The 72,089-nt window shown below is 37.5% G+C and overlaps 1 pseudogene; it reads left to right on the forward strand.

Moving 5' to 3' along the window:
* Window positions 1-12,248: 12,248 nt before the first annotated feature.
* On the forward strand, window positions 12,249-30,327 carry LOC125819292 (gibberellin 20 oxidase 1-like; annotated as a pseudogene).
* The last annotated feature ends 41,762 nt before the right edge of the window (window positions 30,328-72,089 follow it).

A 72,089-nucleotide genomic window follows, 5' to 3' on the forward strand; every position in this document is an offset into this window, starting at 1 on the left:
ATACCATAGAAGATAAGATGAAAGAAATAATGAAAATGAAAGAATTCTCCGTTGCTCAGCAATCACATGTCTCACCTATAATATCATTTGTTTGAATTGAATGACCATTGCCTTTTCAGCTGACCAAGTTAGTAAAAATATACATAACTTTATTTATTTATTTTCTTTAGAGTTAGTGACCGTAGAGATGGGATCCATTTTTGAATATCTCCACTACTCAACTTTCTTTGATTGTGATGGGCTCTGTTTTTCATTTTTTGCATAACGGCAAAAACTTTTTTTTAAAATTTTCTGCACTGCTGAAACACTGCTGCCAGCTTCTCTGTTTTACCATGTTTTTCCTGATTGTTGTTCATCCTGCTCGTCTCTTAAGATATCCTTTTCGCACTGCTACAATTTATCTTTGTTGTCACGTAACATTGTTGCAACGTAACATTGCTGCCAGCTTCTCTGTTTTACCATTTTCTTCATAACAACACAAACCTTTTTTTAAAAAAATTATGCACTGTTGCAATAGTGCTTCAAGCTTTTCTGTTTTACCGTGTTCTGTCCAATTGTTGTTCATCCGGCTTAACCTGTGTCCAATTGATCTTCTTTGTTCCCTCAGGATTGTTTGAATCTACTGTTAGACACAGATGTGCAGTAGGGGTTTCCCTATGCCTTACATGCTACTTGTGCAAGTCCTATGCATAGGAACTGGTGTTGTTGTGCTCGACGATGTTCACCCTTGGGTCCTCTCACGTATCTCTATTCCATTGATCTTCTTAACTAGTGTTGTTGTGCTCGACTCTTTTTTGTTTTTTTTTTCTTCATTCAATGTGATTTAGATTCATATAAGTGCCTGTGTATGTATCCTATTTTGCTGTAACTGCCCAAAAATGTCGAGATCCTCCAAAAGTACTGTATTCTTAGAGTGTTCGAGTAACACAGTATGTATCCATATGTGTAGTGTTTGAGTGTAGAAGGAGGGATTAACTTCCAATCTAGTTTGGGATTTATATACGAACTTTGTTTGGTATTGAGGCATTGTTTATTGGTATTAAGATTGCATTTTTCTTTCCAGAAATACAAGTACCTTTCTTTTCAAGTGTCATTGTTAGTTAGATACCGTCTTTGTTAGATTTGTCAATTATTGGGTATTGATGGTATGATCTTCTAGTAGCTGTTAATTCATTGTATCTGGTTTTCTGAGGTTCCTTGAATTTACTTTGATCTTCGTTGTTCGGAGTTTTCGAGGGGAGGAAAAATTTTGACTGGCTTCCTTAGTTTACCTCAAATCTTGTTTCTCCATTATGATAACTCTCACTTGGACATGCAATTCACGTTTATCGTGCGCCTAGAGAGGCTTATTCTTAAGTGTTGGGCGTATAGATCTACTTTACATAAAATTTCATGCAAACATAACATTGCTGCCAATTTCTCTATTTTACACTTTTCTGCCAAGTTGCTTCCAGTTTCTCTATTTTACACTTTTCTGCCAAGTTGATTGATATATCTGAAAGTTTTTTTAATAGATTATTTTCTTATTTCTTGCATCTTTTGCAAATGTTCCCGGATATAACATGAAAACGACTAAACTTCAAGTTTTTTGCCCAACTTTTGTTGATTATTCAATGAAGATACAAGCTTAGAAGATGGACTAACTCATTCCTACTTTTCTATGAATGTTATGCAAAACCTTGGATGCTATCTAAGTTCGTTTTGTTGATTAAGCAAATACTGAAATCATTTTATGCTCAAAAAATTATTGTAATCAATCGCACTCTTTATTTCTATCCCCCTGTAACCCTTTCTATATCATTTTTTGTATCTAGATTTATAGTTGTAATTAATTTGATATTTGTTAGATTCTTTTGATAATCAATGGTTGTAGGATCAATGGTGATTAGTTAGAAACCATAATTAGTGGCTGTCTCTAAAGGTCAATCTAGGACCAAAATTGTTGCTTGTCTCTAAATCATAAGCTAGGACTAGAATTGAAGCTCGTCTTTAAAGCAATTTTAGGCCCATGCTGTTGTTCTTCCCTAAAACTACTCTAGGACCAGTTTGTTATGGTCGCTAGAGCTAATCTGGGAGCAGATTTTTAATGGTCTCTAACGCTATTCTAGGACCAGGTCACACTCGTCTCTAAAGATTTAATATGACAAGGTTGCGGAACGTCGCAAAATAGGTTTAACGACGTCAATATCAAGGTATCAATGGTCCATTTGAGACTAGATATGCAGTTTCTAAAAGTATTTCACAACCAGTGTTTTTTGTCGTCTCAAAACCATTCAGGGACCAGTTTTTTGAAATCGTCCTTATTGACCGGTAGCGAAGGCACTTTCTAGGACGAGTGACGACCAGACTTTTCTTGTCTCAATTGCTTATTTGGGACAAGATTTGAACTTTCAGGGACTAGATTTCCCTTCCTTTGAGGCTGCTTTCCTGTAGTGAAGGTTCAAATATTATTATTTTTTTGTTTAGCTCAAGAGAAACTCTGTTCTTTCTCTTATCATGAATTGCATTCCTATTAAACTTCCATGGGCGTCCAAGCATGATGCGACAATCATGCATTTGAATGACATCACAAAGAACATTATCACAATACCTCCCAATGGAGAAAGAAATCATGCATTGCTTATGTCACGACCCAAGCCTAGGGCCTAGACGTGACATGGCGAATGAGGAACCCGAAGGAACCCCAAACAAGCCTCTCAAACTTGTCATCACACTTCATCGGTCGCGGAAGTACATTCAACATTAATTAACGGGAAATAGGGACTAAGGGCAAACCATTTCAAAATGACATCATAGAACAAGAGTCAAGCTCATTTACAAAATACTCGTCCAACGCACACCTCTACATACATAGATAGGACGGGGCCATGACATTCTACCGGCTCCCCTCATAGTCAAAATACAATTGCAAGCTAAAGTCTCAAAACATAGGAGTAGAAAACATAACATAGCCCTCGAATCATTGAAGACTCACCAACAACTCGGATAAGCACCGTACTAGCCACGTGAATGAAGAGAAGGATCAAGAGTAACTCCGGTCCCTACATGGTGACATCATGTAGGCAAAATATGCGTTAGTACTTGGAATGTACTAAGTATGCGGGGTGCAACACAACAATAGACAAGGACACAATCAAAATACAAGAAATAGTTTCATAGGCATTATGAATAACAATATGAGGATACATGATCAAAGTGAAGTCAAAACATGTTTAAGTAACTCTATACTAATAGTAGATATCATATGTGTATACATGATCCAAACAATTTATAACCCCAACTTAGGATGGGGGATGCCGTTCACACCCGGACACCCTGGTGGCAAGGTATAAACCCCTCACATGGTTGATGTTGGTCACACCCCAAGCATCCTAGGTGGTGAGATATAAACCTCTCACATGGTTGATGTTGGTCACACCCCAAGCATCCTAGGTGGTGAGATATAAACCTCTCACATGGTTGATGTTGGTCACACCCCAAGCATCCTAGGTGGTGAGATATAAACCTCCCACATGGTTGATGTTGGTCACACCCCAAGCATCCTAGGTGGTGAGATATAAACCTCTCACATGGTTGTCCGGTTCTTTTCCCCCGGACCGGGCATGGTCATGCAACACTTTATATAGGAAATTCCCATTAGGCTCTAATGCAATCTCACGTATGGAATGAACATATACACAAGCTTAGTTTGTCATCAACACATCTTTGGAGTTCCATACATCTCATAACTCAAGCTTTAAAGCATCAATTTATCAATTCTCCATAGTTGGACATTTTGTCAAACACCTTGAAGGCATGTAATGGAATCAAAGAGCATGGGAAATAGGGTAGTAATTATGCAGCCAAACCAATGAACAACCTACAACAACACCTTTTTAACACCCACAATACCACATGAAAATCTCCACATCCATTCCAAATTTAGGTTCAAGTTCTAGGGTCACAACATGCTCAAAACAATCACTTTTCATGTTTAAAATTCAATGTGTAGGAAATTATTACAAAGAACAAGACTAATATATGAATCTTAACTTAAACCATGAATTAGTGAGTAGAATAGAGTCTAGGCACTATGGGTGGAAGGACCCATGAGTTCAACACCACATACCTTGAGTTCTTATGAAGGTCTTGAGAGTGTCTTCAATGGAAGCTTGCAACTTGGAACAAGAGTCTCTTCAATCTTGAGGAAGGTTTTGGATTAGGGTTCTTGAGAGAACTTGAGAGAAAATGTGTCTAAGTATGGGAGAGGTGTTTTGGAAATGTTTTAGAGATGAAATTTTAACTAATGCTATATAGGAAATAACATATGCCCTTTGGAAGAAAAATTCGTCCAACACTTAGAAAAAAAAAGGGGGCGGGTGAACAGTAAAAAAGGCTACTGGAAATTGCATTCCCTGCCGGACAGACTTTACGAAAATGGGCATAACTTCTTCGTCCGAACTCCGAATGAGGTGAAACGAAGTGCGTTAGGTAGATAACTCAAAGGGCTTTCCATGGATATATTATTGGCCACCCAAATAATTTGTGTGCTAGGAGATATGACCCTCCAAAGTAGACCCTCGAAAAGGCTTCACTTGGAAATTTCGGATTTTGATACGGTTGCTCTAAAATTTGGGTTAGACCCATTCCCCACTCAATTTGACCCCCTAAACAAGAATATGAAGTCGGATTTCCGAAATCATGCACGGATTTTGAGATATATGAAAATTACAATTATAGGTGTTTCCGAAGCACATTTTCGGGCATTTTTGGGGTCGTTTCAGCTTAGTCACCTTAAGTTCTCCAAAATCATCCAACCTTTGCTTATTAATGCATGTAAGTTTCAACTTCTCCACAACGTATGAACTTACCACATTAGTACCACTTTTACTATCAATAATCATAGAACAGATATTACCATTTATCCCACATCTTATATGAAAAATATTTCTCTCCTTAAATTATCTACGGTGAATTTAATCTCTTTTAATCGTTTAATCAGCACATCAACACTATTGATGTCGTTTTGAGTTGAAGATTCAATTTCTTTACTAGTTTGAGACATCTCAAAAAAATATCAAAGAAATAAATATCTCTCAATTTAGCTTTCTCTCTCTTTCTAATTGATCTCCCTCTCTCTTGCCTTTTTCTACTCAAAATACAACCTTTTGATGGATCCTTCAGAATTTAGACATAAACCCTATTAGTAATAACCTTCTAGAAGTATGATGTAGAAAGAAAAAAACTTACCAATACCCATATAAATTGGGATTGATGAGACAAGAAAAATACCAATTTGTGTAATAAGAATAACATCACATTTCCCCTCTTCTTGATTTTCTTCTTTGAGGAATTTTTTTAAATTGCCAAGATTATCAAGAACGAAACCTTGATAGAACCGCTCTGATATCAATTGATAATAATCGGGTTACTAGATGAAATAAGAAAATAGTGCAAAAATGAAAATACTAAGATTAAAGATGGAAATTGAAAGATGTGTGAAATTCAAGAATAAAATCCCTGATTTTTAAGATAAAGTTCTAACAACCCTAATTAATCTTAGTATTCAAAATTAGCGAATTAAAAATATTTATGATACTGAATAACTCAATTTATGAACTTAGATCAAAAGTGATCTAGACACCTATTTTGAAGAAATTAGAGACAACAATTAGTATAAGACTCATCACCTTCTTTGATTTACGAATAGAAACCAAAGATATCGAATTAAGAATTAATCTTACCTCTTAAGAAATAGTTCTTATAAGGTTGTAAGATAAATTCATAGTCACCTCAGACAATGGTGTAAAGAAGAGAAACCTCTTAAATTCTGAGTTCGGAAGAGGGAGATATGCTAGTTTGAAGTCAGCCTTTCCAGTTAGGGAAATTTACCCGAATTAATGAGGGGTAATATGGTCTTTTCCTTATCCCATTAGCTCTAACCGTTTTTGGAAATATTCTTAGCGTCTAAACTATCTTAGATCAATTTTCATAATTCAAAATCACGCTTAGGATTTTTGGGAGGAGTTTAAGAGGAGGAAACAAGGAGGAGTTCAAGCGTTCGCCAAGATTTCTTGTGAATCGAGCATTTTTTTTGCCAAATTAAGGTATGTAAGTTTTCATAGTGTTGGATTCGTTCACCCACATGCCAATATGTGAATTCCATCCGTAATTTCGTTCTTGAGGTTGAATGCTTTCAATTTTTGATGGGTGTTCTTGAGGTTTTGTTCTTCATGCTTTGTTTATAGAGTTGATGTATTCTTGAGATGAGGATTTCGATTTTTGAGGGTTGTTCTTGAGGTAAAGTGAGTAGATTCTCGTGTAATTGTATTGCATAATTTAGTCTAAGGAAAATTTGAGGAAAATAATCGATTCTAGGCGAATTAGAGTCAGAAAATGAGAAGAAAAATTTGTCGGATCGTGCTTGAAAGGGGCTGGGGAGCCGCACCCTAAATGCACTAGGGTGGCTGACGTGGGGCGCCAGAAGTGCGCAAGAACTGACCACAGTAGTTAGATGCCCTACCCCTGCGCTCGGAGCGTCAATCCACCTTTTTCTTCGTTCATCATTCTGTACTTGTCCCTTTGAGTTGAGCTTTCATTCCTTTCTTAATCCTAAATATCTAAACTACATTTAATCATCACGAGGTCCTTCATATCATGAATCATAACTCTTGAAATCATAATTCAAATTCATTAAGAGATTAAGAGTCGAGTTTGAGAGTGTCCTTTGAGTTATTTTGGGAAGTCTTTTACAAACATTTAAAACTTGTTTTAAGACTTGAGTATGAGGATGATGAGAGTTAAGTTTCATTTTCCAAAATAAATATATGGGAACTAAGTATTCCCAAAAGTAAATGTTTTACATTTAAAATGAGAGAAAACATCAATTTTCAAATGAGTTCATGAGGAGTTTAGAGTGCTATCTCTTTTAAGAGAACCCTTTTGAGTAATACTCTCAAAGTTTGAGGATGAAATTTTTGTTTTAAACATATGAGCATGAGTTATATTATTGGGATTAGTATTGAGAATCGATATGGGGACGAGTTCAGATAACTCAAAGTCCTCATAAACCATGTATGCCAATATGGGTAGTAAGGGTCATGTTTTTTAGATGATTCCTTATTTCTTTTTAAGCATATCTTAGTGGATCCACTTAGTTGAGGATGTCCTATACTCCGGCAAGGTATAGGAAAGTTTTGACAGCGTAGGCGAAATGTTGTATCATCACATATCTCATAGTGATGGTTCTAGGTTAGAGAATTTCTCAAATAAGAGTAAAAGAGTTTTATTTTATTTTAAAACAAGATAAACTTTTAGGATTTTAGGATAGTGAATTGAATTGGGAAATTTATGTGTTAAAAATCAATATATAGGCTTAGCGTAGAAGGCAAAAAGACGCAGTATAGTGTTAAAACAATTTGGAGAAAGACCAAAAATCCCTAAAAATAATCGTCTGACCTCCAGCAACTGATGGACATACAGTACGTGGGTCCAATTACGGACTATTCCATTCGTAGGTGGGGTTGGGACCATACTTTGGGACCCCTAACAACAATTTTAATGTATGGTCCGTTGGTCCACATACGGACAATACATTCCAACCGTAGGTCCAAACTTTGACCCTAAAATTTCAATAAGTCTCAGACTCACATACGAGACCTACCTACGACACTTACATTGGATGACGGGTAGTCTTGGTGAACCGTAAAAAGGGTAATGGTACTTGACATTTTAAAATTATTTAACTTTCCACCTATGGCTCCCACCAAATATTGTGTGCTTTCTTGGGATTGGAACCTTTTGTGATATCTTCGGGAGTGGACATCGATCCATGGTTTATTAGAGCCTACTTGAGATCCTCTTTGGAGTCGATACGCCCCTGGGCACTCTTGGTAGCTGGATGGCTGACACCTGATGTGAGGCTAAAAATACATATTTTTAATCATTATTTCCTCACATTTATTATTTATATTTGTCTATTTTTAGTATGAATTTTATGAATTGTGTTAAATGGTATATTTTATTTGTAGGATTAAATTGGTGAAAAAATGAAGAAGTTTGGAGCTAAAACGAATTAAAGATGGAAGGTTGAAGAAGGAAATCAAGCAGACAGCTTAATGGAAATAAGTTAATATAATATTAATATAATTTATTTGCAAATAAGGAAAGAAGAACTTACCTGCTGGTTCAAGTGTCAGGCATCAACGTCTTACACGCGGAGAAAAAGGAATCCAATTCCTTTTGGTTTTGGATTCCTAATTTAATTTGGACTCAATTATTTTATTTAGGGTTTCCTACATCTATAAATAGTGCATAGAAATAATTATTTGAAGAGGGGAGGCCAAGAACCAAGATACAAGACACAATTAAAATTTTCTTCTAGCTTAGGAACTTTGGAATAGCCGCCGTGGAGGCCGGAGAATTGTGGTTTATTCTTTCTTCTCCTTTATTATTTATTTGTATTCGTGATTAATAAAATATAGTTTAGCTATTGTTCTTAACTTTTTATGATTAACACAAACATATTTATTTTAATAAATTTTGATTGTGTTCTTGAGATAATTAGTAGCTAACTTTCATAACTAGGGTTGTGAGAACCATGAGCGATTAACAAAGTATGAATAGTAAATAAGCAATTCTTGACTAGTATTTTGCATGCATTGATAATTCTTTCGTTTAGAAGTCTTTTTAACGGTGGTCAACGTTAGAACTCGCCTTGTTACTACTTGCCGGACCAAGGAGGTAATTAACAAGAAAAGAATTATCAACATAGATTTAGTGTGATACTATCTAATAGGCTAGTGTCGATTGGTGCGAAGTAATAACTAAGCCAAACATCGATTATGATGTCTAATATGAGGTAAAGGTAAGGGTTAGTAAATTATACACACGTAGTCGGACCAAGGTGCGGGGTGAAATTCTCTAGATGCCGGACCAAGGATTTAGAGATACCTAACTTATCACTTTGCATATAATACACTAGAAAAGGATTACTATTATTAGGATTACTGCATTATGAGCTTATGGGGAACACATTCCTAGTTACTTTTAATAATCTGAATATAAATAAATACTTAGTTCAAAGCTATCTTTTTAGTGTTTTTATTTTATTTTATTTCAATTTAAATCCCCCATTTTTATAACGACTATCGAGTTAAATATTTACTATTGACAATATTCTTCCATATTCTCTGTGGGATCGACCCCGACTCATAGTTGGGTAAATATATTGCATACGATCGTTTATATTTCTTTTCAAGAAGTATATTTGAACGTTATCAACACCCTTGGGAGTGGGCTGGCTGGTTGGGCGGCCTCGATATCTCAAATCCTCTACAGAGTTGACACGCCTCCGAGGCAGTCCTGCTAGTTGAGCGGTTGATGCCGCTAGAAGTGGGTTGTATGGGTGGGTGGCCTGGGTTGATAGTCACTCTAGCTAGCTGGGATGGGAATTAACTGGATGATTTTATTATCACTCTTGCAACCTGGGCTGGGAGTTGACTGGTTGAGTTGATTGTCACTCTTGCTAGCTGGTTTGACTGGTTCTTGGATTCAAATTTTGATTACTCTTATGTCTTGTAGACTTAGCTATTATGTTTACATGTCAGGCGTATGGGGTTCGTTTAGGTTTTATTTAAACTTGCGCACGAGTGAACCTTTTGGGTTTATGGGGGTCCACTTAGGTTTAGTTTAGCCATACTTAGATTTACTTTTGGTATGCTTGTGTGCCTTCTTTATATATCTTCTTTGGTCTCCGTTGGTGTTTAGATTCTATCTTTCCGAATTGTTTTTACCTTTCGTGCTCGATCGGCCTATGATGCCTAATGAATACGTTGTTTTTTTGTACTTATGATTTACTATACATCTATTCGTGATGCAGGTCCTAGTACCATTTACCAGCGGTGATCATTTGTGCCATCTTTTGCATCTTGGGGATATCAGAGACGAGGGTGAGTACTTGGTGTCCTAGATCAGCCAGTCTCCTTCTGTACATATGTTAGCTTGTCTTTTGCCTTTGAGGCGGCTTGTTGTGGTCCACCTTTGGGACATGTATTTATTCTTGTTAGCCATCTTTGTACTCTTGAGTTCCTGGTTCTGGGAGGGTATCTATTGTATATAGTTTTGGGTTTACTTCCAGTTTTGTCTTCTTTTATTGTTAATATTCTTTTATCTTTAGTTCTACCCTTGGACTCACTACTTGTCGTTGTGGTACGAGTCTTCTTACCTACTGGTGGGCTTAATTAGGTGCCATCTAGACTCAGGAAGTCATGTCATGACAAACAAATATTAATAAACTACAAATTCTTATAAAATTATATAAAGACATATATCGTAACTAAAGAATTATTTTCATAAATATAGAAGGCAATTTTAAAAGAGAATAAGAACAATATTTTTATCATTTTTTCTAAATTAAAATTGTGTTCCCAAATGCGAGCATTACTAATATAAGATTCTCAAATTTAGGCTCATAAGTCCTTAACACGAAATAGACAACGATAAACACATGAGGTGTTGCAATATCTAATACGATAACTGAACCTCACTGATAAATACGAGTGTAAAGATATGACACATGGATCTAACTTAATCCCAAAAGCTTAGCTAATAAGAGAAGTATTGTCCAAGTCCATATAACCAGGCCATCAATTCATTTCCAACAAATCTAGGATTTAACCCACTCTAACACCCCTTTATGCTCAAGTCCTACTAGAGAGTGGAACGAAAGCCAAATGGGGAGGGACCTGACTTTGATGCCAATACAGAGCTAATAGAACAATTTTCTTTTACAGTAAAACCTTAGTAAACTAATATTCAGCAAATTAATGATCTCTCTAAGATAATGTTTTTACTTGATCATGAATTTACCAATGGAAAAAGTCACTCATTTTGATGAGATAATAAGATAATACAGTTCAAAAGACCTCTATATAAATATATTGTCCAATTAATATTATGAATAAATAATTCTTTAAAGGTTCAAATATATTTAAAAGATAATTTAGTGAAATATAATTTTATTTTGTTTTATTTTTTGTAAAATTTTAGAACAAGTTAATGCTCATCTCTAACTTTTCTTACTGCATCCAAAAGTTTCGGTGTTTCCATGACTTCAATTTATTTTTAAGTGCATATGGAATGATTTCTTTTGTATTCACATAATGTTTTACGTATCTGATCTGTCATTGTTGATTTAGTGACACTTTTTTAATGGCAAGTCATTTTTGTATATTGTTTCAAGAAATTTCATGTGTTGCTTATATAGTTTATTCTCTCACTATCATACATTGAACGTTTTTGGTAAATATATAGTGAATAATATTTGATTATTTAGAAACAATGAACATTATGATTGATGAGTTTATTTTATGATAAATCATTGAATTCTTAAATTTATTTTACAATGAATCATATAACAAAAAAATTTAAAATGAATCATTCACATACAGTGTATTTTATGTATAATGAATGTATTTTTTTTCATATACATTCAATAAATAGGAAACATAATTTAATAAGATACAATGTTTTGATAAATTCATTGTACTTTATGTATAATAAATTAGTATTTCTTGTAATTTCAATAAATATGATACATAAATTAGTAAGGTACAATATATTTGATGTAATGAAAGTAACTTTTATTGAATCTCAAAAACTCTTTAAATTAATAAATACTAATTTCTCTATTCAATAATATATCTATAAATTAATAATTATTGTGTAATCTCACCTATATTTATTTAGTGTGGTTTTACTATAGTATTATTTTAAGAATAAAAGTTATTTGTAGGAAAATAAGGAAATCAATCTAAGGAAAATCAATCAAAAAAATTCTTTAAATATCTCTACCTATGATTATGGTGTAATATGTGTAGATATGTCTATGTACATTCAATAAGAAAAGTATACCCCAATTTAAAGAATTATTAAGCCATTCTTAGCAAACTCTTTTGACCCATATTTTATTCTTTAAAGCTTTTCAAGGAAAAAATTTCAAACTCAGATTTGAAAACTTTGGTCAAACATATCATTAAAAGTATTTCCTTTTTAAAATTTTGATTCAAAATATATGGTCAAACATATCTTTGAAAGTATTTCCCTTTTTAAAATCGGATTCAAACAACTATGGACTTCTATCCAAATTTTAAGCATCCTTAAGCCCTATATAATCCTTCATTTTGGCTCCTCACAATGAACTACTTCTACTTCCTTCTCACCATTGTGACATATTGCACAAGAAAGAAAAACTCAAACCCCTGCTTACAATGACCACTAATAGTATAATCACAAATGGAAAACCATTTATCCTTGGTGAGGAAAACCATTAATTTTTGATGCATCCCATATGAAGAATGAGTCCAACATTCCCACACAATATATATGGCCAGATGACGAGAAGCCATGTCTTGTAGCACAAGAACTTCACGTTCCCCTTATTGACTAAAGGGGTTTCTTTTCTGGTGACCCTGCCGCGACCCAACAAGCATCTAGACTTGTTGGAAAAGCATGTATGAGTCATGGTTTCTTACTTGTAGTAAACCATGGAGTTGATTCTAATCTCATCTCCAGAGCCCATCGTTACATGGACACGTTCTTTGACATGCCTCTCTTTGAAAAGCAAAAAGCTCAAAGAAAAATTGGTGAGCATTATGGCTATGCCAGTAGATTTACTGGAAGGTTTTCTTCAAAGCTGCCTTGGAAAGAAACACTCTCTTTAGGATACACTGCTAAAGAAAACTCATCTCACATAATTGAAGAGTATTTCCAAAGGACATTGGGTGAAAGTTTCAACAATCTCAGGTAAGGACAATTGACAATTCTAATACCCCTCTCTTTCAATTTTTTGTTGTACTTTACTTTTTGGTATGTTTCAAAACTTTTTTTTCTATTTTTGCAAGACATGTTTAAGACAACTAAATTAAATGATATACTTGTACATTTTACATATCTTTTGTCTAAGGTTACTGGATTCAAAAGTCTTTCTTTACATTCTTAAACTTCATGTCAAATAATAATCAGACAAACAAATTGAAACAAAAGGAGTATCTGTTTTTCTATTTTTCAATTATGTAAATCAATTAACCTTTTTCCCTTTAATTACGTAGGAGTGTTTATCAAGAGTATTGCAATTCCATGAATACACTTTCTCTTAGGATCATGGAACTCTTAGGGATCAGCCTAGGTGTACAGAAGAACCACATTAAAGAGTTTTTTGAAGGCAATGAATCCATAATGAGACTCAACTACTGTCCCCCGTGCCTGAAACCAGAGCTCACCTTAGGAACAGGGCCTCACTATGATCCAACATCATTAATTGTTCTCCATTAGGATTGTGTTAGCGGACTTCAGGTTTTTGTGGACAACGAATGGTACTCCATCTGTCCAAATTTCAATGGTTTTGTGGTTAACTTAGGCGACACATTTACGGCAAGAAAATTTACACACTAGAACTATATTTAAGCTAATGTATTATGTATTACATACAAATAATATAAATAGAGTCAATTAGAAAAACAATACTTTTTAGGTGACAAATGTTATAAGATCTTTCCACATGAAGCACAATGATATACATCATGAATTCCTAGATGTACAACATGAATATAACATATTTAGTGTTTTACCTTTTGCAGGCACTATCGAATGGTAGATACAAAAGTTGCTTGCATAGAGCAGTTGTTAACAACACGACTCCTAGAAAATCAATAGCTTTCTTTCTTTGTCTGGACAAAGATAAGGTGGTGAGTCCACCAACTGAATTGGTGGACAACAACAACCCTCGACTATATCCTGACTTCACATGGCTTGCTCTCCTTAAGTTTACTCAAAAACATTATAGAGCTGAGACAAACACTCTTCAAGCTTTCTCGATGTGGCTTCATATTTTCGATACCTACACTACATTGTCAAGAAAATTTTATCATAAGGCAAAGCGTTCCTCCAAAATCTTAAAGTTTTTTTTAATCTTCATTTTTGTTATACAAAAATTACGAGTCATAGAAAGATTTTAAGTATAAGAAAGAATTCTAAGAAAATCTCCATGGAAATAGTTGGTCAGAATTAATGAAATTTTCTAAATTCCAAGAAGTTAGAAAGAACAACATCATACCTTAAAGAAGAGACTAAAAAGTCTCAAACAACAACACTTCCAATAAAGTGGAACATCACGTCCATATAAGAACATAATTAACTAAATTCAAATGGAGGACCTACTGTTCCTTTCTTATGAACCTCCATCAATCTCTTTTTTACTATAGTATGTTGTATCATGTATATGTTAAAAATTACCCTGAAATTGTTAGTATCATAAATGTTTTTCCTCATTGTGTCAGAATAGTCATTAATATTGCTTAGGTTTCATATCACCAGCTCCAACTTATTTGGAATTGAACCATAGTTATTGTTATGGTTATAGTATGTAGTTACAAACAATTAATGCAATTATCAACCAAGCAGTAGGTGACATCTGAATGGAACTATTTAGAACTATATATTCTGAACCAAAAATTTGATACATAACATATTAAAATCTCACAGCATAATTTTGTGAGCACTTGAACTCAAAAATATCGACAAATAATAATAAAGAAGACCTTACTTTCCTAACAATCAAGAACAAAAAAGGCATGTTGCTTAACATATTTTCCAAAAAGATAGTCTGTTAGGTTGTATCCAAGTTTACAGTTCACAAATTTAATTGAAAGAATCCAAAAGAAAGAGTTATAACTTCTTTATAAAAAAACAAAAAACTTTATCAAAAGAAAAAAGTTATCACTACAACAAAAATGATCTTTAACGACAATTAATAGCTAATTTTTGCTAAATATGTATTTTCATAGGCAATAGATAATCTCTATAAATGTCCCTAAAGCCTATAGCAACATTGAATCTAATGACAAGTAATTAACCATTTATACATGCTCCATCATACTTTGACATCATCAAATTTATTTGACACACCTCAACATCACTTTAATAGTACTAAATGTACTACTACTTTTAATTTCTTTAGGATTTATAAAACATTCAAATTGGGTTGCACCAACACAATGTGCCCAATAACCTTTCATATCACTTTGATGGCCGAAAATTACCTTCACATTTGAAGGACCATCTTAAGCATGTGTAATTCAAGAACTAAAGAAATACATAGCTAGGGTTCTGAAGTTCATGCAAGAAACCAAGTAATAACATTATAATCTGATTTGGAACATTAAAATAACTAAGTCATGATAATTTGCTCAAGTTTTAGAAACCCTAGGTATAGTTAATAGTAGGAAATCAAGAATCTGACTGAATTCTAGGGACCTAATGGACGCCTCTTTCTAGGGACCTAATGACTAGTGAAATCTCAAATACCTGGTGATGAATTCCATGGAGAAATCTTTTGAATTTGAGGCTGGAACTGAAGGAAACTTGCTGCATTCTTGAAGCTACGGTTGGTCGCCTCTCTTTTTTTGCTTCTAATTTTCTAAGTTTTGATTAAAGATCTAACTTAGGTAAGTTCTAGTTATGTTTCTAGGCTAAAACTAATCAAAACCACATAGTTTAGGGTTAAAATGACGTAGTTTAGGGGTCCAACAAAATAGGAAAAGACTAAAAGACCCTAACTTAAGTTACAAACGGGGCTGACCACGGCCCCATTCAAGGACCGTGAAAGGGACCACAGATCGTGAAGGCCCTCGTGGTCGTCACTATGTCATGTGGTTCTAAGGGTTGATCCACGAGCCACTAACTCCACAAAGGCCGTGAAGGTCCCCGTGGTCCTCACTTGGCCTGAGGTCTAGATGCCCAGGTTTGAGGGTTTACTGGATAGCCCTTCATGAACCATCCCATGGCCCGTGTGAAGGACCACGGACTGTGAAGGTCCCATTGGTCCTCACTTAGGCATGGGGTCTAAGAGATTGGCGAGGGGTGCTACTGCCTAAGGCTTCACGAGATCTATAATGGCTTGTCATCAAGACCACGGACTGTGAAGGTGCCCGTGGTCTGATTTCTAGGCCTGGTGACTTCCATTTCATCACCACGGATCGTGGACCCTATTACGGTTTGTGAACCCTGTCGTGGTGCACTGGTGCAGGTAATTTTTTTGCATTTTTTTCTGGGTGTGATTTATGAGGTGTTACATTATCTCCCCCATGAGAACATTCATCCTCTAATGAAGACTAAATTAGCTGAAATGGAGGGAATGAGTTGCAACCTTACCAATAAACACTAAAGATTGATTTCTGACTGAACTGAGTTCCAAGAACATGCATATACGCTGAAAATGCAATACAAACTTAAGGAACATGATACTAAGACTGATTTCACGCATGGATGACTGGAAAACTGTGGAGGAACTATTACCTCATGCTGGAGTGGAATCAGAAGGAAAGAGGTGAGGATACTTGGCTTTCATGGCTGCTTCTGCTTCCCAAGTAGCTCCCTCTATAGACTGACTCCTCTACTAAACCTTGACTGAAGAGACTTCGTTATTTCTCAACCTTCTAACCTAACGTTCAAGAATCTCAAGTGGTACATCCTCATAAGAAAGGCTATCTTTTACAGCCACACTCTCTGTTGGCACTACAGATGCTGGATCACCCACACACTTCTTCAAAAGTGAAATGTGAAAGATTTGATGCATTGCTGCTAAATCTGCTGGCAACAATAACTCATAAGCCACTTTACCAATCCTTTTCAAGATCCGGTAAGGGCCTACATAACTGGGACTAAGCTTTCATTTCTTGAAAAATGTCATCACCCCCTTCATAGGTGACACTTTCAGGAAGACCCAATCATCAACTTGGAAATCTAGTTCCCTTCTCCTTACATCTGCATAAGACTTCTGGCAACTTTGGGATGTCTTAAATCTATCCCTAATGAGTTGCACTTTCTCCATCACATCGAGGACTGAATCTGGCCCTATCAAGGATGCTTCACCTACTTCAAACCAACCAACATGAGATCTGCATCTACACCCATACAATGCCTCATAAGGGGCCATCTGAATACTAAAATGGTAGCTATTGTTGTAGGCGAACTAAATAAGAGGAAGGTGATCATCCCAACTACCCTTGAAATCGATCACACAAGCTCTCAACATGTCCTCTAAGGTCAAAATTGTACGCTTTTCCTGACCATCCGTTTGTGGATGGAATGTTGTGCTAAGGTTAACATGAGTACCAAGACTTTTCTAAAATAACTTCCAGAAATAAGAGGTAAACTGAGGACCTCTATCTGAGATGATAGACAAAGGAACCCCATGTGACCTCACAATCTCATTAATATAAAGTTTGGCATAGTCCTCCACCGAATTTGTAGCCTTGACTGCCAAAACACGAGAGGACTTAGTAACTCTTTCAATTATCACCCAAATGGAGTCATGCTATCTGTGAGTACGAGGTAACCCAGTGATGGAGTCCATGTTGATCACTTCCCACTTCCAAGTAGAAATGTAAATCTCTTGAGTCATACCTCCCAGTTTCTGATATTCTACCTTGACTTGTTGGCAATTGGGGCACTTAGCCACAAAATCTGCTATATCTCTTTTCATACCATTCCACCAATAGACTTCTCGCAGATCGCGGTACATCTTAGTGGCACCTGGATGAATATAATATTTGGAGTTATGGGCTTCTGCAAGAATATGCTGTCTCAACTCACCCACATTAGGAACACATAATCGACCCTGGTAGCGAAGCACACCATCTCCTCCTTGGGAGTAAACCTCAACTCTGTGTTGGTAGACTGCACCCTTAAGTTCAAGTAATATCAGATCGTTGTCTTGTTTTTCCTTAACATCCACTACCAAAGAGGATCCTGCCCCATTTTGAACCGTTACATCACCATCAGATATGCTCATAAGACGAACTCCAAGGCGAGCAAGTCTGTGACCATCCTTTGCTAGCTCCTTTCTTTCTTCCTCAATATGTGCTACACTACCCATAGATAGTCTGCTAAGAGCATACGCTAATACATTGGCCTTATCTGGATGGTAATTCAAACTCATATTGTACTCTTTGAGGAACTCTAGCCATCTTCTCTGGCGAAGATTCATATCTTTCGGGGTGAACACATACTGAAGGCTCTTATGGTCGATGAACAGGTCTACGTGAACACCATACAAGCAATATCTCCAAATCTTTAGTGCGAACACCACTGCTGCAAGCTCGAGGTCATGAGTCGAATAGTTCTTCTCATGCACCTTAAGTTGTTTGGAAGCATAAGCTATAACCTTACCTCGCTGCATCAACACACAACCCAGGACGACTCTGGATGCATCGCAATAAATCACATAACCCTCTGGTAAAGTCAAAATAAGAGTTGTAGTCGACCTAGTTTTCAATTCTGTGAAGCTTTTCTCACAATAATCAGACCACTGATACTTGACCTTTTTCTGAGTCTATTTAGTCAATTGTGAGGCTATGGATGAAAATGCATCCATGAATCTTCTGTAATAACCTACTAAACCCAAGAAATTTCTGATATATGTAGTAGAGGTAGGTCTGGGCCATTGTTTCACTAATTTTATCTTCTAGGAATCTACTCAAATTCTTTCGTTAGACACAATATGCCCAAGGAAAGCAACTAACTGCTACCAAAACTCACATTTGCTAAATTTAGCAAATAACTGGCGATCTTTGAGAGTTTGCAGAACAACCCTCAAATAACTCGCATGTTCTTCCTCATTCCTAGAATAAATGAGAATATCGTCAATAAAGATGATAACGAAAAAGTCCAATTACTGCTTGAACACTCTGTTCATCAGATCCATGAAAATTGCAGGAGCATTGGTTAGTCCAAATGACATAACTACAAATTCATAATGTCCATATCGAGTCCTGAATGCGGTCACTATCTCTGACTTTAAGTTGATGATAATCCGATTTGAGGTCTATCTTTGAGAAATGACTAGCACCTTGAAGTTGGTCAAACAAGTCATCAATCCTGGGGATGGGATACTTATTCTTGATTGTTACCTTGTTCAACTGCCTATAGTCAATGCACATTCTGAGAGAACCATCTTTGTTCTTCACGAATAACACTGGTGCACCTCATGGCAAAATACTAGGTCTGATGAAGCCCTTATCTAGAAGGTCTTTCAACTGCTCTTTCAATTCCTTAAGTTCAGCTAAAGCCATTTTGTAAGGAGGAATAGAGATAGGCTGGGTATTTGGAATGAGATCAATTTCAAAGTCAATTTCCCTATCAGGAGGGACTCCAGGAAGATCTTCTGGAAAGACTTTTGGAAATTCATTGACTACAGGAACTGCCTGAAAAGTTGGTGTTTCGGAACTTGAATCCTTAACGCAAACTAGATGATAGAGATAACTTTTTCTGGCCTTAAGGTAAGAAATGAATCAACCCATAGGCGCGAAGCTACTACCCTTCCATTCTAAGATTAGTTCGTCTAGAAACTGAAAATGAACAATCCTAGTTCTACAATCGACTGAGGCATAACATGAATGTAACAAATCCATGCCTAGAATTTCTGTATACCCGTCTAGCTATAACTGGGTCACCGACTGGAGTAGAGACTGAGGCATAACATGAATGTAACAAATCCATGCCTTGAAATCCATGCCTATGTGTGTGCATAAGTATAATCATCCAAACAATATCATAATTAGATCATAATAGAAGTACCTTACTCTACAAGCAATCCAATTGAATATACACAAGTCTCATATATATAGCTAGTTTTCATACTTTACCCCATCAAGGGTTATAGATCACTATGAATCAATATCTACAGAATTACTTCATTGAACATGTATAGTAACCCAATTCAAGTAAGCAATTCATCACATAAATAATTCGAACACAATTGACTAACGAAGACCCATATTCATGCTTCAAGATTCTATTTAGGGAAACCCAGATATTCATAGATTCTTAGATAAATTCTTTAGGAAAACAGTAGTAATTCATCAAATTGATCATAATATGAGTCAATAAACACATTGAAATCATTTTGGAAGTGAATCCATGCCATAGATTGAAAACCCTAGGTTCTTGGAGAGGTTGAACTTTGAGAAATACAATTTTGAAAGGCTTTATGGAAGGAAGCTATCCATAAATCAACACTACCATACCTTGAGTGGAAATCCTTCACGAAATTGAAGAGGAAAGTTGAGTTCTTGAGCCTTGGTCTCGTAGTTCTTCTTCTTCTTCAATGGTGGTTTCTTGAGAGAGAAATTTTAGAGGAGAGAGCTTTTGATTTGGGTAGTGTGAGAATGAGTTAGTTTGTTTAGTTTAGGGGTCTTATTAAGTATTTATAGGTGTCTTAATTAATATTAAACGACCTTACTTAGTTAGTTAATTAATCCTAATCCCCTTCCCTAAACCGTAACTTAAAAACTAAGGACCTAATTAAGTGGTGACTCACAAAACCCCCACCCACGGACCGTGGGTGGGGTCACGGGAAGTACTGGTAATCCATGCTTTGCATCAGAGAGGGGGAGAAAATGGGTAGGCTCTGCCTCGACCCACGACCCCCACCTACGGGGTATGGGTCCACCCATGGTTCGTGGGTGCCCATCCGTAGGTGCTGCTTGTTTTTGGCCCTTCGACGATTATCTTTATTGTTCTTAGCAAATAAAGTACAATCTCTTATCTTGTGGTCCATCTTACCATAACCAAAACAAGAATTGGAACCCTCTAGACTCTTGCCCTCGTGCTTCCTTCCACACTTAGCACAAATAGGCAAGAAAGACTCACTACCACTTCCTGCTTGAGGCTTAGGGTTAGACACCCTCTCTTTGTTGAAATTAGAAGGAACATTGGATGAACCTTGACCTGAAAACTTTTGTCAGAACTTTGAACGACCATGTCCCTCGGACCTTGAATGTGAGAAATTACCATCACCAGTCTTAGCCCTTTTTGCCTCCCTAGAATTTTCCTTAAGTTTCTCCTCTTCAATTTGTTGAGCATGAACCATGAGATTATAAATGTCCATTTAATTAACAAGCATAGCGGTACGACATTCCTTAACCAACATCTCAAACAGACACAAAACAAACTTACTTATCCGTTCCCTAGGATCAACAATCATAGTAGGAGCATATCTAGCCAATTGTGTGAACTTTAAAGCGTATTCATTCACACTAATACTTCCTTGAAGAAGGTTGATGAATTCAAGAACCTTTGCCTCCCTCATCTCAAGTGAAAAGAACCTATCAAGGAAAGAAACTTTGAACTTTTCCCAATCAAGACAACCCGCATCTTCCGGTCTCCCTTCTTTCCATTGGTTAAACCAAACTTGAGCAACACCCTTAAGTTGATAAGCGGCAAATCCCTCATCTTTCTACCGGCGTCACTCCCATAATCATCAACACCTTGTAAACCTCATCAATGAGCTATTAGGGTCTTTCTCGACCCTAGAACCATAAAATGCTAGAGGATTCATTCAAGTGAAGACCCTCAGTCTAGATACCATCGTACCCACTTTTGGGTTCATGGGGACCGCAACCTCTCTATTGTATTGGGCCGTTATGGATTTAGCCAATACTTGAAACGTAGCCTAAACTCGACATTAATCACTTGCTTGGCGAAAGGATTGTCTGGAGCTTGAGGAGCTTCTCGTTCCACATTTTCTCCCATATTCCTTCTAGCATAAGATCTTTGAGTAGACATATCTTGTAGAGCATCAGATACGGATTAGGAGAGAGACCTTATAGAGTTAAACCATATTGTACGACCTTAGAGTAATGAAAGAAGTGGAGTTTCCTAAACATCTTGTAGTCTCTCATTCATAAATGTGGTGCGCTTCACACTCATGAACAAGACTCTACTTGATGATGCTCATGAGACTTCTTAGGACATTTCTATACCTTGTGCTCTAATTACCAAGTTTGTTATGACTCGAGGTAGCCCTTAGGCGTAACATGGCGTATAAGACCCCGAGAAGTCCCTACAGGCCACTTAGCTTTCATCATACAAGATAATATAATTAAAGATATTAGGAGGATTATTTCAAAATCTAAAACGTTTATGAAAGTAAAGCGGAAGTTTAAATATCGTATAAAAGACATCTAGTACATAAGAATGAATCGAGGCATAGCCCATACGTCATGTTCCAAAACCGAAAGTAAGGAAAAATTGAAAATAATAAATGTCTTGTCCTCGAAGCATGAGGACTCACCAAGGCTCAAAATCTCCTCAAATGACTCTAGTAACTAAACTGGGAACCCTCACTGTCAGATCGTACATTTGGGGTAATGTAGGCAAGAGTATGTGTTAGTACAAACATGTACCTAGTATGATACCCATGCATAAAACCATATAAAGTCATGCTAGAAAGGGGCATTTTCATGAGCATGCAATGGTCAAGCTAAAACACGAATCTTGAATGTTAGAAAGCATATGTCGTAAAACATTATCAATGCAAGTGAACATCATCTTAAACATGTATGAGATACTTCCTCGAAGTAACCTTGGTTCATCTTTAACTTTCTTGTAGGAAGTAGCCTTAACCGACATATAAGACCATGCGATTTATGAACATCAAATCCGGTGTCTCCCACACCGAAAAGGGTTGTCCTACTTTCCAATGTAAGGACCATAAACTTCTATCTTATGTGGATCCACTAGGTAATCCTATGGTGGCACATTTTTTATTGGACATGGTTAATCGACACTTATCCACTCGCTATTAAGCTTAACTTTCACATAATAGTTTTTAATCATATTCATCTTAGCTCTTAAAGGAACATGGGTAATCGACTATTGTCCTTAAATCATGTGATATGGGTAATCGCCTCTTGACTTTCAATTAGAGAGAATCGTTAATCTCCTCCTGCCTCAACAATAGAATAGCTCCTTAACATTTGTTCATTTTAGGTGACAAGACCTTTCAACCCTAAAAACCCTTATTATGTGAGAAACCCTTTCACAATCATAATTTTATGTTTATATGAGAAATCATTTCAACAACACAAAAATAGCAACATCATTGATGCTTCACTCTTAAATAATCTTTAAAACATTTACATAAATTTGATGAGAGAATGATTGATTTCATAAACTTTTCTATCTTAATTATAAACCCACATCATATACTCATAACTTGAAAAACATGGAAATTACATGGGTTCATGGGGATCATCATAAAACCATGAGATTAACTCAATTCATGCAAAAAAAATAGATAAATAAATTAAATAAATTATTAAGAGAACCCATAACAAAGAACAAAAAACCTAACTCAATTGGGGATTTCTAACTTTGAAAATTGGAAAAGTTGGGAACTACATGGAGGAAAGGGCTCCATGGATGAAAACCCTCATGCCTCAATGACAATTTCTTAACTTCAGTGGTGAAATTGAAGACTTGACTTAAAGGCTAAGGAACAACGGCCCGTTGAGGTCACCGTGGTCTTTGGGCTGTGGCCCCTGAAGGCTAGCCATCCTCCACGATCACATTCATGCCTCCTGAGGCCTACCACAGGGTGTCAAAAGGTTCGTGGGAGGGGATCCCTCCCGGACAGCTTCTGGAAATTCTTCACGGACACCCCTACGGGGAATGAAACTCACCACAGACCGTCCACTCCGTTCTTGGATCGTGATCTATTCACGGACCTCCAATGGATCGTGATCCTCTTCACGGCTTGCCTAGGGCTCCGGGAGGATTTCCATGTACTATCTTTGCGCTTGTGAGTTGCCCACTTGACCCTTCCTAGTCCTTCTTGAATCCGTGGTGTCACACAAAATCTTGAGTTTCTAAGGTTTGACCTACGAGTAGCCAGGACGAGCCGTAAGATGGCATCGTAAAAGTGATCTAAACTTATTGAATTTTTGGAATTGAACTTGTGATCTACGGATGGGGTCCATGGATTGTAGACTGGACAATGGAACATAGAAAGATCTTGTGGAAATTTGAATGAATTTTGAGATTCTGAAGTAGGTTCTACGGTTGCCCAGTATAGGCCGTAGAAAGTTCTACATACCATAGCCCATTGGTCCAACCCATTGTATTGTTTGACATTTAATTTTAAAAGGTGTTTAGGTCTTTTCCTTTACAAATAATGCCTATAATATGCCATTTTGATCCTTATTCTAAGTGTTATAACTACCTTTCTCTTCCTAAAACTACCCCAACTTTTGCATTCTCTCAAAACCCCAAATCTCATTCACATTCATCTTCTCCAATTCTCTTTTAAGTTTAAGAAGAAAGCTAGGCTTCAGGCTTAAAGTCTCATTTTCTCCATTTCTTTTAGGTTTTTTTTATCAAGGTATGTGGGAATTCATAAATGGGTTCCATTCACCCATTGTGTCCCAAAAGTTCTTAATTCTCCAAAATCAATTTTTACCTAAATTACTTAATATTTCATGTTATCTCCATGGGTCTTACTTGATATTATATTAATTGTTCAATTTAAATCTTCCTATGCATGTTTTGATTAAACTACATGATTTTCAATGGATTTCTATAAGACCATGCATTATTCATGTTTTTAAGATATAAATTTGTATAAAAAAATATATGAACTTATAAAAGATGATTTATGAAAGTTTATGCATGATTTATGAAGAGATGTTTTATGATCCAAAGGTTGTTATAAAATAAGCATAAATTTTTTTGTGAAAGGCTTTCTCACATATTAAGAAATCATGGTTTGGTGAAAGATTTTCTCACACATATATGATTCAAGATTCATGATTTAAGTAGCTAATAGTTTAGATTGGTTTGAAGTAATAACTAAGACAAACATCAATGTGATTCTAATATGAGGTAAAGGTGTGGGGTGAAATTCTCTAGATGCCGGACCAAGGATTTAGAGATACCTAGCTTATCACTTTGCATGTAGTACACTAGGAAGGGATTTCTATTATTACGATTACTGCGTTATGAGCTTGTGGGGAACAGGTATACCCTAGTTAATTCTCTCATCTTCATATCAACCAAGACTTTTGTTTACTGATTACTTACTGAATTCTTACAATTTGTTTCACAAATCCCCCCCCCCCCATTTAATTAGTTGTTTCTAGAAGTAAGTTGACTAAACAAATATAAATGTTGGTTAAAGTTAAGTCTAAACCTTTTTCCTCGTGGGATCAACCCCAATCTACAAGTTGGGCTCTTTACTTGATAACGATCACTTATGCTTCTTTAGCGAGGTGTAATTTGAGCATATCAAAGACCACATTAACTTGCCTTTATGGGACTTTCACCTTCAAACTAATGCCATTTGGGTTGTGTAATGCTCCAGTGACCTTCCAACATTGCATGATGTCAATATTTTCAAATATGGTGGAGGACACTATTGAGGTATTTATGGATGATTTCTCTGTGGTAGGTGACTCGTTTGACGTTTGTTTGGATCATTTGGCCGAGGTACTTCAATGGTGTGAAGAGTGCAATCTTGTGCTCAATTGGGAAAAGTGTCACTTCATGGTGAAAGAGGGGATCGTTTTGGGTCATCGGATTTCTGAGGTTGACAGAGCAAAAGTCGAGGCAATAGAAAAGCTTCCACCACCTATCTCTGGTAAAGTTCTGAGAAGTTTTCTTGGGCATGAAGGCTTTTATAGGAGGTTTATCAAGGATTTCTCTAAAACTGCACACCCATTGTGCAAATTGTTCGAAAAGGAGTGAAATTTTGATTTTGATGATTCTTTTCTGAGACCATTTGGAGAGTTGAAAGAAAAGCTAATTTCCTCACCTATCATTATTTCACTGGATTGGGGGCAACCGTTTGAAGTGATGTGTGATCGAGTGGAGTGGCACTTGGTGTGGTGTTGGGACAGAGGCGAGAGAATATTATTCATCCTATTTACTACACCAGCAAAGCTGTAAATATGTCTCAAAAGAACTATAAATGACTAAACATGAACTTCTTGTTGTGGTTTTCGCATTAGAGAAATTTCGATCCTACATGCTTGGTACTAAGGTCATAGTGCATACTGACCATTTTGTATTGAGGTATTTGATGGCTAATAAGGATGCAAAACCGAGGTTGATTAGATGGGTGTTGTTGCTGCAAGAGTTCGATTTTGAGGTGAAAGATTGTCACGACCCAAGGCTACGCCCTAGACGTGACACGGCGTACTTGACCCTGAAGAGGCCTCATACAAGCCTCATAGCATTCATAACATTCGACATATGAGAATAAAATACGAAATTTAAAAGTTTTCTTTACAATCGAAGACATTTTTCACAAAAAACCAGCGGAAGATTTACTATACTAGTCTCAAACCATCTAGAACCATAAGATTTAAAACTATGGGACGCAGCCCATACAAAAGCTCTAAACATGAAATAAAAGACATAAAGGGGAAATAGTGGGTTCGTCCTCGAAACTAGGAGGACTCACCAAATCTTCAACTCCAAGCTCCTTAGAAACCTATCTTCCAAGTATAGAACATCAAATCTCCAAACCCATTCTTCATTCTTGGCCTGTAACAAGACTTAGATCTTCATACCCATTTGAATGCAAGCTCAGTTAGGTACAAATTTCTATCTCTTGATGTGTGGCTAAAAACCCATTTTTGCAGTGTGATTTAGCGAATATGGGTTAAGATTGTTGTTGGGTCTTATTTGCTGATAGTTCATATGTAGTTTAATGGTGATTTTGTCTAGTAGTTGTGGATAAATTTAACAAATTTTTAGTTGCAAATACAAGTTTGTTTATAAGTTTTCGGCTTGCGAGAGAGAGAAGTCGCGAAACCAACACTACTAGATTGATGGCATAAGGAGTGGGTAGACATGAGGTTCATCTAGAAAGACTGAACCTCAGTCCCATATCCTAACACTCAGCTCGAGAAAGTGAGTGGGGTAAGGCATAGACTGGTCTTTATGCGGCAATTGGGTGTCCGAGAAGAACCCATTTGAAATGGGGTAAGCTGTTAAAGAGAGAACTTATTCCCACATAAAGCTTAGCCTAGTCACTTTTACTCTATAAATTTTCCATCGCAAGCAGGTACCCAATAATCTAGCTTAACCCGTATTCCCGTCACATCCCAAGAATTCCCTCTCATTACTTAGAAACCCTTGTTTATTTTGCTGTTTTTACCTTACTTCTGACAAAAACCCCTCATTGTTAATTGACACTCTTGTGTCCTCCTTTTTTAATTTACAATATTTTTACTTGTTAATGTCTTTAGCTATGACTAGTTAGAACTAAATTTTATTTTGCTATAAATTCTCAAAACCACTGTTTTGGGACGATCCCAACCCTTAGTTGGGTTATTATACCATTGCACGACGTAGACATTTTCATTGGAAGTTATGTGCTTGATTATGCAACCATCATCTTTTCACCAAAGGAAAAAGTTTATGCATGATTTGAAGAAGTTCATTTGGGATGAGCATTATTTGTTCCATATTTGTGTTGATGGGATTATTCGTCGTTGTGTGCCTGAGGTTGAGATGATGAGTATACTAAAGGTGTGTCACTCTTCGCCTGTTGGTGGTCAACATAGTGGTATTCCTACTGCGCATAAAGTTTTGCAGTTTGGGTATTACTGGCTTACCATCCACCAAGATGGTCATGATTTCGCCAAGTCTTGTGATCGCTGCCAAAGAAAAGGAGGGACTTCAGATAGGCAAGAGCTACCTATCAATTTTATATTGGTGAATGAGTTGTTTGATGTATGGGGCGTTGATTTTTTGGGTCCATTTTTGAGTTCACGTGGGATGAAGTACATTCTTGTTCCGGTTGATTATGTGTCGAAATGGGTGGAAGTGATTGCGCTTCAAACAATGAAGGTAAAAGTGTCACCGCATTCCTGAAAAAGAATATCTTTTCAAGATTTGGTACACCTAGGGCGATTATCAGCGATGGAGGTTCCCACTTATGGAATAAGTTTTTCAAAGCATTGGTAGAGAAATATGAAGTCCGTCACAATGTAGCCACTCCTTACCATCCACAGTCTAGTAGGCAAGTTTAAGTGTCCAACAGAGAGATAAAGCAAATCCTTGCAAAGACTGTGAATGCAAATAGAACTCATTGGTCAATGAGGCTTGATGATGCTCTATGGGCTTATCGCACAACATTCAATACTCCCATAATTATGTCCCCCTACCAACTTGTATATGAGAAGTCTTTCCATTTTCTGGTAGAGCTAGAGAATAAGGCTATGTGGGCGCTAAAGAAGTTGAATTTGGATTGGGCAACCGCATCGAGTCAAAGAGTGAATGAGCTTGATGAGTTTTGCCTAAAAGCTTATGAAAGTTCAGCCTTGTACAAGAAGAATACGAAGAAGTATCATGATCAAAATATTGAAAAGCATGAATTTGCTATGGGTGATCTGGTGCTTCTATTCAACTGCGCTTGTTTCTTGGCAAACTAAAGTCCAAGTGGACCGATCCATTCATAGTCACTCAAGTGTTCCCACATGGAGCGGTCGAGCTCGAAAACAAGAAGGGAACAAGGTTTAAGGTGAACGGGCAAAGGATCAAGGTCTACATTGGGAAAGAGAAGAGTGGCAAGAAGTCGTTGAGGCCTACTACCTTGATGAAGTCTGAGTAATCAATGGGCCTGCATCGTACCACGACATTAAATCAAGCGCTCCTTGGGAGGCAACCCAAGATGTACAATCTAGCAAACTATAGGATTTTCTTTCCGATTTAGGAGTTTTCTTCTTTTATTTTGAATTTCGTAACTCTTTAGATAGGTGTTTTATTTTTGTATTAGTGCTGGCTAGATATAAAATAGGGTCTGTGTCTAAAATGTTTCCATAAAATATAAAAAGAAAGGCCTCATAGTTGCTACATGTGCATGGATGAACAATTAAATCTCAAGAAAATAGGTTTTGTACGGACCCCATCGACAGTCCATGGGTCCATCCACGGATCGTGAATGGTGTCCGTAGACCCCAGGAAAGTCTTCAAAAAATTTAAGTGTAAGAGTGACTTACGGAGTCGACCTACGGTCCATAGGTCGACCCACGGCCCGTAGGCAGAGTTTCGTGGGTCAAACTTAGGGTTTCTGGAGACCCGACCAGGACCCCTTTTTAATAAAAAAAGCCCTCATTACAAATACATCGCCTATTACCCAAATTCCCTCCCAACCGTTTCTAACCCCTCCAAATCCCACAACTCCCATATTTACTCCCCTATCACTGTTATTTCCCATAATCATCCCCTCATCTTCCAAAATTCTCCTTTTTCTCTCTGAAAATCACCCATTCTCCCTTCACAAAAGAATTCTCGGTCCGGGTTCTGTGTCAAAAGGCTAGACAAAGTCTAAGGAGTTCATTATATCACACACTCACCCACTTTGTTTTTCTTGAAAGGTAAACGACGTCACCCTAATTTTGAATTCACTATTCATTGTTTTATATGAAGTCACATAGTTGGAACTTGGCCTTGGGTTGTTACGAATGTAAACTATAGCATTAAATGTTGAGCAATCAGAACTATAAGGATGACAAATTACCATATATTGTTTTTAAATGCAAGATTAAACTTAGGTTGATTGTTTGATATGTTGCAAAAATATGTACAAAAATGAGGATGTCTGATACCTAGCGCAAACCTTAACCACTAGACCCCGTCCACAGACCGTAGGTTTGGTCTGTTGGTCTGTTGCACATGAAATAATCATAAATTGTTGAACCACGGAGGTGGTCTATGGTTTATCGTTCCATCGACGATCCATTCTGCACAACCGTGGTTCACATTAGAGTCCCAACTTCTGGGAATTCTGACCTACGGAGGAGACCCAAGGGCAATAGGTCCATCCACGGACTGTACGAACCCATCGTAGGTGGGCAATTTAGCTACTGCCTATAGTTTTTTTCAGTTTTTGTTTTGTTTCGTTCCGTTTTCTATATAAAAAAAATCGAGTGTGTTATTGGTTTGTTTTGGTACTAAATAAGACTCCACAGGTACCTTGGTTCCTAATAAAGCTCCAGCTCGCCGCAAAGGGTAAGTCAAAATCAGTGGCACCATCCTTTTGGCTAATGGATGAGGACACAGATGTGGAGACTGACCTTGCATATGTCCCACCTATTACCAGGACATCCCCCCCTGCACCACGCACTACACAGAATCAAATCCGGAGGTAATTTCCAACGTGGTCACTGCCCCTAGTCTAATGTGGGGGATACACTGAGCAGTTCAGCAGCTGGCTCTAAATCTACATCTGGGTCCGCCTCTGCATCCGACTCCAGCTCCAATAGCACCACTGCCTTATCCTCCGAGGCTACTAGTGCGGGGGACATTCCAGTTCCACCAAACACTGATCCTACTCCAGTTGCTGAGGTGCCAAACCGATGGTGTGTGAGTGGCCCGCACCAAATATATAAAGATGCTCTCATGCTGACTGAGAAGGAGAGGATTTCTCGATTAGTCACCGAGGAGCGTCGGGTTCTCCCAGGAAGCCTCCATACCGTACTAGACATCCACCAGCTCTTCTAGAGGCATAGGTGCGACTGGATGGCCCTTAGCCCAGGGTTCTTCAGTGAGGATATAGTTAGGGAGTTCTATGATTCCTACGTAGGCACCCCCCGAGGTTCAATTGACATACGGGCCAACCCTGCCGCCCAATCTCAACCTAACGCCACACTAGTGCGCGAGTTTTTGGCTTATATATATGAGAACAATTTCCGCATGTTCCTCTTCGGTCTGAGCCACACTTGGCCAATCAACACGGTCGAGTTCGACTATCGCTAGAATGGTAGGAGCAGGGCATTTCAAAGGAATGTCGATTAATGGGAGACTCTTTTATATTGGTTAGTCTGTCATCTTGCTACAGACGGAGAGTGTGCCGACATTTGTGGCCAACTTATTCTAGTTACTAGTGCGTAACCGTGTGTCTTAATCATGCAGATAATGTACTTACATGGGATCGAGCGATAATGGTTGCAACTTTAGTTGCGGGATGGAGGTTGATTTTACCCACATGCTGATTGCGGAGATACATGAGAGGTCCTTCAAGGCCACCACTACCTTACCCTTCCCATGCCTCATTTTTCATCTGTGCAGGGATGCTAGAGTATCGGTTTGGCACTATGACAAGCTAGTTAAGGCGACCAAGACGCTTGATAGCGGAATGATACGGGATAAAGCCAATGTAGTTGCACCTCACAGAGATCCGCAGGTTAAGGTTCTACGATTGGGAGTGAACTTGGTAGTAGATGTGGAGCAGATGCAGGGTGAGGAGCCTGCCTCTCCAGCCACTACTGAAGATGCCCCGGCTTCCCCATCTCCGTCCGCCAGTCAGGCCCTAGCTCCTCAAGATCCACTTATTCCTCAGTATCTATTGATGTGCCCTTAGATCGTGTTTAGAAGTTGGAGGCCCAGGTGGCTACCCTACTCGAGCATCTAAGGTCGTTGATGTAGCATAATATAGCGGAGTTCGAGGCTAGGATAGAGCAGCGGATGGAGCACACTATGGATTAGAAGGTCCAGGTCGTTCATAAGTGCCTGGATGCTTTTGAGCTGAGAGTCCTAGAGCATCCAGCCCCCACCCATGATGTTTCTGCTTTTTGGACGGAGTTAGATAGTCTCCAGGCTGATCTTAATACCCTCGTAGCTCCCCAAGAGACTGGATTTGATTCTTTCTCATGGCACCAGTTGATAATACAGTATTGGATACATTATTCAAAGATGAGATGTTGCGGCATGCTTCTTCCCCTGTTGCTGGGAAGCGCCCCCACTCCAGTCAGACTTCTTATAACACTGAGGCAGGGAGAGCTCACAAGAGGGAGCGTTATGATCTTGAGGTAACTCGGAGGGCATCCTAAGTTGATGAGGAAATGGGCTAGCAGCGGTTTAGGGAGGTAGTGTTTGTCCCTATATTAGTGTTAGCACTACTGATGGTGTGAAGAGAGTTGATGTTAGCACTACTGAGGGTGTTAAAATGATAGATGCAGGCAATACTGAGGGTGACCCAAGTGTTGATCCAGCAGGCTTCGGGAACCAGACCCACTCATTTGTTGATAGGTCTTCGGCACTATGCACCACAAGTTTGCTTCACCCGATCCTTTATTCTTTACTTTATGTGCATTAGGGACAATTACACTCTATTTTGTTGGAGGTGGGGTAAATGGATTGTGAGTGATAGGGTGATGTCTGAATAACCTAACTCATAATCCTCTCTTGGGTTTTTCTTGCCTGTGTTCTTTTTCCCCAAGAGACTGTTTTAATTTTTGTTGAACCGACATGTTTAGGAATGTATGTGTGGGAGTAAGTAGAAAAATGAAAGCATGAGAAAAATGATCCTTGTCCAAAGATGTTGAATTGTGCTAGATCCATAGTCTTGATGAGTTGAATGTTTTGGATCTCAATGTGACATGATAGGAATCAATTTGAAGTCGTGACTTAAGCTAAAACTTGAATTGGGTAATCTGATAATCTGATAATGAAGCAATGTGCCAAGAGCGTGCAAGAAAAATTGAATATTCAGAGAGTTGTGCCAATCTAGAACATGCCCCGTTTGTTCTTCTATGATGATCTAGGCTAGAAGTTAGAAAGTGATCATAGGCCCCTGTTCAAACTAGTCCTCTTAAGCCTAAAATGATCTGACAAAACGAAATTAATGTTCCCTTTGATCCAAATATTTGAACCTTTAATAGACCATTTCTTTTGATTCACCTAACTCACCTTTCCTAAAATCATTATCTTGTCTCTGGTCGCTTCTTGTACATGTGCACCTTGACTTAGGCCAAAAGCCTAAGTTTAGGGTGGCTAAGCCAAAAGTTATCTTGATCTTGGCCCTGGTCCAACATCGGACATTATGCATCTCAACTAATGCAAAATCCATAAGTTGAGGGTGGCTAGCTATGAAAGTGGAAACTGAAAGAAAAAAATAGGTATGAAAAGAAAAGAAGAAAAGGTAGAAGAGGATGTGACGTTATGCAAAAGACACAAAAAGATGATAAATAAAAGTGCTGAAAAAAATAAAGAAAAATAAATTGAAATAAAAAGAAAAAAGTGAAAAATAAGAGCCACAAAGTTAACAGTCACATCCATTTTGAAAAGAGTTAAGGGAAAGAAAGTAAAATTAAAGGCTGCCAAAAATAGGTTGATAAAGAGGTAAAAGCCAATGTAATGTCAAGGAAGGCAGAAAGTCACTAAAAAGTACCAAAATGTACCACACCTAACCGTGAGACTACGTTACAAGCTAAGAAAGTCCTATAGTAATCCTAGCAACTAATCTGGAGAATCTAAGTAGTGAAATTAAGGGCAAGCCTATGGCATTGAGCACTAACTCTACTTGTAGTCACTTTTGAGCATAAGTGTTGAATTAGTCCTAAAATTCTAAAATTCATATCTTCTGTGTGAAAAGGATTTCGTTTGAAGTGAGGGCACTAGTTACATTATAGGAAAGTTGGTACCTTGGTGATTGTTAAAAGTGTATGGTGTGGTGTCTTTTGGTCGATCTGTGTCATATTTTGATCCACATGAGTTTGATTGATTGAGTCTAAATGAAAAGATTTGCTCTAAAAAGGGGAGTCGGGATGGAAAGCCATTTGATTGCTTGAGTTTTAATGTCTGCTTCTACACAAGTGTCGTTTAGAGTCTTAGTGCGTCGCTTGGGGACAAACAACAAATTTAAGTTGAGGGTGTTAATATACCGTGACTTTACGATATTTTTAATACATTTCACTTAAGAGTTGTGTGTGTCTATGGCCATTTTGTATTATAACTGATATTTATTGTATTATATTTGTAGGAAATAGGCTTGGACGAGGTCTAGAGAAATGATAGCTGAAATTTTGCAGATGGAGCCACCCACGGAAGGTGACCTATGGACCGTAGGTTCAGTCATGGTCTGTCGTGGGTAGGCATGGAATGATCATCGGGGAAGTCTTACTAAGTGTTGAACTATTGAGGCGAGTGATGGAGCGTCGGTCGACCCACGAGCCGTCTTACACATCCGTCAATGATCACTGGGCAGTGAAGTTCCTAATGAAAAGTTCTAAGTGTGGAGCCACAGAACGGGACCTACGGTCCACATTTCACACCCTTTGTTTGTATCTGAAAGTTGAAGGTTCCAACCTTTGTGAAAAAATTCCAAGTATCAAGCTACGGAAGTGACCTACGGACCGTAGGTCGATCCACGGTTCGTAGGTCAGTCTCGTTGATCGAAGCCACGTCCAGTAGTTTTATTTCCTTATTTCATTTCCTTTTTGTTTAGGACAAATTTTTTTATAAATAGGGTATGTAAACCTCATTTTTTGGGCAGGGGGGGGGGGGAGACACCATTGTATACTTTTAGTTCTTAATATTTTCTTGGGAATAAATTTGCAAACTTTGGCAATTTTATTTCCTAATTTCGGTTTATAAGAATTTTTCTTTGAATTTCAATTGGAGATTATAGGTTTCTTCTACTCAATAAGTAAGTTCATGAATTCTTCTTTTAACAATATGAATTGTATTCTTTTAAGCATGCGTAGCTAATACACAACTAGGGTTGTGGAACCATGAGCAATTAACAACGTATGAATAATAACTAAGTAATACTTGACTAGTGCTGATGCATGTATTGGTAATTCTTTCATTTAGAAGTCTTTTAACGGTGGCCAACTTTAAAACTCGCCTTGTTGCTACTTGCCGCACCATGGAGGTAAGTAATAAGAAACGAATTATCAACAGTGATTTAGTGTGATACTATCTAATAGTCAAATGTTAATTGGTGCGAGGGTGAAAACTAAGACATACATTGATGTGATGTATAATCTCATGTAAAGGTAAGGGTTAGTAAATTATACACATGTACCCGGATCAAGGTGCGGAGTGAAAGTCCCTATTTGGCAGACGAAGCACTTAGGGATACATATCTTACCACTTTGCATGTGATACACAAGGAAATGATTACTATTATTAGTATTTACCGCATTAATAGCTTATGGGGAACACATATACCATAGTTTCACTCTTCCAGTGATAACAACAAAGTTCGAATCTTTCTCACTTGTTACTTAAACAATCATCAGTTTTTTGTTTCTCATATGTCCCCCCTCCCCTTTACTTACTTGTCTCGGAGATAACTTGACAAAACGGATATATTAGTAAGTTAATTTAAGTGTATAGAATATTCCTCGTGGGATCGACCCCAATCTACCAGTTGGGTTCTTTACTTGATAACAATTGCTTATACTTCTTTAGGGAGGTGTAATTTGAGTGTATCAATAACCGAACCAATAATGATTACTAACTGATAAACCAATAATCGGTAAACTAATATCTTAACGGTTCCATAATGGTTTAGCATGCTACAAATCAATAACTGATAAGTAAAACCTATGAGTTTCAAAACCGAACCAAACCGACTAATACGTAGCGCTTTCGTACAGTAAAGTTACAAATTTAATAAGTAAGTTCATTTTCCAGCTTTGTTAGTTTTTGTGAACATGTCCATAAAAATGTATATCCATATTTATATAAGTTTTTATAAGCATAGGTTTTATACATTATTAACGTTTATACTCATGTTTACGGGTTCATATTAAACAAATGTTTTTACATAAAAGGGTTAGAGATTGACTTTTGTCCCTATTATATGTTATGCCTATTCATTAGCTTGAGTCGTTGCTTAGCTTGAAGTTGTCCGAAACTTTAATTTTTTATGCCTTAAATTTGCTGAAGTTGTTAAAGAAAAGTGGATAAATGAAAATAATAATAATAGGTATTCATATTTAATATTATGGTGATTTATGTTTATTAATGTTTTCCTAATCACAAAATTATAATTTGATAAATGTATAAATGAAAATACTCACACAGTTGAAATTTCTAATCAAATCAACAAACTAAAACACACAACAAGAACATCTTTTATAAAAGAATATCGTCTATACTTAACATGTTTTCGCAAAATATAATTCATTTTAAATTTTATCTACTTACCAATATTTAGTTATTCAATTCTGTAGGTTCAGATAATATTTAACTATCTATTGTTCAACAAAGAAGTCATTTGAACAAGTGGACTATTTATCTATTTTAGTTTGTATTTTTTTTACTCTAGTATTCTTCAATACACTGTATTTTTAATATGATTCATACTATATAAACTACTTGCATGGGATACATGTGCAACACACGTGTTCAGAGACTAGTATATATGTACGAAAAAAAATTATGCTTCATATTAAAAACTAAACACTTGAAAAATTCAACATTTAATATAGATATATAGTACAAAAAAAAACTTATATACAAAGTACAATTTTTCAATGAAAGAAAGATTCAAATTAATTTCGAGCCTAAGAGGTTGGTGAATTTGTTTTGAAATTAATTTTCCAAGAGAGAAAAATATACAACTAACAAACCTCTTTAACTTCTTCTTACATAAAAACAAAAGATCGAATTTTGATTTAATTATAACAATTAAAAGACAAATTCAACAGTTTGCCACCACTCCACCCCTCAACGTCAACTCTAGACCATGACCGTAGTGGCCTTCACGGGCCGTTTCGTGGCTCGTGGGAAGGTCTCATTTTGGGCAGTCTTGGACTAGATACTACCTAGATCACACAAACAACCTTGATATCTAAGTACACCACCCCTTGGAAGAAAGCCTCTATGGTCTTTTTAAGCACCACTTCTCTCAATTCAACCAAAATTGGATCAAGACCTTGCTTGGCTTTCACATCTTCCACAAAAGATGATTTTGAACCATTGTGAACCATGACACCACCCTTGGTAGAATCTACTAACTGAACAGCCAATCGGGCCAATCTATGATCATCCCGAACCAACTCATTCTTATCCTCTTCAATGTGAGCAACCCTACCCATAAATAATCGACTAAGAGCATCCACCACCATATTCTCTTTACCAGGGTGATAGAGAACATTCATGTCATAATCCTTCAATAACTGAAGCCACCTTCTTTAGCGAAAATTTATATCCTTCTAATTAAACACATATTGTAAGCTCATATGGTCGGTAAAAACATCAACATGAACACCATACAAATAGTGCCTCCAAATCTTTAAGGCAAATACATCCACCGCTAACTCAAGGTCATGGGAAGGATAATTCTTCTCATGAATCTTAAGTTGCCTTGAAGCATAGGAAATAACTTTCCCATTTTGCATAAGCACACGTCCTAGCCCAATTCTTGAGGCATCACAATAAACCACAAAACCGTCTGTCACTTCCGGTAAAGTCAATACATGAGCCAAAGTCTTTCCTTCAATTCTTTAAAGCTTCTCTCAGATGCTTTGGACCATATGAACTTAGCCTTATTTTGAGTCGAAGTCGTCAAAGTAGAGGAATTGAAGAAAACCCCTCAACAAACCTTTTGTAGTAACAAGATAAACCCAAGAAACCTCTAATATCAGAGGGATATAAAGGTCTTGGCCAACTCTTGATCACATCCATTTTTTTAGCATCTACCTCAATACCCTTACTTGAAACAATGTGACCTAGAAATCCCATAGACCTTAATCAAAACTCGCATTTACTAAACTTTGCAAAGAGTTGTTGGTCCGCAACCTTATTCATTTGCTGGTAGTCTATACACATTCAAAGAGAACCATATTTCTTTCTAACAAAAAAAACTGGAGTACCACATGGGGATATATTTGGTCAGATGAAACCCTTATCCAAAAATTCTTTCAATTGATCTTCAATTTCTTCAGTTCTGCCGGAGCCATTCTATAACGAGGAACAAAAACAGTCTGTGTATCTAGGAGAAGGTAAATACAGAAGTCTATTTCTCTTTTAGGAGGAATACTGAGTAAATCATCTGGCATAATTCCAGAAACTCATTCACAACAGGGATAGACTCAAGAGTAGGGTTTTCATAATCTACACCCCTCACCCTAACTAGATGGTGCATTCAACCCTTAAAAATCATCTTTCTAGCTTTTAGAAAGGAAACAAATTGACCCTTATGCATAAAATTTCCTTGTCACGCCCCGAGCCTACACCTTGGGCGGGATTGTCATTCGAGAACCATTGTTGCCCCAAGAGAACCCTTGGCCTGACTTAACTTGTAGCGGAAGACTTAGATAATAAGAAATAATCTCAAAATGATAACTCATGCAATAACTTGTAATATCTTAAAAGAAACATTCGACTAGCCAAAATGGAAACTCAATGTCTTAGCATAAAAAACTTAAAATGGAAAGACTAGTGAACTATAACTATCCATCTATGAAGCCTCTAAAACAATGAGGGATATCGGGACAAGACCCCCGATCATCCTAACTGCTGAAAAACTGAAAACAATGTAAAAAAGGTCCTCCGAAAAGCAAGGAGGCTCACCAACTGACTCTGAGTGCTCAACTAGATCAACGGGGCATTGGATGATGATCCTTATAACCTGTATTTGTATCATAAAATAATGCAGGACAAATGGCACCAATACATTGAATGTACGATCATGTGAGGGGAAAAATAAACATGAGATAAACTTGAAATGAATTCTAAAAGGAACACTTACCTGAACTCTACTCAAGTCATGGATACTCAACTCAATTACAAAAATAAACAACAGTAAAGATGCAGTTTATAAAAGCATTTAAACAGTAGGTAATATTTCAATGTATTCGAAGAAATACAATAAGAACACAATTTATATAACAAAGTAATATAATTTTGTGGGAGTTTCTCTAAACGACAACCATCACTATGAGCTAAGTGATGATACATCGTCTAGCCTACGCTGCTATATTATCCTATAACTTTTTGGGATATATAACGCCTCAACTAATTGGATCCACTAGTCTATACTAAATAGCATTAAGGAATCATCTAAAAAGTATGAGTCGTTTTACCTATGATGCCTACATGGTTTATGGAAACTTGAGTTATTATGAACTCGTCCTCATATCGGTTCTCCATACGACTCCCAAAATATACTCAACTCATATGTTTTAAAAACAAAACTCTTTATGTGCATTGAGATAATTACTCAAAAATTAGCTCAAAGGCTTCTCTTGGAAATCGGTGTTTCCATTCTTGTTTAAATGTGAAAGTATTTACTTTTTTGGAATACTCAGTTCCCGTATACTCTTTTTGAAGAAATGAAATTCATTTGTTACTCTTACTCAACTCAAACTCAAGTCTTAAAACAAGTTTAAAAATATCTACAAAACACTTTCTTGAAAGAACTCTCTAGACATGGCTCTTAACTTTCCTTCAATTGGAATTTATGGATTCAAGGTTGTGATTCATGTTTACGGATGATTTCATGATGTTTAGAAGTCATTTCGAGTAGTTAGTATAGATAAGAAGTGTTAGTACACTTTAGAAGGACTCAAATGGGCTAAACAATGAAAAATGGGTTGGGGCGGACGACCGTGCCACACTGCTAGCGCGCTGCACTAGCCCCAAAGTTGAGATAGCCATTTCTAGTGCACTGCTGGCGCATCGCCCCAGCCTTCTTGGTGCTACAGGGAAGCATCGCGCGAGCATTCCCCTAGGCAAATCTAATGAATTTTTCCTCTCGTTTTATAATCTTAATTCGACTAAACTCGATCCTTTTTCTCAAGTTCTCTTTAGATTCAAATAAACGAAACATATACATAAGGATCTAACTCAAACAACTCAAGAAGTCAACACTATAATCTCAAGAAACTCCTCAATCTCAACCCATATTCAAGAACGAAAGTAATTCAAGAACACATATCAAGAACATTCAACTTCCAATCCTTTTAGGACGAATTCACTCTGAAATAAACATGTTTGACACTTGGGTGAATGAATACAATGTTATGAAAGTCTCACATTCCTTGTAGGATTGAATCCTTGGTGAAATCCACAATCAATTCCTCAAGAAATTGATGAACCTTGACTTTTCTCTTCTCCTCTACTCTTGAGTTATTCTCTATAAAACCATAGCGTGATTTTTCAATTGTGTAAACTGAACCAATACAGTTTTGACCCTAATAAATTTACTAAAATTAATTAAATCAATTGGGTATCGAGAAGACCAAAATACCCTTTTAAAATCTGATTTTGACATTCCTTATCTAGACAACCCGACTTCCAATAGGAATATCTAACTCATAAGAACTTGAAAATGAGCAGACTGGGTGGTGTTGGAAAGATAATTTAATTATATTTCCTAAGGTATCTTGTAGCCCTCCTAACTTATCATGTGCTAGAATTTATGTTTGTTTTAAGTTGACACAAAACTCATACTTAGCTCAACTTGTCAAACATTCCAAATTTAATCTTTTCCAAAAATGGTTTCTTTCTATTTCTAGATATTTCTAAAGAGGGATGTTACAATATATACCACTTGGGAACATTCATCCTTAAATGAGACTACTCTTATAGGCTAAGGGCGTAACATCTACCATTAAGCTCAAACACCCAACAAGCAAATCTAACACATGCAATATATCAATTAAAGAGTACTACAAGAGAATTAGTACCTTGATCTGGAATTTCTCTGAGCTCAAAGAGATGTGGATATCTCTTATTTATGTCCTCCTTAGTTTCCCAAGTAGCTTCCTCAACAAACTCATTTCTCCAAAGAACTTTCACTTATGGTACTTCTTTGGTTCTCAACTTGCAAACTTGGTGGTCTAAAATCTAAATAGGAATCTTCCCATAAGATAATCTACCCTTGATACCAATATCTTCAGTAGGAATGATAGCTAAAGTATCTCTCATGCACTTCTTCAACATGGAAGTATGAAATACCGAATGGACCACTGCTAACTCTTGTGGTAGCTCCAACTCATAAACTACATTACCAATTCTTAGGGATATTATGTAAGGACCAATATACCAGGAACTAAGCTTCCTCTTCTTACCAAATCTCATAACACCCTTCATGGGTTAAACTTTCAAGTATACCCAATCATCTAGTTTAAACTCTAACTCCATTCTCCTGATATCGGTGTAGGATTTATAACGACTCTGCGCAATTTTCAACCTCTCTTGAATAACTTTCACTTTCTCCATAGCTTGATGAACTAAGTTGTTTTCCTATCAACCCAGATTCACAAACTTCGAACCATCCAATAGGAGATCCGCATCTTCTCACATAAAGAACTTCATAAGGAGCCATCTTGATGCTAGAATGGTAACTGTTGTTATAAGAAAACTCAATGAGAGGTAGATGATCATCTCAATTACCTTTGAAATCAATCACACAGGCCTTCAACATATCTTCTAAAGTCTGAATAGTGCGCTTCACTTGACCATATGTCTGAGCATGAAAAGTAGTACTCAAGTTCACCTTTTACCCAATCCTTTATAAAAAGATTTCCAAAACTATGCAGTAAATTGTGCACCTCTATCTGATATAATCGAAAGTAGGACTCCATGAAGTCTTACTACCAATTGAATGTATAACTTGGCATAATCCTCTGCTGAATGGGTAGTCTTTACTCGTAAAAAATGGGTTGATTTAGTCATTATATCAATAATCACCCAAATGGAATCATGTTGCCTGCGGGACCGCGTCAAGCCAGTAATGAAATCCATATTAATCATCTCCCACTTCCATTTTGGGAATTCTATATTCTGAGCCATACCACCGGGCCTTTGGTGCTCTACTTTAACTTGTTGATAGTTCGGGCATTTAGCAACGAAATCAGTAATACCTTTATTCATACTATTCCACCAATATACCTATCTCAAGTCACAATACATCTTTGTGGAGCCTGGATGAATAGAATATCTTGAGCGATGAGCTCTCTCCATGATCCTCTCATGCAGTTCGTTCACCCTTGGTACACACAATCTACCTTGATACCTCAATACACCATCTCCCCCATGTTTAAAAGCTATTACTTTTTGCTTATGAACATTTGCCTTCAATTAAAGCAATATAGGATCTTGGTCTTGCTTTTATTTCACTTCTTACACTAATGATGATCCATCCCCATTCATCACCACTACTACTCTTTCTGCGGAATCCATTAATCAAACTCCCAGCTGTGCAAGTTGATGAGTCCACAAATTGGAGTCATTTAGGCTTTAGTTTAATAGAAATAGCGTCCTCAAATGCTTATTTAGTCTAAATATCTTATGAAAACACTTAAGTTTCAGGTATTTGAAGTTTTAGTGGAAGAATGGACACTTAGCCGCAAAAAAAGGAACAAAAAGGCTGAAAAGAACAAAGAAGTTGAAGCCTGAGCATCGCCAAGCATGCTTGGTGATTTGCCAAAGGGACGCACTCCGCCCTTTGTTCCAGTACGCGAAGCCCTGAAGGAGAAAGATCAAAAAGGCAATGAAAGGAGTAGTCAGCGCTTCGCTGATCAGTTTCGCGAAGCAGAAGTATACCGCTCAATGATCCAGACAGCACAGATGCTGAAGGCAAAAGTACAAATGGCGATGAACTAGAAGAAGGGTGAATTGCCGAGTCATTTGGTGTTCGTGACTAACCTTACCGAGCGATCCGCCAACACTATTTTCTGAAGTCTATAAATACTAAACTCTTTACTAGTTTTGTGGGGAACATTAGACAAAAAAAACATTATTGTAATTTTCACTTTAGCTTTCGTATATTCTCTCAAGTTTGGAGAGGGTTTTATGGGAGACCTGAAGAAAAGACTTCATCTTTCCCAAATTGGAAGTGGGTCTTCTCTATTCTTTTTCCTTTGCTTAAATCAAGGTTTACTTTCTTATACCCATTTGATTTCTCTATCATTTTAGGTATAATTTCTTATTTCTTGATGTGTGGCTAAAAACCCCATTCTTGGGGTGTGATTTAGCAAATATGTGTTGATATTATTGTTGGGTCTTGCTTGCTGATAGGTTAGATGTAGTTTAATGGTGAATTCACCTAGTGGTTATGGTATAATTTAATTGGGTTGGATAATTCTTCTCGTCAACTTTCAGTTGTCTAGAGGCATAAGCTATAACTTTACCAATCTGCATTAACACACAACCCAAACCAACTCTGGACACATCACAACACACAACAAAACCTTGCGGACCATTTGGTAAGGTCAATACTGGGCAGTAGTCAACCTAGCTTTCAATTCCACAAAGTTTTTTGCACAAGCTTCAGACCATTGAAACTTAACTATTTTTTAAGTCAACTTAGTCAAAGGAGATGAAATAGATAAGAAACCCTGGATGGATCTTCTATAATATCCAACCAACCCCAAAAAATTCCTAATATCAATTGGAGATGTTGGGCTAGGCCAATTATGCACTACCTCTATCTTTTGAGTATCAACTCTAATCCCATCGCCTGTAACAATGTGGCCTAAGAATGCCACAGACTCAAGACAGAACTCACACTTAGAGAACTTAGCATACAAGTCTCTATCCTTTAGAGTTTGGAGAACTATTGTGAGATGGTTAGCATGATCTTCCACATTCCTCAAATAGATTAGTATGTCATCAATGAATACAATAACAAACGTATCTAAATAAGGCTTGAATACTCTATTCATAAGGTCCATGAATGATGCAGGAGCATTGGTTAAACCAAAGGACATAAGGAGGAACTCATAACGACTATAGCGGGTCCTGAATGTTGTCTTTGGAATTGCACATTCCCTTTCTCTCAACTGATGGTAGCCTGGTCTGAGGTCTATCTTAGAGAAATAAGTGGCACCCTGAAGTTGATCGAAGAGATCATCAATTCTCAAATAAGGATACTTATTCTTTATAAATGCATTGTTCACCTAACGGCAATCTATACACATCCTAAGAGAACCCTCCATCTTTCTCACAAATAAGACCGGAGCGCCCTAAGGCGAGACACTTGGTCGAATAAAGCCCTTCTCATGGAGATCTTTCAGTTGCTCTTTTGACTCTTTCCACTCTACTAGATCCATTATATATGGATTAATTGATATAGGATGAGTATCGGGAAGAATATCTATCCAAAAATATATTTCTCTCTCATGAGGGCCTCCAGGAAGATCGTCTGGAAAGACCTCTGGAAACTCACTCATGAAAGGAACTTACTCAATAGGAGGTGCCTCAACACTAGAATAATTAACTTGGACTAAGTGATAGATACACCCCTTGGAAACTAACTTTCTCGCCTTAGGGTACAAACTAAACTGACCGTTAGGCACTACTGAACTACTCTTGCACTCAAAGACTAGATCATTAGGAAACTGAAACTGAACAACTTGAGTTCTACAATCAATTGAGGCATAACAGGCATGAAGCTGGTCCAAACATAGAATGACATCAAAATCTACCTTGTCTAGCTAAACGAAATCAGCCATGGTTCTCTTATGATTGATAGAGATGACACAATCGCGAGAGACTCTCAAATTGAATAGTCTCACCTGCAGGGGTAGAAACACTGAAGGGCTCACAAAGTTTCTTAGGAAGAACATCAAAATTCATCGCAACATATGGAGTCATGATGAGTCCAAGATTTGGACTCATTTAGGTATTTATTTATATAGATTTAGTGTCCTCAAATGCTCATTTTGTGCCAATAACTAATGTAAAACCCTTGATTTCTGGGTATATGGATTGAGAAACAAAGCAAGGACACTAATTTGCAAAACTAAACAAAGCGAGCTGAAAAAATAAAGGAAAGAAAGCCTGGTGATCACCAAGTCAATTTGGCGAGTCGCCGAATGGCTATTTGATTGCGTAAAGTTCCAGTATACCAAGATCTGAAGGAAAGAACCAAGTTGGCGAGAAAAAGGAGCACTCGGCGAATCGCTTAGTGGTTTCGCGATGCACTATTACATTGCACAAAGTTAGAGACCTTGAGAATACTGAATGCAAAGGTAGAAGGGCGATGGAAGTAATCAAAGGGCGGCTCGCCGAGTGGTTCGGCAAGCCTGACTTATGTCGCCATGTGACTCTTCGTAGCATATTATTGGCGACTATAAATACATTTTTGAACATTTAGTTAAGTATCAATTACTATTTAGAACAAATTTTTATGATGTTTTGAACTGTGAGGCAAGTTTTCTCTAGTTTTCTTTAGCTTTGGAGAATTGAAGTTTTTCACTTTTCAGAAATTGGAAGTGGGTCTTTGAAATTTTTCAAATTGGAACATTGTAAATACGTAATAAATCTTACCCAGTTGATGGAAACTCAATTTGGTAACACTTTTAATCTTTTTATAATGTCTAGCTAAAACCCCAATTCTTAGGGTGTGATTATTTAATTATGGGCTAATTTAGTTTACGGGTATTTCTAATTGTTAGTCTAAATTGTATTTTAGAAGTGAGTTCAATCATTAATTGTGGTTTAATTTAAGAATTGTAGTACCAAATGCAATTCTACCCTTGTGTTTTTGGCTTGCTCGAGAGTGAGGTTTTAAAACTAAGCTTATTGATTGATGGTCTGTGGGTATTGGGTTGAGATGGGTTCAACTCAAAATAGTGAATCATATGCCCAATCCCACACATTCATCTCGAAAGAGTGAATGGACTAAGGTGTGGGTTGTACTTATTTTGCATGTTTGTTGATGTTCGAGAGAAATCAACTTGATTATAGGTAAATTGTTCCAGAGAAAGTTTATCTCTTCTATTGCCTAGCTTACTCACTAATATTTAGCTATTTTCTAATAGTTGCAATTACCCATTTGTCTATATTTGCCTATAATCGAATCACATCCCAAGAACCCGTCTCATTATTGTTATTTCTTATTGTTTGCCATTGTTTGTAGTTGATAATAAAAACCAAGACCCCCATTTATTTGACATTCGTGTCACCCATTGATTTGATTTATGTTTTTATTTGATCATTTTTATTGCTATGATTGATTTTATCATATTCATACTTCCCAATTGACTCTCAAACACCTACCGCTCCCTGTGGGATTCGACCCCAACTCATTTAGTTGGGTTATATACTTATTAATGACCGTTGATGCTTAGAATGGGATGAAGTGTCTTTAAAACATTATTTAATCAAAATGGCGCAGCTGCCGGAGAGTGGTGTTGCTTGAGACTCTTTTGGTGAAGTTGAATTTTGTTATGTTTAGTCATAGTTGAATCTAGTTATTTTTAGTTTTGGTTTTTGTGTTGTTTGTTTAAAGCAGAGGAAATGAGCATATCTTGTAGCAATGGTAGCCAAGTGGACCACCCTCCTTCACAAATGATGATTCTTAGGGATAACATACTAAATTTCAAGAAAATGGAGGGTGAGACAAATCATGAGTTGTGGGTGAGATATAAGGCACTATTACTGCAGTGCCCAACTCATGGACTTCCAGATAAGATTCTACTATACTGCTTCCATAGAGGTCTTGGTCCTGAGCAACTTTTTTCGGGTGATCTAATATGACAACCCTATGCAATAGTAACCTAACTCCTTGATCACATGACTAAGACCAACAAGTAGAGAGAGAAGGACCAAGATTTGGCTACATTGTTCACTCAGCCAGATCTCTTGGCCAAAAAGATTATGGAATTTTAAGTGTTGTACAAAAATAGAGATAGATACATTCCTCTTCACGAGCGTAGAAAGCCCAAGGACTATAAGGGTGGAAAAATATATGAGATACTCTCACTCATTCTCCACAAAGTCGAAGAACATGACATAGTCTTGAAAGAGATAAAAGAGAATGTCTCAATGCTAAATCAGATGACTGCTTCTCATTATGTATCTATCGACCTGCTGGCGACCCAAATGGGCAATCTTTAGTCTCTTATCAACTCAAGGTAAAAAGAGGGGTTGCCTAGTTATACTATGGCAAACCCCAAAAATGAAGTTTGAGTGACGACTTGTGTCGTGCCACAACATTAACTAAGGCGTTGCTTGGGAGGAAACCCAAGTTTTTATTTGATTTCTTTTTGTTTTTGGAATAATGTGTATTGATTGTGCAGGTTGAAGTGTAGAATGCATTTGAAAAGTGCAGCTTGGCGAGCAAAATGTCTAGTCGACGACTCACCGAAGAGGTCGGCAAACCCAAAGAAGACCATCATTGGACTGAAGAAATTATGAAGTTGAATCTTTAAAACTTTGCGGGACCATGGACAAGTCAAGGAATCGCCGAATAGGTCGGCGATTCTAAGGTTGTCCGTTGTTTGGACCCCCACATTAACGGGAGGTCCTGTAAAACTTGGTGAGGTAAGTAACCACTCGCCATGTCGCCGAGTGGTTCGGCGAGGTTGACTAATATCGCCGAAAGGGCGCATACTAAACGGTTGTTTAAAATTTCAAACACTTTCACATTCCCTCACTTTTTAACTTCACAAAATCACACCCGCACTATATTTCCCATATTTTTGCATTTTTACTGCTTTCTAGTCGTTGATTCAGTGTTAGGAGTTGGATACGCCACCTAGCTTTAGAGATTCTTATATTCGGGACTAAGGTTTAGTTTTCTAAACCCCAAAACTCGTAATTAGAAGTTAAACTCATTTGCAATCATATTTTTCTTATTGATGTGTGTTAGGCCTCTCTGAAATTGTATTTTTGTGCTTGTGTGCCTGTTTTTATTTCGATATAATGCATTAATTGCCTAAGCTATTAATTACTAGAATTTAGTGCTTTAAAATTGATTGAACTCTTGCGGGTTGTTCTTTATGGATTTTGTGTCTAGTCGGGTGATGTCTGAGTAACCTAAATTTGTGCCAAATGATGTGCTTTGCCCAATGATGGAGCGTTTGACGTCATTCTTAAGGGATAAAGTCATCAAATGGACATTTTTGGCCAAACCAGGGGAAGTCTGAGTACCCCGATGGCATGGGGTCTAGTGGGTTTGAGTCTAATTGAAAATGTGTAGGTTGTGATTTTGTTTACGGAGGCTGCAGTGTTGATTTTGGAAGTTAGGGTGGAAAATAGGCACATTGGGTAGTTTGGCGAGCTAGGTCTAGCTCACCGAACCACTCGACGGTTTGCCGAATCCCTTTTGCTCACCTTTATTTTCATGGAAATTTTGAGTTTGGTTCTACAACTTTTGGCGAGAAGCCTTAGCACGCCGAGTGCACTCGGTGACTCACCGAAAGTCTTCTTTGATCGCCCTTTCTGCGTCCCCAACCCCTAAAATACATGGTAACTTTCCGCAGGCTTGTACGTGCTTGTTGAATGATGTCGACGATTCGCTGAAAGGCCTTTCCCATAGCCGACAGGCCATTTTTCTAGAAAAGTTTTGAGCCAATACTTTCGGCGAGCCCGATTTGGCTCACAAAAGTGAATCGGCAACTCGTCGATCGATTCGGCGAGTCTGTCTGCAACCTGTTTTTCTGCAACTTTTCTTGAACTATTTCTAACATTCTACCATGTTTTTGCAGATATTTCTAGAATCAACTTGGACATGCCGCCTTGCACAAGAGCACGAGGTATAGTTCTCAATGAGGGTGCAACTAACCTTCCTAAAAAAGGAAAGACGACACCTCTCAACGGATGATAAGGCAAGGGCAAGGCGCCCGAAGCTGATAGACCGGAGAACAACTCCGGCAGTGATGGGGATTCATTGTCCTCTTAGGTCTCACTGTCCGAGCCTAATGATGACTAGCCTCTATAGTCCCGATGAGCAGAAATCCATGCGAGGTCTCGCCCAGATTCGTCTAGCGTTCCAGAGGCCACCACTCTTGCTGCTGACACAGTGCCAACTCCGGCACCGACTATGCTTCCAGCTCCACCAGTTCAGGTTCCTCCTCCTTGGTTACTCAACTGTCTAAAAGATAAGGGATTGAGGACGATTCTCGATGAGAAGTTGTTTTCCACAGAGGTATTATAGGGAAAGTACCCTCTATTATTGGACACACTTCGGTGGTACAAATTTGATTTCTTCGCAAGACCCCGAGGCCCATACAACTCCACTTGGGTCTGTGAGTTCTATTCAGATTATGGTACTCTAGTTCCTCAGGGGAACAAAAACACTAGTGCCTTCAGACCGGTGAAGTCCGTTTTGGTCTGAGGAAAAGAAGTGAGGTGCAGCAGCGATCACATCAATGTTGTTTTTGACAGAGCTACAGGTTCGATCATGAGTATGATGGTCTGGCGACAGCTCAACCCCTGGATGACCTAAAGGGCTTCCTTGCCCCCATTATTTTTAAAACTACCCCGAGATGGATTGAGGCGGGAGTCCAGATAGAGAAGAATGACTTGAATGTAGTTGCTCAGTACTGGTTTGGATTCATCAGCAGTTCCATCATGCCATCACACAATGAGTCCATCCTCTGCCATGCAAAGGCAGCCTTTCTAGGATCGATCATAGCCAATAAGAGGCTCAACTTGGGACTTATTATTGAGTAGGAGAGGACCATGAGGGCCAAGCAGCACCAAACGTCCCTTCCCTTCCAGGACTTGATTAGAGAGATATGTCAACGTGCTGGAGTGTCTCGTGATGAAATGAGGTACATCGAGGTAACTCCTACTTCTTTCAATGACATCCGGTGCATAGAGGTCAAGTACACTTGGGAGGAGGTCGATAGGAGGAGAGAAGCTCTGGTTGATGTATCTCCGGAGATTGATGTTGAGGGGATACCTGCAGAGGAATCTTTTCCTAGTCCGACCTTTGGGCTTTCAAGTACACCTTCTTCCACTTCCTCCCAGGCTTCTGGTGCTTCTACTACTTCCCAGCCTACCGGGATTACTTAGTTTATTATCTTGAAGATGGGGCACTTGTCCCATTCTACTGATGTACGGGCTACCCGGTTGGAGGCTGAGGTGCCTTAGACTATTGAGAGGGTCATCCTAGCTGCTTTGAGACCCCTCCGGACTTCTATTGATGATCTCACGGTGAGAGTCGCGACTTGTGAGACTCGATAAGGGGTTACTTTATAGGTGACGACTTTAAAAGCCGAAGTTCTAGATTTTAGACAGGATGTGGACTACTTTAAGTCCACAGACTTCACTTTACTCTTGGAGGCAACGGATGATATGGATGTCCGTACTACTTTTGAGATTCTTCCAGCCACCACCAGAGATGCGCCAATGGATGATATGGCAGCTGATAAGTCAGAGGCAGAGACCGACGAGGAGCAATTAGAGGTACCCATGGAGACCTTCTATGGAGACCTGTCTGACCTAGATGAGATGATTGTACAGTTGGTGATTAAGACATCGCTGACAAAGATGTCTATGGTAGGCCCTAGTGGAGCCAGTAGTGCTGATGTTGCACTAATCACTGATGCCCCGACAGATAGAGCGACTATGTAGATATGACCTTTCTTTACCTCTTTCTATGTCATTTTTATTGACTTTTTTGTATTATCTTGCATTTGAGGACTTTTTTTTTTATTTGTGGTGGGGTGATGTATTTCCATACCTACCTCTTGTGATTAGCATTTTCTATATATATATATATTGGGTTTTTGTGCTATAAATTGTGTTTTAGATATTGTTTTATAGATATTTGAGGTTATGACTCATTGTTTTGAATGAAAATGGTTTTTTACCCCTCTAAAAGTAAAATTTTCACCTCATGTTGTGTTTTAATGTGGTTGTTCCTGTGCAAATTTGAGTGTCGATCATGATCAATACCAATGACTTGAATAGTACTCTTAATCGAACAAAAATGAATGCGCAGCTACGATGTGGCCAACTGAAGTTGCATAGACAATATGTGAAATTTTTGTATCTCGTTGTGACTAGTCGGTTATCGAATGGAGTCTCTTGTGATGAACATTGCACACTAGCAAAAGTGTGGAGTATTGTTTTATATTAGTGCCAATGCCTTTTGTGATGAGCTTACCATGAACCTTGTGTGGAGACACCTAGAATGGGTAGCGTCCCATACCACCACCCACACTAAGGCACCACCTTAAGGTCACCAAAAGTTATCTTACCATTCCTTCACATCATATCCATACATAAGAAACATAGCATTTCATAAGGCATGACAAGGCAAAATAACTCATAATATAACCCAAGTATAACATGCATATCACATTAAGCATTTAAAAGTCAACATTCTTCAATAAATTCATTTAAGGACACATTCATTCATTTAGAAGACTTTTATACATTTAGCCATTAAGACTTAGAGAATTCACTATAACCCTATCAAAGCCTACTCGTGCAATATATAGATGGCATCCCATACTACCACATACACTTTGTATAACCTATCAAGAAACCATAATGCACATCTCACGTGATGGGAATAAGCGTTTAACTGACCTAGACCATGCAAGCTAGACATGGAATCCGGTATCATATTGCCACACACCATAAAGAGGTGTTCTACTTGCCTATGGTAGAACTTTAACATTAGCTTGGATGGAATCCGCTAGCCAATATCCTATGTGGGCACGTAGTTATGGGATAGGAAGATGTTCCTTTGAACTCTAACCTAACATTGGGAGAGCTTCCATCTAACCATATCCACTCGGTGCTTAGCCTATATTCCCATCAATTATTTCATTCACATTACATTAGTGTACTAGGGAGGAATGCCATATGCCTATCGGCCCTTGATAAATCATTACCAAGGAAGGAATGCTATAAGCCTATCGATCCATGGTACATTCAATGTAATGTGAATGCTATGAGCTCTAGTGTCCTCATGAAAAGAATGCCATAAGCCTATTGATTCATGGTCCCTCATTACATTCTTATACTCACGAAAAGAATGCCATAAGCCTATCTATTCGTGGTACATTGACTCATCAAGAAAGAAATGCCATAAGCCTATAGATTCATGGTACATTGACTCATTAAGAAAGGAATGCCACTAGCTTATCGATTCTAGAGTCTTCATTACATTAGATCTTTTATGAATGGAATGCCTCAAGCCTATCGATTCATATCCATCAATTCAAGACACATTCATTACTCATATATGAAAGGAATGCCATAGCCTATTGATTCATATTCATCAAGTAAAGACACATTCAGTACACAACAGAGGATGCCTACGCATACCAACTCAAGATTCAACAATCAATTATACTTTCATTCATTCAAGAAGAGGATGCATAAAGCCTACCAATTCAAGACATACATCATCACCTTACTTCCATTTATACAAGAAAAGGATGCATAAAGCCTACCAATTCAAGATATACATCATAAAGAAGAAAGCCCTTCACATTCTATCATCAACATTCATGAGTGCCAATTGAGAATATACTATCAACAATAGCATAATTACATTCTTTACATGATCATCATTCTATCATTGAAATCACATGTATATCCTTCACTTCATAATCATACATAGTAATTAAACACCTCCACCTTTCAAGTGGATCAACATCTCTAGCACAATTCTACTTCAACAAGTACTTTAGTCATAACTTGCCTTCAAGGCCATGAATCTCAAATCATAAACACACCAAAAATTCACCATAATTATGGCATAGATAATGATACAGTTCAATAACCCAAAGCAATTTAGACATATTCCATTAATTAGCTTTCATAATCAACAAATCCACTTCATAAATGCACATTTTAAAAATGGAGAGAAATCATGGTTTCATAGAGTATTTTCATCATAAATAATCAATTTAACACCAATATAATCATAATTTGTCATTAGAAACCATTTGAACATGTTTGATGAAAGAACCCATGAGATTGAGTAAAATCGTAGATTTTTCATACTTTCAAATCACCTTTGATTTGGCTCTTTTAATGAAAAGGTAGACAAGGATGAAGACTACCATACCTTTACTAAGAATCCTCAAGAAATTTGAGCAATAACCATCTTGGAATCACCAAACCCTAGCTTCAATGGCTCCTTTCTTCTTCTTCTTCTTCTTTAATGAAAGATTTCTAGTGAGAGAAATATTTGAGAGGAGGTGGGTTTTATTTAGATTCTATTTGGAGTGACCTAAATGAAAGGATTTAGTTCAAAAAAAATGTCTTATAGTTGCTAGGTAAGGAAAAAAATGGACTCAACTTTGGAAAAGAACTAAGGACCCAAAAAGTTACAACTTAAAAATCATCCCATTGCCTGTCTAAGGCTCGCCCAAGTTTCCAGTGAGCTCATAAATGGGGCAGTCCACTTGACGAACTAGAGGAGTCAATGGGCGACACGCCAAGCTGGTTGGCGAGCTTGGACTTAGCTTGCCCTTTGGTCCAACACCTAGGCCAAATGGGCAGACCACTAGGTGATTACAAGAGCACAAGGGCAACTCGCCCAACACTTTCGGCGATCAACTAGACCCATCGCCAAACAACCCCTCAAAGACCAAGGCTTCTTTCACCCTATCTTTCTAGCTAGGCCCTTGCTGGCACCCTAGACTTATACCTTGCTCCATTTAGGTTCTAAAACAGTCTATACATCAACCTAAAGTCACACGAACCCAAACTTTAATTCTATAGTTTAACCTATCATTTTCTGAGTCGTTACAGTCCTCAAATGCACATTTTGTGCCAATAACTGATTTTAAACCCTTGATTTCTAGGTATATGGATCGAGGAACAAAGAAAGGACACTAATTTGCAAAAAGGAACAAAGCAAGCTGAAAGAATGAAGGAAAGAAAGCCTGGTGATAGACAAGCTAAATTGGCGAGTCGCCGAATGGCTATTTGACCGCCTAAAGTTCCAGTATTCCAAGCCTTGAAGGAAAGAACCAAGTTCGCGAGAGAAAGGAGCAGTCGGCAGATCGCCCAGTGTTACCCCGATGCAGTGTTAGATTGTCGAAATTTACAGACCTTGAGGATGTTGAATGCCAAGGTAGAAGGGCGATGGAAGTGACCAAAGGGCGGCTCACCGAACCAGGCTCACAGAGTGGTTTGGCGAGCCCGACTTATGTCACCAAGTGACTCTTCGCAGCACATTTTTGGTGACTATAAATACATTTTTGAACAATTAGTTTAGTATCAATTACTCTTTAGAACATATTTTTATTAAGTTTTGAACTATGAGACAAGTTTTCTCAAGTTTTCTTTAGCTTTGGAGAATTGAATTTTTTCACTTTTGAGAAATTGGAAGTGGGTCTTTGAGATTCTTCGAATAGGAACATTGTAAAGACAAAATCAATCTTACCCAGTTGATGAAAACTGAATTTGGTAACGATTTTTATATTTTTATAATGTCTAGCTAAAACCTCAATTCTTTCGGTGTGATTATAGGCTGATTTAGTTTATGGGTATTGCTAATTGTTAGTCTAAATGCTATTTAGAAGTGAGTTCAATCATTAATTGTGGTTAAATTTAAGAATTGTAGTTGCAAATGACGTTCTACCCTTGTGATTTTTGCTTTCTCTAGAGAGAGGTTTTAAAACTAAGCTTATTGATAGATGGTTTGAGGGTACTGGATTGACATGGGTTCAGCTCGAGAGAGTGAACCCTTAGCCCAATCTCACACATTTAACTCGAGCGAGTGAATGGACTAAGGTGTGGGTTGTTCATATTTTGCATGCTTGTTGTTTCGACATAAATCAACTTGATTCGTGGTAAATTATTCGAGAGAAAATTTATCTCCTCTATAGCCTAGCTTACTCACTAATATTTAGCTATTTTCTAATAGTTGCAATTACCCATTTGTCAATATTAGCCTATAATCGAATCACATCCCAAGAACCCGTCTCATTATTGTTATTTCGTATTATTTTCCACTATTTATAGTTGATTATCAAAACCAAAACCCCCTTTTAGTTGACATTCATATCACGTCCTAATTTGAATTATGTTTTTATTTAATCATTTTTATTCCTATGACTGATTTTATCATATTCGTACTTCCCAAATGACTCTCAAACACATATCGCTTCCTGTGGGATTCGACCCCAACTCATTTAGTTTGATTATATACTTATTAATGACCGTTGATGCTTATAATTGGATGAACTGTCTTTGAAACGTTATTTAATCAAGTTACAAAAGATAGGCTCGCTCATGGATAGAGCAAAGCATAAACATCAAAAGTAATGACTTTGATCATACCAGTGACAACATCTGGAGAATTCTCTTTCTCTTGGTGAATAGTGATTGCATATAGGTGCTTTGCTACTTCGATAGTCCCCGAAGTAGCTCCTCTAGGAGCAGTCTTGTCTAGAGGAGCAACTGAAGAAGATTGGGCTCTATTGCCCTTATTTCCATTTCCCTACATGTTCTTAGGACACTCTTTCATAAAGTAAACCTATTGGCCACACTTGAAACAACCATTGGAGCCATCACAACAAGTACCTGGGTGGTTCCTACCACACTTTGCACATATAAGAGCCTAATTACCTCCTTGTGTTGCACTACCATGAGACTGATCAGGTCTAGCTCTAAGTTCTTCGAATTCTGACAATTGTACTGACCTTTGTTCCTTGTTGCAAGTGCACTAGCAGATGACAGAGCATGTCCCTTTTGCTTATGTTAAAAGGATGATCGGTTCACATTGTCCATGACACTAGAGCAATGTGGTAGTTTGGAGTGACTGAAACAAATATCATTCCATACATCGTAAAGTAGACAAAGCACATGACTTTGTTACCCTGAGCCGATTGTTCATCATTTTCGTCAACAACCATTTCATTACTTTCATATTCACTGAATAATTCATCACTACTTTGTTGTTCATGTAAAATATTATGTAATACAACGCAAACAACTATTATAGAGAGTGTTTTTGTTAAAGATAAAAGTTTGGTGTAAAATTTCAATTTTTAAAAGATCCCAAATAATGAGATTTGACCCAAATACTAGAAAAAACTAGTAATTGAGAATTTGGGATATTTGCCAAAAAATAGTTGCCAAAAATGGCAAATTGTATGGATAAACACTATTTGCCAAATGTTTCCCCAAATATTACTTGGAAAATCTATCGCCAAACGGGTCCTTAGTATTACAACTAAGCACATCATAATAGGGGAACAACCAAGTCATGCCTAAGATTATGTCAAAGAAAGTCATATCCAAAATCACCAAATCAGCCCAAGTCTTTAAACCCATAAACAAAATAGGACAAGCACAATAGACATTGTTGACTATGACAGACTCTCCAACTGGGAAGAAACATAGATGGGGGCATCAAATATATCAAAAATCATAGCAAATTCTGAGGCAATTTGCACGGATACATAAGAATAAGTGGAACCCGAATCAAATAACACATTAACAGTCCGATCACAAACAAGAATAGTACATCTGATCACTGCGTCAGACGCCTCTACCTCACCCTTGCCCGGAAAGGCATAATACTGAGCCCTATCATCTTGACGAGCTACTTTCTTGCCTGGCTGCATTGTACCTCTGCTTGCATTACCATTTCCCCTACCTCCATGGCCTCGCTAATTTCCTCCACACCCACATTGTGGACACCCTCGACCATTATTACTATTTCTCGTGGGTACCACTGCTCTAGACTCCTGTTGCGCGGAATCCAATGCAGGTGGGTGGGGACAATCTCCACAATTATAGCAAGTACGATCAAAGGATGGCCTGCTTCTCAATGAAGGTACGAATCCGTGGCTATCCTGAATCAAATTATGGGGTGGAGTTCCCGAGTAATTACCTGTAGAGGCCGGCATAGCGGACTGAATTGGCATGGCTGCAAGTGTTAGCCTTTCTGACCCCTTGGAATAAGAACCTCAAAAGTTATTGGAGTTTTTGGCCCTTTTAGACAATGCATTAGCCTAACCGTCTTGCATCACCCCCTCCACTGTCCTCACAAAGTTAGTTACCTTATCAAAGCTCCTCCCTGCAAAGGTCATATGAACAGACAATACTTGCAATTCATAATTTAGTCCCTTGACAAATAAATGGATCCTCTCTTCCTCAGTAGTGACCAACTGGGTAGCATATCTAGACAAGGCATGGAACTTTGCCTCATATGCAGCCACAGACATACCACCTTGCTCTATAGCCATGAACTCATCTTTATTACGATATCTCAAAGTTCGGGGCACATACTTTTCTAAGAACAAAGCATGAAACTGGTCCAAGTAAGTGGATGTGAAACTGAAGATATACATTCCACATTAGCTCTCCACCACTGCTTAGCCTTAACTTGAAACTGAAAAGTCACAAACTCAACCCCATGTTGATGGAAAATTCGCAACTAATGAAGCCTCTCTTAACAATCTAGGATGAATTCATATGCATCCTCACTCTTGGAACCATGGAACACATGCGGTTTCAACTTCAAGAACTTAGTTAACATCTCATGTTCATTTCCAGTCATAACCGGAACCAACAAAGGATGAATGAAAGCATCATCACCTGCATTCCCTCCCATCTTGGGCTTACTTATAGAAACAAGGGGATTGATAGGAGCTTGAGTTACTTGAACAAAGGGAGGCACTGCAGGACCAACCAACCCTTTCAAGAATGACATGATCTACTGAGCTAACACTGCATCTATGGGAGGAATACATGTAGTCTCAGCCTGCACCTCTTCCTCTTCTCCAACATTCTCCTCATCCTCAACTTCGAAGTTCTCCTCTACCTCTTCATGATGCCCATGGGGGGCCTCATTTTAGGGAGCATCTCCAATTGGTGCTCCATCCCTAGTAGGTGCTTCCCTTCCTCAGCCTCTACCCATAGCTCTTTCTCTACCTCTGCCTTGACCTCAACCACTCGCTGCAGATTCCTCAGCTAGAGCATTTACGGGAGATACGGGTCTAACGTCGTTGAATCTAGTGTTAACCATCTGCAGACAGAAGAGTGAAAGAGATTAGATACCAATTTGAATAGCTAGATACCAATTGGAATCAAGTTATAACACGAAAGGAGACAAGAGAAAATACAGAGATTTCCTAAAGTCCTATAGCCTCTCAAAAAAAAGTACATACGTCTCTGTACCGTTCCACAAAACTCTACTAGATTTGTTTGGGTATATCGAGATGAACAAACCTAGGCTCTAATACCAACTTTGTCACGACCCAGACCATCGTGATTGGCACCCACAATAACTCTCTGATTGGAGAACCACTACTACAACCCAAACTAAACAACTAAAGCATTTAATTTACGGAAGTAAGTTAAACATTAAGGAAAGAAATAGGAAGTTTCCATTAACTCCGAAACAAAAGTATAACAACTAAACAAATGCGGAAACTACGCCTAGAACTTGAAAGTCAATGTACCAAAAAATCTAAAGTTCAACCATATGTCTAACAAGAAGGGATACAACCTCAAACTAATCATAAAACTAACTAAAGAACTAGTCTAAGTACGAAATGTGGACATAGACATAAAGAGAACTCCTGGCAGTCCGAAAGAAATGGCTCACCCTTAAATTCGAACAATCACTAATATTCTAAGTGATGTCTGTCAATAGCAGCTGGAAGATGCCCTGTACTCAAAAAAGAAAGAGCAAGTGTAGTGTCAGTACACAACCAGAGTGTCCTGGTAGAATCACGTGGATATCCCATTAAATGAAACATATATAAGCCATTACAACATAATAATAACATGCATCTACCGAATATATACAATATCAACAACATTAAGAACGACAGAGCATTTCACAATTCTCAACCATACAGTTATGTCAAGTTAATGGTCCTCTCATGGAACCCAAACCCATACTGAAAGCATACCAGAACATGGTACCCGATCCAATGATTATGCCGAAACGTGGCAACCAATCCCATAATTATGCCAGAACTTTGCAACCGATCCCAAAATTATGAAGTAACGTGTCAACCGATCCAAGTTAGTGTGTCGAAACGGAACACTCAATCCATTCAACTAGCCACAATCACAATCACAATCACTAGTATATTATCATAATCATACAATCAAGTCATGTTTCATGGCATTAATCATTCATCTATCTTATTTACAACTAGTGTGATCAATAATGTAATATTCGCATACATATATATATTATAATGAATCAAGAACGAACATACATCACACAACATGAAATCACAACCATCACCTACCTCGAAAAAAGCTTCAATCACCTAAGATACTTGATTCTTCCCTTTACAGATTCATTTTGCTTGTTCTTGGTCTACAAACAATTAATACAGCACGGGAATCAATAATTCATATGTAATTACCCGAATTACCAACAATTCTATCAATTCTAGATCAAACCCATGATCCCCCACACCTAGTTTAAGGCTTTTTCCACCATAATTCTCATATCAAAACGTGCCCCTATCAATAATTACCCATTAGATTAAATTCTACGAATTGAAAAATAGATTTGGGGAGTGAAAATCTTACCTTTAGCCTTAAAAATTGTGGAAAACTGTCAAGAAAAGCCCTGGGTTCGTTTCTTAGCTCTCAAGTTCGAAAAATGCAGAATAAAATGATTTTGGGGTTTATTTCCGACTTTAAGTCATGACTGCCCCGCCACAGCGGTACTCACCAACTACAGCAACCCCGCCCTGGCGGGGAGAATCCTGCTTTAGTGGCTTGCACGGAACCAAAGAGCTAATTTAATAATTCCAAACACCCATTTCACAACACACATTCAACAACCAACATTCATAAACTAGATGTTCATGCTAAGATCAATTCTGAGAGTTCTACTCACCCGAATTCTATTTTGTAAAGTCATACGGGTTCCTTAACATCTTAGATATCTACTCATATGATCAAATTCATAATTAGATCACCCAGTTGTTACCAGATTTCCCTAGACTTTAATGACTCCAATTTCATCCAAATCTGGACTAGGTTGGGAAATTCCAAAGTACGAAAAATTTTTGCGACCAAAAAATTTTCCCTGTTTGACTTTTCTATAACGACGGGAACATGTCGTTACATCAAAGCTCCTCACCGAATTTGAAGAGTTAAGAGAGAAAGATCGACAACATGCAAATCAAATTATTTTGTTGCTGACTGGAGTCAATTTTGAAATTTTAGCTTTCATTTTCCCTATATTATAGCATTATTAAATTTTAGTGTATTATATGCATTCAACAATTACTTTAGGTTACTATCCAAATTCTAAGCTTAATATTCACCTGTGTAACTTTTTCAGTACCGTCCCTAATTTAATTGTTTCTTAAATGACTAGACGAGGATCTTAAATTTCACGAAAAGAATATTAGGGGTCGTTTGGTTTGAAAATGAGTTATAATGGGATAAGTTATGTTGGGATAAGTTATGTTGGGATTAGTTAAGATGGGATAAGTTGTGTTGGAATTATTTTTTATTGAGTGTTTGGTTTGTTGTATTCAAAATAATAAATTTTAAGAACAATTTATTTGTTTACAAAAATGCCCTTCATTAATGTAAAAAGTGATATAACAAAAGGGTTGAAAAAGACATTTTTGTCATTTACCTATTTTATCCCGGGATAAGTTATCCCGGGATTACTATACCACCCAAGGAGAGGGATAACTTATCCCGGTACTAATTATTAATCCCGGGATAAGTTACCCCGAACTTGCCAACCAAACAACAAAATAAGCGGTACTATAATTTAATCCCGGGACTATTTGTTATTATACCTCACACCAAACGAGCCCTTAATGTCTCAGATTTTTTGAAAATACAATTTGCATATCTGGAAAAGTTACCATGATTGACAATTCAAAAATATTTAAATATGAGTGTATCATTTAAAGTTTATCGTATTTTAATATAATTCTTTTACCAAATATTAAAAGTGGGAAGATCCAAAGTGTAAAGTTGAATTACCATTGTGCCCCTATGTTATTAAATATCTAATTAAGTAAATATTATTATTATTATAATTATTAAATTTATATTACTTAATGTGAGCATACTATTTATTGGAAAGAGCTTTAATTTTCTAATTGAAAAGAATGGTTTCCACAGTTTAAGGCATTTCACCTCCAAAATAAATAACTTTTAATTTTCTTCAGTTACCTAAAAATATTTACAATGAATTATCTTAGCTAATCCATCAAATTCTGCTGAATGATCAACTTATATAAATAGATTTATTAATTAACAAGATGTACAACTCTCCCTATTAGAAAAAGTAGAGTAGGGTTATTCAAAACTGAACTGAAACCGATAATTTAGTTATTGGGTCAATGGTTCGGACTAATGGTTTAACGGTTCGGGTCTCGGTTTACTATAAACTTCTTATTGGCTTATGAGTTCAAGTCTAGGTTTGGCCATATTTCTAATCAGGTGACCTGATAACCTGATAAGAAGTTTAATTAATTATATTTACATCACTTAACGCCTTCGGATCTTTTAGCCTTTAGGGTTTTAACCTTCAGACTCTTTACAGTAACTTTATAGTTGACACTCAAATTTCACAAAAAATTCCAAAGTTGCGACATCAGTCATTGATTGATTGTCACTGTACATTGAATATCATTCTCTAAGTGTCTAAATTGAGTTCAAATAGTTGGTTCCATTACATTAAGTCTTTGTTTTTATAGCTAGTTGACATTGAGTTATGCCTGCAATAATGCAATACTACAATCTCAATGAGAAAGTTTTTATTAGTAATGGTCTAATGATCATTAATGGTTTTTATTAGTAGTGTTGTAATGGTGTCTCTTTATAGTTCATATCGAAATTGGGCAATATTGACATCTCATTCAAGGTTAATATGAAGTTTTATTAAGTGCTTTATGTAAGAATGGACTAACATGTAAAAGTTCATCAGTGACTACTGGCTACTGCGTATTGTCAATTAGTGATTAGTCCATTTGTAATTCTCAAAGGAAATTGTGTGAATTGTTAACGGTTTTTAACTTGATTATCAAACCGATAACAATTACTAACCGATAAACCAATAATCGATAAACCGATATCTTCAAGGTTCCATAACGTTTTAGCATGATATAAATCAATAACCGATAAGTTTCAAAACCAAACTGAACCGACCAATACGCAGCGCATTACTAGAGTAAAGTTACAAATTTAATGAGTAAGTTCAAATTCCAGCTTTATTAGTTTTTGTGAACATATTCATATAAATGTATATCCATATTTATATAAGTTTTTATGAGCTTAGGTTTTATACATTATCAACATTTTATAATCATGTTTATGGGTTCATATTAAACTGATGTTTTACCTAAAACTGTTAGAGATTGACTTTTGTCTCTATTATATGTTCTGCCTATTCATTTACTTGAGTCGTTGCTTGGCTTGATGTTTTATGAAACTTCAATTTTATATGCCTTAAATTTGCTGAAGTTGTGAAAGAAAAGTGGATGAATGAATAAAAATAGGTATTCATATTTAACATTATGGTGCTTTATATTTATTAATGTTTTCCCAATCACAAAATTATAAGTGGATAAAAGCAGTGGATAAATGAAAATACTCTAACAGTTGAAATTTCTAATCAAACCAACAAAGTGAAACACACAACAAGAACATCGTTTATAAAATAATATCATATATACTTAACATGTTTTCGCAAAATATAATTCATTATAAATTTTATCCACTTACCAATATTTAGTTGTTCAATTGTATAGGTTCATATAATATTTAATTATCTATTATTCAACAAAGAAGTCATTTGAATAAGTGGACTATTAATCTATTTTAGTTTGTATTTTTTTACACTATTCTCTAACTTTTAGCGATTTGGTGGCCCATTTGGCGACTCGCTGAGTGATATAGGCGATCAACATGCTTTCATTTTCCTCGCTCTTTCAGCGTAATAGTGTGGAACAATTAGGCGAGCTAATAGTCATTTGGCGACTCGCCAAGAGGGTTAGGTGATCATCAGGCAGCCTTTTGTTTGTTCTCTCAGTTGCCTTGTTCCTTTTAGCCCAAAAGTGTCCATGCTTTGTCTCTAACTTGAAATACCTGATAATCAAGGCTTTTCATCAGTTATCGAGACAAAATATGTGTTAGAGGCCACTAAATCTATCAAAATGGAGCCCTAAATGAGTCCAATTTGTGGACTCATCAACATTTCAGAGATGGGTGTTCCAGTACTTGATTTCAAAGTCTAAGTATGAAACCACGGAGGAGGATCCACGGACCGTGGGTTGAATCACGATCCGTCATGTTGATCCGTCAATTGCGACTGAGAGGAGGAGATTTGGAGAGTTAAAAAATTGCCGAAGTCCCAAATAACGGAAAGGAACGTAGGTCAGTCCACGGTTTGTAGGTCAGTGTCGTCAACTACAACCGCGTCCAGAAACTTTATTTCCTTATTTCATTTTCTTTTTTGTTGGGACTTGTATTTCTATATATAGGACATGTAAACCTCTTTTTTGGGGTTAGGCTTTATTACTTTTTTTTCTCGTTTTTGGCTTTGGAGGAACTTGCAACTTTAGCAACTGTTGATTTCCTAAGTTCGTTTTCAAGATTTTGTCTATGAAATTCAAGTTGGGATTCTGGGTTTATTCTTCTCATTACGTAAGCTTTTGATTTCTTCATCTAAAAATATGAATTCTGTTCTTGCTACTATGGGTAACTAAATACATAACTAGGGTTATGGGAACCATGAGCGATTAACAAACTATGAATAATAACTAACTAATTCTTGAATAGTGTTATTGCATGCATTGATAATTCTTTTGTTTAGAAGTCTTTTTAACGGTGTACAACATTATAACTCGCATTGTTCCTACATGCCGGACCAAGGAGGTATTTAATAAGAAAAGAATTATCAACATAGATTTAGTGTGATACTATCTAATAGTATAATATATATTGGTGCGAGGGTGAAAACTAAGTCATACATTGATGTGATGTCAAATATGAGGTAAAGGTAAGGGTTAATAAATTATACACATGTAGCCGGACCAAGATGCGGGATGAATTTTTGTAGGTGCCGGACCAAGGAATTCGAGATACCTAACTTATCACTTTTCATGTAATACACTAGGAAAGGATTGCTATTACTACGATTACAACATTATGAGCTTATGGAGAACACATATACCGTAGTTAGTTTCTCTAATTAATAACAACAAAGTTTGAATCCTGCTCACTTATTACTTAACTACAATCAAGCATTTGTTTCACAAATTCCCCCCTTTACTTACTTGTCTCAGAAATACGTCGACTAAATGAATATAATCGTAAGCTAAGTTTAAGTCTAAACCATATTTCTCGTGGGATCGACCCCAACCTACAAGTTGGGTTCTTTACTTGATAGTGATCGCTTATACTTCTTTACGGAGGTGTAATTTGATTGTATCACTTGTTCATCGGGGAATGAATCGTCTATGTCATCCTCAGGCTCATCATTCTCCTTTCCTTCTAACCTCGATAGATGGTCTGCCACCTGACTTTCACAACCTCTTCTATCTTTTACCTCGAAGTCAAATTCTTGCAAAAGTAGAAACCACTTTATTAGCCTCGGCCTTGCATCCTTCTTTGCCATCAAGTAACAGAGTGGAGCATGATTAGTGTGAACGACTACTTTAGTAACTAACTGGTATGCCCAAAACTTTTCAAATGCATACACTACTGCAAGCAGATCTTGTTTGGTGATTGTATAGTTACGATGAGCATTATTTAGAGTTTTGCTTGCATAATAAATTGGGTGAAACAGTTTGTTGCACTTTGCCCCAATACTACCCCCAATGTCGTACCACTAGCATCATACATTACTTCGAAAGATTTGGACCAATCACAATCGATAATGACCGGGGTAGATACCAATTTTCCTTTCAAACATTGGAATGCAGCCATTCAAGCGTTATCAAAATAGAATTTCACTTCCTTCTCTAAGAGTTTTCATAAGGGGTGTGCAATCTTTGAGAAATCTTTGATGAACCGCCGGTAGAACCTGGCATGTCTCAAGAAGTTGCGAACACCCTTTACTTAAATTGGCAAAGGTAATTTCTCAATCACCTCAATTTTTGCTTTATCAACTTCCAATCCTTTTTGTCACACCTCGTTCCTGAGAACGAAGCCTTCCTTCACCATGAAATAACATTTCTCCAAATTCAGAACAAGGTTTGTCTCTACGCATCTTTGGAGCACTTGCCCCAAGTGTGCCAAGCATTATTCAAATGTATCCCCTATGACTGAGAAGTCATCCATAAATACCTCCATAGAGTCTTCTACCATTTCTGGAAAAATGGATAACATGCAATGCTGAAATGTTGCCGGGGAATTGCACATCCCGAATGGCATCCTTTTAAATGCAAATGTTCCATAAGGGCATGTGAACGTTGTTCTCTTGATCTTCCGGTGCAATAGATATTTGGTTGTATCCGGAGTACCGGTCTAAAGAGCAGAACCAGCCCGTCTCCAATAGTTGGTCGAGCATTTGATCCATAAAACGCATTGGAAAGTGATCATTTTAAGACCACGAGTTGAGCTTTCGATAATCCATGCATACTCTCCACCCAGTCACTGCTCTAGTTGGCACAAGCTCCCCCTTTGCATTTGGAAATACATTGATACCTCCCTTTTAGGGTACACATTGCACTGGGCTTACCCATTTGCTATCTGCAATAAGGTTGATCACACCTGCGTCCAACCACTTGATGATCTCCTTTTTTACCACTTCTTGCATTGATTGATTCAATCTCCGATGATCTTCAACACTAGGTTTATGTTCATTATCAAGTTGAATCTTGTGAGTACAGTTACCGGGAGGGATTCCCACTATATCAGTGATGGTCCATACTATAGCTTTTATATTCTTTCGCAACAGTTCAAGGAGCAAACTCCCCTGCCATTCAAACAAGTCAGGTGCAATGATCACCGGTAAAGTTTTATTTACCCCCAAGAAAGCATATTGGAGATGAGAGGGTAGTGCTTTCAATTCCAGATTATGTGGTGTCTTAGTTGGTGGTTTTGCAGGGAAAAATCCCTTGCTAGTGTTCCGCGTATCGCTCTTTTTCTTTCCATTTCACCTAACCCCATTTGATAAAAATCGGTATCAATACTTTTGGCGACTAGGTTATCTGACGCCAAAAGAATTGGTGACACGCCGAATGAACGTCTACTCGCCGTCATTTTGTCCAATTTTAGCTCCAGCATTCTCTAACTTTTAGCGATTTGGTGGCCCATTTGGCGACTCGCTGAGTGATATAGGCGATCAACATTCTTTCATTTTCCTCGCTCTTTCAGCGTAATAGTTTGGAACATTTAGGCGAGCTAATAGTCGTTTGGCGACTCGCCAACAGGGTTTGGTGATCATCAGGCTGCCTTTTGTTTGTTCTTTCAGCTGCCTTGTTCCTTTTTGCCCAAAAGTGTCCATGCTTTGTCTCTAACTTGAAATACCTGATAATCAAGGCTTTTCATCAGTTATCGAGACAAAATATGTGTTAGAGGCCACTAAATCTATCAAATTGGAGCCCTAAATGAGTCCAATTTGTGGACTCATCAACATTCAGAGATGGGTGTTCTAGTACCTGATTTCAAAAGTCTAAGTATGAAACCACGGAGGAGGATCCACGGACTGTGGGTAGAATCACGATCCGTCATGTTGATCCGTCAATTGCGACTGAGAGGAGGAGATTTGGAGAGTTAAAAAATTGCCTAAGTCCCAAATAACGGAAGGGAACGTAGGTCAGTCGACGGTCCGTAGGTCAGTGTCATCAACTACAACCGCGTCCAGAAACTTTATTTCCTTATTTCATTTGCTTTTTTGTTGGACTTGTTTTTCTATATATAGGACATGTAAACCTCGTTTTTGAGGGTTAGGCTTTATTACTTTTTTTCTAGATTTTTGCTTTGGATTAACTTGCAACTTTAGCAACTGTTGATTTCCTAAGTTCGTTTTGAAGATTTTGTCTCTGAAATTCAAGTTGGGATTCTGGGTTTATTCTTCTCATTACATAAGCTTATGATTTCTTCATCTAAAAATATGAATTTTATTCTTGCTACTATGGGTAACTAAATACATAACTAGGGTTGTGGGAACCATGAGCGATTAACAAACTATGAATAATAACTAACTAATTCTTGAATAGTGTTATTGCATGCATTGATAATTCTGTTGTTTAGAAGTCTTTCTAACGGTGTACAACATTAGAACTCGCATTGTTCCTACTTGCCGGACAAAGGAGGTATTTAATAAGAAAAGAATTATTAACATAGATTTAGTGTATACTATCTAATAGTCTAATATATATTGGTGCGAGGGTGAAAACTAAGTCATACACTGATGTGATGTCTAATATGAGGTAATGGTAAGGGTTAGTAAATTATACACACGTAGCTAGACCAAGATGCGGGATGAATTTTTCTAGTTGCCGGACCAAGGAATTTGAGATACCTAACTTATCACTTTGCATGTAATACACTAGGAAAGGATTGCTATTACTAGGATTACAACATTATGAGCTTATGGGGAACACATATACGGTAGTTACTTTCTCTCATTAATAACAGCAAAGTTTGAATCCTGCTCACTTATTACCTAACTACAATCAAGCATTTGTTTCAGAAATTCCCCCCTTTACTTACTTGTCTCAGAAATACATTGACTAAATGAATATAATCGTAGGTTAAGTTTAAGTCTAAACCATATTCCTCGTGGGATCGACCCCAACCTACAAGTTGGGTTCTTTACTTGATAGTGATCGCTTATACTTCTTTAGGGAGGTGTAATCTGAGTGTATCACTTGTTCATCGGGGAATGAATCGTTTATGTCATCCTCAGGCTCGTCATTCTCCTTTCCTTCTAGCCTCGATAAGTGGTCAGCCACCTGACTTTCACAATCTCTTCTATCTTTTACCTCGAAGTCAAATTCTTGCAATAGTAGAAACCATTTTATTAGCCTCAGCTTTGCATCCTTCTTTGCCATTAAGTAACAGAGTGGAGCATGATTAGTCTGAACGACTACTCTGGTAACTAACTGGTATGCCCGAAAATTTTCAAATGCATACACTACCGCAAGCAGCTCTTGTTTGGTGATTGTATAGTTACGATGAGCATTATTTAGAGTTTTGCTTGCATAATAAATTGGGTGAAACAGTTTGTTGCGCTTTTCCCCAATACTACCCCCAATGTCGTACCACTAGCATCATGCATTACTTCAAAAGATTTGGACCAATCACAGTTGATAATGACCGGGGTAGATACCAATTTCCCTTTCAAACATTGGAATGCAGCCATTTAAGCGTCATTAAAATAGAATTTCACTTCCTTCTCTAAGAATTTTTATAGGGGTGTGCAATCTTTGAGAAATCTTTGATGAACCGCCGATAGAACCTGGCATGTCCCAAGAAGTTGCGAACACCCTTTACTTAAATTGGCGAAGGTAATTTCTCAATCACCTCAATTTTTGCTTTATCAACTTCCAATCCTTTTTGTCACACCTCGTGCCTGAGAACGAAGCATTCCTTCACCATGAAATAACATTTCTTCAAATTTAGAACAAGGTTTGTTTCTACGCATCTTTGGAGCACTTGCCCCAAGTGTGCCAAGCATTCTTCAAATGTATCCCCTACGAATGAGAAGTCATCCATGAATACTTGCATCGAGTCTTCTACCATGTCAACAAAAATGGATAACATGCAATGCTGAAATGTTGCCGGGGAATTGTACATCTCAAATGGCATCCTTTTAAATGCAAATGTTCCATAAGGGCAGGTGAAGGTTGTTCTCTTGATCTTCTAGTGCAATAGAGATTTGGTTGTAACCGGAGTACCCGTCTGAAGAGTAGTACCAGCCCCTCTCCGATAGTTGGTCAAGCATTTGATCCATAAAATGCATTGGAAAGTGATCATTTTAAGGCCACGAGTAGAGCTTTCGATAATCCATGCATACGCTTCACCCAGTCAATGCTCTAGTTAGCACAAGCCCCCCTTTTGCATTTGGAAATACATTGATACCTCCTTTTTGGGTACACATTGCACCGGGCTTACCCATTAGCTATTTGCAATAAGTTTGATCACACTTGCGTCCAACCACTTGATGATCTCCTTTTTTACCACTTCTTGCATTGGTTGATTTAATCTCCGATGATCTTCAACACTAGGTTTATATTCATTATCAAGCTGAATCTTGTGAGTACAGTTACCGACAGGGATTCCCACTATATCAGTGATGGTCCATACTATAGCTTTTATATTCTTTCGCAACAGTTCAAGGAGCAAACTCCCCTGCCATTCAAACAAGTCAGTTGTAATGATCACTGGTAAAGTGTTATTTACCCAAAAGAAAACATATTGGAGATGAGAGGGTAGTGCTTTCAATTCCAGATTAGGTGTTTCCTTAGTTGATGTTTTTGCAGGAGGACTTTCTCTATTTTTACGTCAATATCCAACTTCGTTGGATTTTTTAAAGGTACTCCTAGTGCTGATAAGGCAGCTACTACTTCTTCATATCCCTGAACTTCGAATTCATCATAATTAGTAAGCACGGATTCAAATGGTTCATTCTTGCACATCAAATGGCTTACACTAGTCACTGTCTCATCAATAACAAATCATTCACCCAGGGGATACTTGCACTTCCTTTTGAGTTTGGGCTTTCACTCGAGTGAGTATGGTTCTCCTCATGATCATCTCCCTTTCTCCATTAATCATCTTGTTCAGCCCAATCTTGATAATATCTCCTTGGTTCTTCTCCCTGATAGTAGTTCCAACCTTAGTTTCCGCTTCACTGTTGACAGCGTGGGTGGAAACCCTCCTCATATCTTTTGAAGTTCCAGCCTTGATTTTCTCCCGGCCTTGAGTAACTAGAAGAAGAACCCTCTTCAACTCGAAACACTCCACATGTCCCCGTAATGTGCTCTTGTAGAAATTCCATTTGGTTTAACATCTTCTTGATGTTTACATCCCTTTCTCTCTCTTTATCAAGTTTCTCTTGCGTTAATCTGAAACAAAATGGAGATACTTGATCCTCTTTGGTGTACCACACTTGGTTTATTCTACTCATGTCATCCAGAAGAAACGAAGCTACTTCAAATGATTGTAACATTTATTTTCTCCGTACCAATTGGTCAGCCACTCCTTTATTAACCGTATCAAGACTCCGGTAAAAATATTGAAGTAACAAGTCATTTGGTAGCCTATGAGTAGGGCATTTGAGCAAGAGCTTCTTGAATCTCACCCACGTTTCATGAATGGGTTCTCCTTTCCATCGCTTGGATCCTTGAATATCATCTATGAGCTTCATCATCCTCGATGGAGGAAAGAATCTTGTGTTGAATGCTATAAGTAGTTCCTCTCATGAGGTGATGGAATTGTTTTGTATTCGGCTAACCACTTACTAGCCTCTCCCATTAAGGATAAAGGGAAAAATTGAAGCTGAATTGACTCTTGTAACACATTTTTGAACGAAAACGGGCTGCACACCTTAGTAAATTTTTTCACGTGCTCATGTGGGTCTTTGTGTTCTAGACCTCCATATATTCCCCATAGTTGGAGTAGATGAAAAATTGCACTGGTAACTTTAAACATTACATTTTCTTCAGCTTGCGGGATGCGAATTGCACCCATTTCCCACATTCAACCAACAAATTCAAAAGTGTTAAATCTTTGATCAAAGAACTTTAAGAAATGTTACTTCCTGGCAGCGGCGCTATTTTGATTAACGTATCATAGCTTTTTATCCGATACTAAGAGCTGACGATCGTTTGTCAGTATAATAACCCAACTATATGAGTTGGGGTCGATCCCACAGGGAGTAATAACTCATTTAAAGTTCAATAATGAAAGTATAACGACAATTTCTTCAATAGAACAACTTTCACAAAATTTATATTTGAATTTCAAACTTTGAACTTTTATTATCAATCTAATCTCGCAATTCAACACAATAACCAAAGAGTAGAGTAAAAACTCAAGGAATTGATCAGCCAATTGCCAAACCTTAACAAAATAGGTAGACACTATTTTTCATAATGGGGTGTTTGTTGGAAGTAGGTCGAACCTTAAATAAGATAACTTTCTCTCGAACAATTACCTTGTTTATATTGATTTTTCTCGAACTTCAACACCATATGATGCCTAGTTCTTTGCCCTCATCAAACCCACTTTCTTGAGCTGGATACGAAGGATCAATCACTTGTTTCACTCTCTCGAGCTGAAATCAGACAGACCCACTACTACGGATGCTAAGATTACCACCTTGGTTCTACACCTCTTTCTCAAGCAAGTGCATAACACTGAATTATTACATGAAATCATGCAATTAAAACTCGAAACACAGTAACAACTTAGACCCACTTCAAAACAAGACCATTATTCACAACTAACAAATACCCATTAAGTAAAGTTCAACAATTGGCTTCATGATCAAAACCCAAAGTGAATGGTTTTAGCCACTCATATTAATAATATGAAAATTAGAATCATTCAACTATCCCACCGTTTGATACCAATAAGAATAAAGAAAAATGGAAATCTATGAAGAATCTTCTCTCTTACAAAATCTCGTTCAAACACTTTGGTAAAATTTCAAGAAAAATCCCTTGCCAGTGTTCGCTCTCATTTCTGAATGAATTCCCCTTTTTTCGCCAAAACAAATTTAAATAGGGCTGAATTATCTTGCTTCGAGGTCATTCGGTGAAATAAGTCGGGTGTCACCGATAGATCGGCGACTCGCCAATGGTTCTTTGTCTCACCTTTATTTTTCATTACTTATTGATTTGACTGTTGTAATTTTAGGCAATCTTACTCGAGGTCACCGATCAGGTCCGTGTATCGCCCGTTTTGTTTACATTTCGTCTAACCGCACTTGTTAAAAATATGTATTAGCACTTTTGGTGACTAGGTTATCTAATGCCGAAATAATCGTTAACACGCCGAATGAACGGCTACTCGCCATCATTTTGTCCAATTTTAGCTCCAGCATTTTGTAAATTTCAGCGATTTGGTGGCCCATTTTGTGATTCGCTGAGTGACATCGGGGATCATGAGGCTTTCATTTTTCTCGCTCTTTCAGCTTGATTATTTGGAACATTTAGGTGAGCTAATAGTTGTTTAGCGACTCGCCAAGAGGGTTAGGTGATCATCAGGCTGCCTTTTCTTTGTTCTTTTAGCTGCCTTGTTCCTTTTTGCCCTAAAGTGTCCATGCTTTGTCTCTAACTCTAAATACCTGAAAATCAAGGCTTTTCATCAGTTGTCGAGACAAAATATGCATTAGAGGCCACTAAATCTATCAAAATGTTGCCCTAAATGAGTCTAATTTGTGGCCTCATCCCAGCCCATCTTGCATGCAACTCATGAAAGTGCACACAACCAAGGAGGAAACATAAACTCCAAGCTAAATATACTCAATGCATAATAAGGAAAGTAGGAACTACACCTAGCAACTCAATATGCATGAAATTTCAATATTTCTCATGTTCAAGGAGGAACTACCATATACAAGTTAATAGAATGTTGAACACAATCTCATGGAACCTATATGCAATCTATACTCAAAAGCATATATCCAAGGAGGAAATATCAACTCCAAGCTAATGCATGTTCAACAATTCATCTCATGAATTCTATAGGCAACTCATACTCAATGTACTACAACATGAGGAAAATCAAGCACATAAACTTATTTTCTTTCAAAACACAAGCTATTCATGATCATGCATAACATAAGGAAATCATCGGAATATCTAAATCACACATGACACCAGAAAAAGTGTAAATCATGAAGAACTCGTTACCTCAAGCTAGAGTAGGAGGAAAAGGAAAGAGATAAGGATATCGGGACATCA

Source organism: Solanum verrucosum, unplaced genomic scaffold (genome assembly GCF_900185275.1).
Source record: "Solanum verrucosum unplaced genomic scaffold, falcon-dt-bn FXZP01000207.1, whole genome shotgun sequence".
Lineage (NCBI taxonomy): Eukaryota > Viridiplantae > Streptophyta > Magnoliopsida > Solanales > Solanaceae > Solanum > Solanum verrucosum.